The following is a 71,590-nucleotide window of genomic DNA, read 5'->3' as shown; positions in this document are numbered from 1 at the left end:
TCGTCCTGTCCAATATAAAGATCTTTCATAATAACCAAGTTATAATTCATTTGATGGTCTATTGTGCATGTTCTTATTAGTTTGAAACGAATTTACGTTCTACACTCGTTCTGTTCATAGTAACCAAATTATAATTCACGAAATGAATTAAAACATATAACCCATGCACATAAGGGGCAAAATTATGAACAAATATTCTGACCCATGAACAAATATTTTGACCTATGAACAAACGTATTAAAACTTATAATTTACCTATGAACAACGTAACTGAACAAATGTACCAACATAGATGAATAAGACAGACACATACATACAACATCTTTATGTATAGACCTTATATTTTAACAATCAATGAACAAATATATAAACCAATCAAAATATGTGAAATCAATGAACATACTTAATTGAATATATCTATGTATTACTCAAACAAGAACATACACACTTTAAATTCCATTCACGATCAGAAGAATACTAATACCAAACAACACATACTCAAACATATTTTACATAAAACGATGGATGAATAAAGAATACAAAAAACATATTTCTCATGAATAGTACTGCCATTCACTTTGAACAAACTAAATCAATTCATGAATAACATCTACTAATAACTTGTGACATCTTCTCTTGTAGCATCAATGACCACGTATTTCAATGGACTCCAAACACAAATAAAGGGAACAATTGTTCAAATACACTAAAAGGAAAAATAATGAACAAGACCATTAAAGGTGGTAAATAATCTAGAACGACGGGAACAATTGTTCAAGTAAAAAAAAATGATACACAATACCTTCGAGTTCTTGACGGCAACAGACGAAACACAAGCAAGGAGTACAAGTGTTTTGAGAAATAGAAAGATAAAGTGAAAGTGATGAGAATGGTAGGTTAAAAGGTTGGGGTAATTAATATTCTATGCGACAATTATGGGATTTGATCTAATCAAGTTAAGTCATACTCGAAAGTGTGTTCACCAAAATACCCTTTTTATCTATTTTCGGTAGTACTCAGAATATTAAGGGATTACATAATTAATTACTAGATTAAATGGTAGCCATCAGATTAATGAAGATCAATGGTGTAAAAAAGGTTCTTAGTTCTTACAAGATTATAGATTCTCACAGGAGTCCAACCCTATATATATATATGTACTGTATACTAAAATTAAATCTGGACTATTGTATGATCTATAAATGTCAGTAGAAACACGTTAATTATTGTATCAAAAGATAATGCACTTTGATTTTCGAGATAAGAATTTATTTGTATGAACTCTCGCCCTTACTATACATATATGTTCAGAGAAAAATGACAATTTGTTATGAATAAAATTAATGATTATAAATAAAAGTGATGATTGTTGTATGATTTATGAATGAAAATGATATGAACACTTATGTAAGTGCGCCTCTATTTTCTATTATGCCTAAACTAATTAGAGATAATTACGCATAAAGATTATTGCTTGATCATATACAAAATTATTGGGATTATTAATCCACGAATCTAGTGCCGTGCTTCACATGGACTACATATCTATCAACTAGTATTCACGTACACACACACACATAATATTTATATATTCTCCTACTAATAGCAACGTGCCACTTTAGTAAGCTTGTTAAAGTTAATTATTAACTACTTTTGACAGAAAATAGCAAACTTTTATGATTTTCTTTCCCAAACATTGACAACTATCTATATATGCATATATTTTCAGCCTGGACTCTCGAATCTTTTGCTTTCGTTTAGATAAACAGCTGATTCAAGTATGAGATAAATGGTTGTAATAATTTTATAAGATCTAATATAAGGAAGTAGTGGTAGTTTATTTAATTTGCCATTTTCCCAAGACATAGAACTATTTATTCAACATATTCCTTCTTTTTATTTAAGTTAAATAATAATCCTTTAGGTGTATTTTGTCACAACTATTAAATCATTTTTATTTAATTTAGGGATGTTAGTATGTAAATATACAAACATACATTAAGGTTGCGTTTACTTTGATTGATAAATTTATCCATGGAAAATGATGGATAACTAAAATTTATGCCTTTAAATGTCTCTTTTCTTTTCGAACATTTGACACAAAAATATTTTTCCTTCCTTATTTTCACTTCAAGGATGGATAATATTAACCACTCAAAAATGAAAGGATATATAATATTATCCATCCTTGAAGTGAAAATAAGGAAAGAAAAATGATGAACTTCTCTTTTGTGTCAAATGTTGGAAAAGAATATGGATAAATTTATCCATCAAAGTAAACACAGCCTAAGTGTATTTTATCACAACTATTTAATAATTTTTCTATTTTTTTGCACGTGGTTTTATTTTCACCCATTCATTAAACATCTAAGGTGGTTAGATACATCATCTTGATAGATAAATACAATACCTATGGTCGAATCTTGGAGAGAGGGTATTTTTTTCTAATATATTAATTTTTTTAACAATATTAATTGTATTAGTTTTTATAGAAAAATACATACGATAACTTCTCTCTCTCTCTCTCTCTCTCTCTCTCTCTCTCTCTCACACACACACACACACACACACACATATATATATATATATATATATATATATATATGAGAGCGCTTTTGAAATAACCATTTTAAAAAAGGAAACACAATATTTGTCCACTAATTGAAAAAACACAAAATCTGGTCATTTATTACGTGTAAATACTGTTTTGCCCTTAATTAGGGCGGATCGAATTCGGGTTTGAGCGCGTGTTAGGCACGTATGACACTATTAGTGCCATATGTGCCAACCGGAAAAAAAAAAAAAAAAATCAATGGCACTAATATGGCCATAAGTACCATTTCGATTGTGCAACACTACATAATTAAGAGAGTATATGACACTAATATGACCACAAGTACCATTCATGCAGCACACTAAATGGAGAATCTAAACCCTAAATGAATAATCTAAACCCTAAATGAGGAATTTAAACCCTAAATGGATAATCTAAACGCTACGTGGAAGTGTTCAAAATGGTCATATAACTGTACTCATCTAAATAATATCAGCACACATACAGGTATATGGCATTAATGGCACTAATATATTCATAAGTACCATTCGTGCAACACTGAGTATATGGCACTACTGGTACTAATAGTGTCATGTGTGTCTAACCCGCGCGCAAACCCGAATTCGACCTGAATTTGATCCGCCCTAATTAAGGGCAAAACAATCCTAAAACGTAAAAAATGGTCAAATTTTGTGTTTTTTCAATTAGTGGTCAAATATTATGTTTTCTTTTTCAAAATGGTCATGCGAGTATATTGTTTCTATATATATATATATATATTTATAACTTCAACTAACGTAAAAGATAAAGCAACTCCAATGAATAAGTATATGGAGTATATGTTATCATAAAAGTAAAAAAAAAATTACTTATTTGACTAATAAGTATTTTCAAAAAAAAATATTAGTATTAGTTTAGTAATGTAGAAAATAAATTTGAGGAAGACTGGCCTAGTATGAATCGATGATCTTGATAAAAAAAAGTACGAATCGATGATGTTCTTGACTTGTTTATTGATGAATGATCGGACTTGAATTCTGTATTCTTTTTTCCGATTCAAAGAAAAACGTAAGAAGTAATAATAAATGAAATTAAATTGGGTAGGGTGGTAGAAATCCAATAGCGCTGCGCCGCTCCTACACCGTCTAAATCTCTCATTGGCTTACAACTCCTTAAGGTAAAACCGCCCTAACTTTTTGTTAAACAAATACGCTTAACTCACATTGACCAACTCTTCATTCTCACAAAATGGTCAATGCTCTTATCACTTCGGACATGAATCCACGATGGGGAACACCACGTGGCGCCTCCTCATTCGACGATTACTGGCACGTGCGCTCCCACTTTTGCATTATAAAACTCTTCCAAGTTAGGCTAACCATTAATTCGTGTCAATCTTGTTGAATTTTTCTAAGTTAGAAATTTTTGATGAGAATATGAGCTGGCGTTGAGAATTTTATTATTTGAAGTGTTATATGCCGCAAATACGAGTTTCGCCACCTTCGTATATTGACTTATTAGGGAGGAGGGGATCCATCTCTCAAAAGTCAAGCTATTAAAAAGAGAGTGTTTAAAATGTTATAAATCACATTGATCAATTGATGGGAAACGAATCATGACAAATCACCATGTTTTGGATCCGTCGCCTGCAGTAGCTTATACCACCGTAGACGATCCGTGGCGGTCCATAATGCCTTGGGTAGACTAGAGCATGAAGTTAGCTTTGATACTATTTGTTACATCTTAGGTAAAACTCATCCTCAAAAGTCAGGCTATCAAGGAGAGAGTGTCTAAGGTGTTATAAACCACATTACTCAGAACGGATCATGACATCGGCCGACCCCCTTTTTCAATTGTTTTTATATTATATTTTTTTATTTTTTTTAGAAATAAAAGGAGAGAGAGAGAGATCATAACACACTGTTCACATTATTTAGTCAAATTGTTTGGTTCGTTTTTATTTGAAATATTGATCGATGCACGTACTCTAATTATGGTTATTGATTTGTGACGGAAATATAATATATAAATTATAATGTGAAAGAAGTATGATTTGATATATGGGGTAGTAACTATAATGTACCTTAACCGGGCGTTCGAAGTAATAGTGGGACGAGCTCTCAGATTTTGGACGAATTCAAAATTCGATAATGGAATAAGTTTGAAAAATAAATACTTTGAATATTATTGACGATGTCAATATCACGAATAAATTCGATTATTTTTTTTCTCTCGCATAGCACACTTTACAGAGACAATAATTTTCTTTAATTTTTTTTAATCATTTCGAACTATGTATAGAATTATATATACGTATTAAGAAAAAAAATTGAAGCTTGCATTCGGCTGGAGCTTGGTGCATGCATATAGCATATAGATCCGCGACCAACATAAGTGACGATGAAACTCAAGATTCCACATTAATTTAGTTCGAATATTTGAGATTTGAACTTAGTATTTTAATTATACGTGGTATATATGCACATGTTAAAAATTTCAACTACAAAACGTAAATAAGATCGCCTCATTGATCAAAATCCATCAGACAATATTCATATTCAAATTTGTATTTATATATGCTGAGTATATTTATTATTTTACTAGCAGAGAAGATGTGCATTCGCACGTAAAAATAAATTATTTTAACAAATAAATATTTATGAGTGTAAATTTATACTCCATTTTATTTCACTTTATAACAATATTTATTATTTTAATTATATTTTATTTCATTTTATAACAATTTTTATGAGTATAACTTTTGAAAAGTGTAAACTCATAAAAAAATATTTAAATTTAGTATAAAAAATAAATTTGATTAATTAAACATCACCTAATTTTGTCGTCATGTTTATTTTGTAGGTTTCATCTTTACATAATTAATTTTAGTTCCAAAGACTAATTAATAAAATTAAACTTCTAATAAAACTATTAAATAATTCTTTGTGTCGTAATTCTAAATTATTAAATTTATAATAAAAAATACTAGTAACTTATATGACGAAGATAAATAAATATAAATATAAAAGATAAATCATACTAATATATTTTTCAATATACTATGTATAATATACTATATTACACAATTAATCTTAAATTAAGTATATATATAGAGAAATCAAATTTTGTAAAATAAGGCTCTCTCCTAATAAATATAGATTAGTGTTTTGATTGTCATGAGATCTGAGTTTTTATATATTCCACCGACAATCAAAATGCATGCACCATCTCGGCTTCTAATCATGAATGATTAATCTCAACACCCAAAGTGTTAAACCTAAATACGTTGAGATTAATATAATTAGTAATCCTGATGAAATATCTTGTCCAATAGATACACTATTGCAATCATGAATAGTTTACGTTGACAGAAACCAGAAATGATATATATTCAGTGAAAGTGATGATCCCATTGATTAAGCGAAGCAAGATACATATTTAAAGTTTGGAGACACAAATTTCAAAGGAAGACAGCCTTAATTAGTTAGCTAGGTTGTCTAAATATTTGCTGCAAACTGAGACGAGTGAGAGACACGGCCGAAAATGTTTGGCTGAGAATGGAAAAAACTTTAATTTTGCTCTTGATTCGACTAATATCCATCGAGGCAACTTGGGTTTGTTCAAAGTGTTTGCTTTCGATATAGGATGCAATGAAACACAATCGACACATAACAGATCTATGCACAGGAGATGACAATACTTCAATTTCTCAAAAAGTTGATAAATTTTTAGTTACTTTCATATGTAATTTTTTGTGTAATTGTAATAACGCTATCAGTGTTACCAGTTATTTATATGCACCGACAAGACAAAGTAGGAAACACCAGAATTGTCGAGCGAGGAGGGCTAGCCAATGGGGAGCTAGACTTTCGACTCAGAGGGGTCCAATTTTTATTTTAACAAAATTTATAATAAAATTAAATTCAATTTATTTTAATTCAAAATAATTTTTCCGTCTACAAAAGAACTTTTTATGAGGGAGTGACACGGGGTTTAAAAAAAATATTGTTAAGTGTATTGAGTGGAGAAAAGATTGTTGAGTGTATTGAGGCTGGTGGAAAGATGTTTCAATTAGTATTGAGAGAGGTGAAAATATGAAAAGTAAGGATAATTGAGATATTTATAAGTGGTGGGGTATAGTCTAAAAATAGGCAGGAAATTCTTTTGTAAACGTCCCAATAAGAAAAAAGTAGAAAGTTACTCGTGGATGAATATATAAATAATAATAGTAATAATTAACATAATTATAATTTCATTTAAATTACAAAAAGTACTTTTTAAGCTGACTTTTAAGTTCATACAAAGTAACTTCAAAAATTAAGACGAATAAAATTTTGCAAAGCGAATTAGCTTTCAATATCAAACTCAAAAAATGAATATATAATATCCAAGCATGAAATGCATAAATCAAGTTCTTACTGTGATTTAGCATATATATATATAGATATATATATATATATATATAGGGAGAGGTTCAGGAAAGAACCATAAATAAAAGAAGACCGGAGAACCATTTTCAGCCATTCGATCATCAAGATCTACGGTGGATGCATCATCTTGTTGGATGAATGCAGATCCTGGGTTCGAATCCTGAAGGGAGCATTTTTTTAAATTTTTTTAGTGCATTAATTTTAACAGCGAATGTATTAATTTTTACAGTGGATGCATTAGATTTGATGGTTCTCCCGTTCTCACAAATAATGTAGTTCTCTCTAGAACCACACCCTATATATATATATATATATATATATATATATATGGAATGGTTCAAATGAAATCTCTCATATATGATGAGATTTTAGATTAATTTGTAGGTGTTGATTTAATGTATCATATAGCTAATATTTACTTGAAGGTGAATTTTTTTTACCCGTGTTCGAATCTTGGAGGGCGAAAATTTTATTAATTTTTTGAATATCGTTATTCAACACTATACTGTCTTATTCATCACTATATACTAATAGAGGGTGAGCAAAATATCCGAAATCCGAATATCCGATCCGAACCAAACCGAAATTTAAAATTTGGTTCGGATTTTTCAGATTTTCGGATCAGATCAGATTGAATTTTAAGCAAATTTCGGATTTTCGGATCGGATCGGATTGACACCTTAAAAATCCGAAAAAATCCGAAATCCGAATTATATTTATAATATAAGTAATATTATAATATTATAAATAAATATATATAATTATTAGTTTTTAAATAGTTAAATATTTCTTAATTCTAACCCTATACTCCCATTTTGGTTGATTATAATTAATGGCTTGTTAATTATGACCTTAATTTGATTGTAATTATCTAATATGTTAGGTTGACATCTATTTCGGATTTTTTCGGTTTTCGGATTTTTTTTTACATTTCGAATTTTTTTTCACATTTCGGATTTTTCGGTTCGGATCGGATTTTATCCGAAATTTTTCGGATTTTCGGATAATACGGTTCGGATCGGATTGAATTTTAGGAAAATTTCGGATTTTCGGATCGGATCGGATCGGATCAGCCAAAAATCCGATCCGAAATCCGAATGCTCACCCCTAACTAATACTAGCTGGCTTATTCATTAGCATCACATCTCACAAAAAATAGCAATCTCACTATAACCTAACCATATATATATATATATATATATATATATATATATATATATATGCATTAGATTTGATAGTTCCCACGTTCTCACAAATAATGTAGTTCTTTCTAAAACCACACCATATATATAGTGTTATATAACAAAGTGGAAAATTCCTAGAGGCCTTTTTTTATTATATTTTTTATGAAGAAGTCTTACCAACATATATTTGGTTGATGAATTGCATTTATCCTCATACATTTTGAATCTTAGAATTTGAGTTCAAGGCCAAATTCAAATTTATGGAACGCCAAATTCAATTCAAGGCCATCTAGCTAAGTTTCATATTGTGTCAAATATATAATTAATATAACAATGCGTTGTCAACAAATGCAAATTAGTTTTAGAAAGTTTTCATAGTAGGAGAGGCCGAGATTAATTAATATGCTACTGAAAAGGTATAAGAAAAAAATCGAAGGAGAAGAAAATATGGTTGAGGCATAACTCAAGTGGCAAAGCTGAGTCATCCAAAGACTTTCATTTGTTAGAGATCTGGGGATCAATTTCGCATGTGTTCGGGTAATTTTCCTTCTTTTGTGGGTAATGGTCCCGTCTGCGTGCAAAAATTCTCAAAAATAAAATAAAATGTACCATGTTATAAAAAAATTGTAACATTAATTAATAAAAAGTACAAAAATTTACTCTTTTTATTTTTAATTGTTACATATCAAACATTTAAACAAATTGCGTTAAGGACAAAGACAAAATAGCATATGCTTGACATCAAATTATTTCACAAAATTTTGAAATCGACACTTCTTGAACACATATTTTATTTATAAATAAGACAGTTAAAACACATGGAAAATAATCTAATACCGTACCTGATGTGGAATCCAGACTTGTTAAAATGCACAATCAAGAGAATTTATAAGCTAAATTTAGAAGAAGAAAAAAAAAAGAAATTAAAAAAAAGAGAGAGAATTTAGTAGCTAGCCGAAGGCTGTGTATGCCCGATCTTCTTAATTTGGTGGTTCCCTCGGCCTCAGAAAGTGCTCCGTTTAGACGTGGATGTGGACAAGCAGAAGAGTGGGGGCAGGTTTCATTACGCATCTGCCGGATGTCAAACTATTGGACATACGACCACTGTTCTGCTCGGAGAATTACATGCTATGCTCATAGCGATTGGTTTTTGTTTGGCAAATGACATCGCCCCGGTGGTGCTCTGCACGGATTCCTTTCTCGCCATTTATGTACTACACGACTCTGATTCTCTGTGCGATGATCTCGTGGAGGCCTTTGATCATACTCGTAATCATTTTGTGTTGGATTTTGTACATACTCGTCGTGAGGCTAATAGATCGGCTCATGAGTTAGTTTGCTTTATTTTGATTAGTCAGGATGTAATGATCTGAAAGTCTGGTTATCTAACATGGCTTTTAAATATTTCCTTATAGCTCCCTTTTATTCTCAAAAAAAAATTACTTATGTAAGATTTGTATAATATTAGACAAAGAGTTCTTTAAAAAGTAAGACTTCTTTTTTTTTTTTTGAGAGAAAAGAGAGATATTTTATTGCTCACAAGAACATAGGATATGGAGTAGACCCACCACATAAGTCGGGGGGTTCGGTCCAAACATGATGTGAAATAAAATCTCTCGCAACTTTCGCTAAACAATGAGCTATAGCATTAAAAACACGTTTGACGAATTGAAGACGAAAATCCGGAAGCAAAGCAAGCTCAGCTCGATACAAAGAAGCCATGACACCCAACTCAGAAATATTTCTCTCCGCCGAACCAATCACGTCGCAAGGCCGTTTACAATCCGATTCCACCACACCCTTCGGGAAACCCAAATCCTTAATCCACGACAAAGCTTCCTTGATACCAACAAGCTCCGCCTCCTCCACACTCCGACACCTTGGCAGTTTTATGGAACGCCCACAACAAAATCACCATTAAAATTGCTGATTACCATACCAATGCCCATCATCCTTTCTTCCTCAAAAAAAGCCGCATCAACGTTACACTTTATGAAGTCAGGTGGAAGGGAGTGCCAGCCAAGACACGCAGCAGTAGCAGACTGCTGGGAAGAGTTACGAACAGCGGGAGCTCGCGCAAAACTCCACTCATTGAAAGAAAAGAAATAAGACACTGCTTTTAAGAAAAATATAGTATGATTTTTTTGGAGTTATGTGCACATGAATTGCTTATTTGTTCTTGAAAAAAAAAACATATTTCTTACCAATTTCAAAGTTTGTATTAAAATCACTCAATTATTATTTTTTCTCATTTTTCTATTTCGTTTATTTTTCAGTCAAACTTAGTGCTGAAGTGGTCGTCTGAAATCTTACGCGTTCAAAACCATTGATTTCTAAAATGATGTCGGTTTGCAAAGAGTGATGTAACGGCATTTCAGACGGCCACTTCGATATTAAGTATAGCCGGAAAATGGGTGAGATCACAAAATGAGAAAAGATTATTAGTAGAATAATTTTAGTATAGATTATAAAGTTGGCATGAGAAACATTTTTTGAAAATTGAATATATATGCATCAAAGAATATATATCTTATATCAAAGAATATATATCCCATTTTTTTTATATCATCCAAACCAAATTCCTGATCTTATAAAGATGTGCATCAAAGAATATATATCTCCACTGTAATTGGCAGCAAACAACGTATAAAGATCGATATATATGATGAACAAATTAATGTATTCTTAATTATACAACATGACGTTGATGAAAAGTACATTAATCGACTGCAATATTATATTGCCAAATCATAGCCAACTGAAAACAAAAAATAAAAAATGAAGACACGAACTATAAAATTACATGAAATTAGGGTAGTGATTTCTGTAGAGACACATGCAAAATTAATTAGTTTCTGGAGAGGGCAACAGCAGACAAAAAAATGAGCAGCATAAGAGCAAGAATCCCCATGAAGGATCCAACCAGAGCTCCAGAAACCCTCTCACACAGCGAGTTGTAACGCTCACAAATCCCCACCCACTGCGCCTCCTCGCTGCCCTTGTGTGCCACATACGCGATTGCCGCCGCCGCCGATGCTGCCGCCGTTAGAAGAGATACAATAGTCTGCCCAAATTCGCACACAATATTTCATCAGTCACGCACTATGGGAACTTTCAAAACATGCAAATTAAGTGATGCAATACTACTAACACATGAAATTTTGATATATATAGTGATAAATGTTATCTTTCGTGATAAACGAGAATACCGAATAAGCCAGTATATATGAATCCATGAATAAGTTGCTTATAATGTATGAATAACATATTTAGACAATATTGTGAAATTTTCACTCTCTCCAGGATTCAAACTCAAGTTTGAACCATTATTCGTGCAATACAAAAAGCTTATTCATAGATTTTAATGACTTATTCATATTAATTCTTATTCTCGTGAAAGATAGCGTTTTCACTGGATGCTTTAAAATTGAGAATCCTGATTTATGAAAGATAACATTCTCATGAAAGAAGCTTATTCACATGATTTATGGTGACAATCAACCTAGACCAAAATGATTGTTCATAAAAATTATTAGCTTATTCATTAAAATTATTGACATGCATGCTCGCAAGTGTTCAGACTAATTTTCAATTCTCGGAACATTTAGCATTATCAACGAAACCTCTATATATATATAAAAGAACATCAATTTTTGAAATGAAGTAAATCGTGTCATATCGTTACCGTGTCGAGTATGATGAGAACGGTCCTGGTGACTTTGGCGCCGGTCTTGAAGATGTGGAATATGGAGAGCGCGAGCGACAGAACCAGGTATGCTGTTGTTATGGCATTTGAGACCACGAAAAACCTACACAATTCACATCATCAAATAAATATATATACTACACCATCACCACCAAAAAAAAAAATTAACTCAAGAACTTACGTGAAAGTAGGGAAATCTTGATATTGACGAGACGTGAAATGAATGAAGTTGTCGAAGGAGGGGATCGATCGGCTAGTCGTGGCGACGGCTATGGCGCTGCCCATCGTGCTAACGGCGGCGACGATTCTCAATATCAAATCGACCAATGACATTCCTCTGCTGGGAGGAGGAGGCGGAGGAGTCTCCTCTTGTGCACTTCCATTTTCCTCATCTCCACTTTCTTGAGCGTTGTCCTTTTTCTTACCCATTTTTAGTAAGCCTAAAAAAATATACTATATTTTTTTTATCGCAAAAAAAATCTTGTATGTAATTGGAATGTGTTGGATTGTGGAGGCATTGCATTTGAATTTATACGTGATTAAGAGATGAAGATGATAGAGCTAGTTGGTGCATGATTCCACTAAGGGAGATTAAATGGTCAAATATGATGTGGTTTGAATTATGTAAGAATGAGTAGTTACTAAAGCAAAAACTTAGGAATTGAAAATATTGTTTGCTTTTGACTTACTATCAAGTGCATGTTGAAAATTGAAGAATTCTCAACCGAATTTAGAAAGGAGTAATATAATGAGTTATATAGAAAGAAAGTATTTGTTGAGTTGATGGTATTTGATAAAGTTGACCGGTTGAGTTTGAGGTGCGTTAGGTTAGTTAGGAAGTCTTTAAAATGTAGTCCACGGCGATTAGGCCAGTTTGGTTTGCTCCTCTGAAATAATTGTGTGGCTCTACCCCTAACTTTTCAATTTAACCTTAATTTCATTGCCCTAAGCCTTTTGGGCCCAATATTAATTGGATTGGGTTTTGGTTTTAGTGTTGTGGGTATCTATTTTGAAAATAATGTAGCATTAGTATCGTATGGTTCGCATGATATTAGTGCAATTAATATACGTGACGTCTTAGATCATGCAGCTAGATGAAATCCAATGTCCCACAATTTTGTGTGTCATTTATTCACTGTATCGCACTATTTATATATACTATTTAAAAATATATATAGTATTATAATATTATGAATTATACTTAACTTATATTCAAAAAATTATAGTGGTACACCATAACTTTCAATTTTCAAACTTATTAATTATTAACTAATAAAAGTGAAATTAAATTATAAAAATAGCAAGACTAATAATCCCTTGTTTAATTACTTTGATGGATTCAAATTAATTTGGGATATTCCAAGGCTATAATTATTTCTATCATTTAAGCAACTTTTACTTGATTCTTATCCATTAGAAAAGTGGGATTAGAGAAATTCTATTATTGAATATAAAAATACTCAATCATGCAAGGTTACACCCCCTAATTGGGTGGAATAAACCTTAGTTAGTAATCACAAAATTAATTAAACTAAAACATCTATAAAATTAAAATTTTAAAAAAAAGAAAGTATACAAGAAATTTTTATTTTTTCTAAAGCAAAACATAAAGTGGGACGTGAAATATGGTACACTAAACATCAAGTGCCGTGCAACTATATAATGGGATTGAGCAGAAGTATAACGAAACTTTTTTTATTTTATTTTCCTGAGGTGGTGTTTCTTTTGTTCTTGTTATATCTATATAACACTTCTTTTGAGATATTCTTCGAACAGAATCCATTCCAAACCTTTTCCAAAACACCACGACAACATATATATATATATATATATATGGAAAGTTCGAGAGAAATTAAACATCCTTAATATTCCGGCGTAAATAAATAAAAATATCAGTAGTGCATGCAGATTAAGTAGAAAACAAAACCAGAAAAAGAAAAAGAAAAAAGAATCCAATTTAAGAATCAGCCACATACATTACATAGATACAAAAGTAAATCAAGAATATAGTCCATCACTTTACAAACAATACAGATTCATCCCATCACACACAACACATGCACACAAGGCAAATTAACTCAAACTGAAAACAACATTAATTAATACATCAAGTAGTAATAAAAAGAGATGGATGCATGATGGGGTCATGGGCGTCGCGACAAGGTGACGGCGGACATCAAGATCAAGATGACGAAGACGACGATCCCTCCGAAAGATCCGATCAACGAACCCGAGATCCGCTCGCAGAAGGAGTTGAACTGCTGGCAGATGGCGAACCAGTTTGCCCTCCTGTTTCCCTTGTGCGCCAGATACACAATCGCCGCCGCCGCCGACGCTGCCGACGTCAACAGCGCCAGCATTGCCTGCATGCATGCATCCGATATTAATTACTTTTCTTTTCTCAAATTTAATCATCATCATATATTGGGAGTAATTGTTAATAATTACCGCGTCCAAGAAAATCAAGACCACCCTGCTCTTCTGCGCGCCGCTACGCATGATGTGGGACACGGACAGAGCTAGAGATAGAATTAAGTAGGCGCACACGATTGAATTCGCCGCCACAAAAAACCTACATGTCAATTTATTATAACTAATGAGTGAATTTCTATAATAATAAGGATATAATTCTAAAAAAGTGGCTCTTTATTTTATTTTTATCTTTGTAATAATAAAATGACTATTTTATTAGTTTACATTTTGGTTGAGGGTAACTTCTAAATCCACTTTTGCATGTTATATATATTGTTGAATTTTCCACGATTGCTGTTACTAGACTTGGACTTAAGTGGCATAAAAATCATGAAAATCACAAATGTAGCACTTGCTTCGTCCATAAAAAATATGACATTTTTTCTTTTGCGACACGGTCTCACATTTTATCCATACAAATATTGCTTATTTACAAAAAAAATCACATCTTGCTCACGCTTAATTCAACCTCAATCATTCATTATATACAATTGTGGGACAATTTCTATACTACATAGAATTCACTAAATATAGCATTAAAACTTGTGCCGAACCAAAGGGTGTAGTGGACTTACGTGAAGGTGGGGAGGTCACTGTACTTGGCCCTAAACCTGATGAACTGAGTGAAAAATGGGAGAGACTCGTTGGTGGTTCCCATAGCTATAGCACTAGCTAGGGTTGCAACAATGGCAACCACCCTCAAGATGAAATCGAGCATCGCGACTCCACGGTTCGCCCCGGATGCCCGACCCGCACCCGACCCGAGCTCAATCGTGGAAACTGCCATTGATAAATATATGTAGTTCGAACTAATTGAAGATTAGTAGTGTGATGAAGAGTTGTAATTAATTAAGGTGAAGATGAGTGTATTGGTGAATGAGTAGAGTGATTTATAGGCGCGGTATCATTGGAGAGTAGGTGCACTTGTATTGGAATATTGATGCAACATAATAATGTGTGTAGTTAGTAGATAATGTACCTGCTTCATGTTGTAGCTTTTTTTGGTATAGAGAAGAAATTTGTTGATTTTTTCCAGATAAGGAATATACCGGAAAGCTTTGCTACTTGACCGCGGTTTACACGCGTGATAACTAATCCACTATTTATGTGTAATTATATTTTGGGATTATATTAGCTATGAATGTGCACATGGGCATGAGAGGTGTCAATGGAGCCAAATGCTACTCTTTACTAAACCCATCATTGATTCTTCACTTCTAGCTCCGACTATTTATTAAATTTTCATTCCTACACTACCCGACAAACAATTGTAGCTAATGGCATTTCTCCCTTTTCGAATAACAACCCAAAATAATTTTTCAATTTTACTTATAAAATCATTGTAAACCGGGTCCGGCAAAATATCCGAAATCTGAATATTCGATTCGAATCAAGCCAAAGTTTTTAAATTTAGTTTGGTTTTTTTTTTGGATTTTTGGATCGGATCAAACTTTATCCGAAAGTTTTTGGATTTTGGAATAATATGGTTCAGATTGAATTAAATTTTAGGAAAATTTTGGAGTTTCGAATACGATCGCAAAAATCCAATCCAAAATCCGAATACTCGCCCCTAATTACAAATGGTAAAAATATTTTTGGTATATTAATGATAATCCATCTTAATTAAACCTACAACTTCATATACAACATAATATCTGAATTGATTATATAAATATGTGCATTAGATGGACTAATGTAGAAATTACAGTGGATCTTGAACTCGGTCTAACGCAGATTCAAATTTTTTTTTGGATTTGAATCTTGCAAAAATTCGGACCCGATGAATTTGGATCGAATCTGAACTATTTCTAGAAAATTTAAATCTGAATCTAAAGTAAGGTTTTTGAGACGCAAGTTCAGTTCAAATCAGACCCGTCCAGTTATATATAAATAATACTCCCTCCGTCCCACGAATCTTGACATGTATTCCTTTTTGGGCCGTCCCACGAATCTTGACACATTTCCAAATAAGGTAATATTTATTACATTATCTCTCCTACTTTATCACTTTTATTACATTCTCTCTCCTACTTTCTCACTTTTATACTTTATTAACTACACACTTAAAACACTAATCTACAACTCCTTAATTCTCGTGCCGAAACCAAACGTGTCAAGATTCGTGAGACGGATGAAGTAGATAGTTTTATTTTTATCTTGTATGTAATTCTACCCTAAAGATCTATGCTAATCTATCAATCTATTTCCATGAATAATATACATAATTTTATTAAAGGTAATAATTTACTTTAATCTTAGTTTAAATTTTATTTCATTTTTTAATAATTTTTTATCTTTTTATTTGTGTTCAATATTTTTTTGTTTTCCAAAATAAAATAGAAAACACACATTCTTGTTCCATTGTTACTAAAGATTGTAATGAAGATGGTGATCAAATTGATTTAATGATATGGTAATTGTTTTTAATCCCTTTTATACTTATACAATTAAAATAAGTGTGTATTTCTCATTGTATTTCCTTCTTCACTTCTTTAGAGATGTTGATGATGTTAAAAGTAGTTGTAACATGGAAAACATCTTTAAATATTACAAAAACTAATTATTTAGATATGTTGTTGAAATATTAGTCTAATGTTAATATGTTAATTAGTACTTGATTATTGTGTTTTTGTTTATTTTAAATTCTTATAACGTTTTTATGGATTATGATGTAAATATTTATTTTTGAATTATTATTGAAACTCTAGACAATTATTATGATATTTAGTTAATTTAGAATTTATTTCAAAAACGAGAAAAAAAATATGGATATGGGTTTTGACCGGATCTAGACCAAAGTAAGAAAATTCTAATTTGGATTCGGTCCACATCTGCCCCATTGCCATGTCTATTGTAACGCAGTCACATCACTAATTAACTCATAAATTATACTCCTTCTGTCCATAAAAATCTTTTTAATATTTTAATGAGTGAAAAAAGGGGCTTCACTTATGATAATTTGTGGAAATTTTGGAGGTGATAATTAGTAGATTTATGTTTAAATAACGCTTATGAAATATTTTTGTGAGTGGACAAAAAAAAAAGAAAAATAGGAAGCTATTTTATGGATGAATGATTTTATTAGTGGAAATTTTGGAGGTGATAATTAGTAGATTTATGTTTAAATAAGGCTTATGAAATATTTTTGTGAATGGGAAAAAAAAAGAGTAGGAAGCTATTTTATGGATGGTTGAAATCTTTTCCTTGTGCATGACACACAAATTTAATTGTTTATGCCTATATATCATTCAAGTTTCAGACCAGGATTTTGTATTTTGAAAATTAACTAGTGTACCTCCCGCGCAATGCGCGACGATTGTTATTTTAGACTCACTTAAATTATCCATATGCTTTATAATTATTAATATAAACTAATAAATTTAAATTTGATTCAAAATTTATTATTTACAAAGTGATGTAATCTTTTAGTATAACCAATATAATTTATATAAAAATATAACATGTTTCTATACATATATATATATATATGTTAATTATATAGGGAGTTGTTATAATTATATAAATAAGATTTCTCATATAAAATAACATAAACTAACAAATCAATGTAAAATATTAAGCATTTATTATGTATCTATGTATAGGAGAAGGTTCAATGGACCATATATATTCAAAGAACAGATACCAAATCTCAGCCATTGATCTTGCTTGATCGAACGATCAATAATTAAGATTAAATATTGCATCCAGATTTTTGATGAATATATCGGTAATTGTGTTGAACGTATCTAGGGTTCAAACCCTCAAAGCCTCAAACGTTCATAAAATTATTGGTATATTCAACTGCATTACTGATATGTTCAATGTTTCCCGTTCTCTACTTATTTGCAGTTCTCTATAGAACCTAACTCTATATATATTGGGAGAGGGTTGAAGCCCCCCTAGATCCGCCCCTAGGTGGTGCTCTTCGTGCCATCTTTTTGATCGTTGAAAAAAATTGAATAAGCCTTTATTGAAAATTTAAAAAGATTGGATATATATTCAAAAAGGTTTGAAAATAAGATCAAACTCACAAAACGTGTATAGATTTGTCATTTAGTATGTAATTCTTTCTTTTTATAACAATTGATTCTAATCTCTCTTAAGAAAAGTACAATTTATTACTCCCTCCGTCCACGAAAGAACTTCATATCTTTCATTTTTGGGTTGTCCACAAAAAAACTTCCTACCTATTTTTGGACTATACTTCACCACTTATAATAACTCTTACTTTCACTTTTTCACAACTCTCAATATTAATTATAATACTTTTTCACCATTCCCAATACACTCAACAACTTTTTCTTCACTTTTAATACACTAAATAATATTTTTCTTAAAACGCGTGCCACTCCCTCCTAGGAAGTTTTTTCGTGGACGGAGGGAGTATAATTTGAAATTTTTAAATTTTGTGTTGTAACTTATGCTTAATTTTCAATATATTTATATAATTTAACTACATAATAATTAATCGCTAACCTTCTTTATTTCAATTTCATTATATATCGAATTAAAAGCGAATTAAAAGGCTTTAAATTATATTTCATTTAATATGTATATATTATCCAAGATTATGTGTCATGTGTCAGGAATAAATAAAATAGAAATTAAAATATAACATACTTCTCGTCGTTTTTAAAAGTACGTCTGTCCATAATACATAATAATTGAAAGTATTTTTAAAAAATAATATATATATATATATATATATATATATATATATTAGTAGATAGTTTACTATATCATACATAATTTTTTTTTAAATGTTCAATTTTCTATTTTTATGTAGAGTATGATTGAATAATCAATTACTTAGAAGAGAGTATTAAAAAGGTACGTGTGCATGCCTTTTTATATACACTTTTAAGAAAGATTTATAAAATTAATTAATTGGATGAGAGTTTGAGAAAGTACGTGTACATTGATTGTAATTTATAATTTTAGAAATAACTTAGTTTTCAATTTGTTGGATAAGATTATTGAATTGTTGCTTCTTAAAATAAATTGTAATGTATAGTATGTTCTTGTTTTATAATAATTGAATAATGGAATATTAATAATTTGTTTTTAATATAAAATAAATATAAGTATATAATTTGAAAATTTTAAATGTTAGAATTAAGAAAAAAAAATTAAATGAGTTAAAATATGGTTCCTCATTTTAAGAAAAATATCACTTCTTAAAATATAAAATTTTAATATGTTAAAATTTTAAATTATCACAACTTGCTCATTTTAATTTTTAATTTTTTACATATTATATATATATATATATGTATATATATATGCATGTATACTAAATTAAAGATAATTTCATGACCTTTCAATCTAGATGTATAATACATATTTTGTTCAAACTATAATTTCATGAAATGAGAAAAATATGTTTTGTCAACAAAATGAGAAAGAAAAAAGGGATTAAAAATGTAAACTTAATTCACAACAATAGCAGCACTCCCAGCAGAAATCCCAAAATTATGCTCCTATAATCCTCCCTAAAGCTTCCCTATTTAATTTTAGGATCTCGATTTTATAAATGCATACACCAGATCTCCTATTTTCTACATAAAAATAATAATTATGTGTGGGCCCTACTAATTATAAGCTTAAAATAAATTTAGGGTGAGTGTAAATTTAAGATTGAATTTAGGTGGGTGTAAATTTTTTTGTGGGCCCCATCCAATTTAGGGGATCTGCTGGATGCATTTTTTTATCTCATTTTCAATTGTTTTAGCCTAAATTTAGAGTTAGTGATGCATTTAGGTGATCTGCTGGGAGTGCTCTAAACTTGGGCAGTTTTCGCCTAAAAAAAAAAGTAGTTAGGCAGTTTTTATTCTCAAAAAAAGTATTGTCTTTGAATTTTAATTTTCGGTAGTTTTGAATCATGTATTTTTCCTCCAAATTTCAATTATATCCTTGTAATTGAATTAAATTACATTTACTTTGCTTTTTATATATATAAAGATGTTTAAGTAGTTGGAACACAAACTAATGTGCCTTAATATTCCTTACAATAGTCATGGGCCTGCTTATTGAAGACATTGGACTATATTGCGGTGGGCCTTTCAATGCCAACGACAATTTCAGTTACAAATCATACCAAGTGATTCTATATATATATTTATAGCCTCATTTAACTTATATTCCCTCCCTCCCATTATTAACGCCAGTATGTTTTTCTCTTTGGGTTCTCCTGTTATTCATAATCTATTTTTATTTTTGATAATAATTTTACACTACAAATAATATGACTCCACACATCTTTACACACTTTTACACTACAATTTTATTCTCGTAAACATCCGTGCCCAAAAGAAATAGGTCATGAATAGCGGGACGGATGGAGTATTATTTTATCCTATAATTCATAGATTCAGATTAAATAATTATAAATTTAGTAATTTAACTGCCGGTCGAGCAACTGCAACTGGTTGAAAAAGGATATGGAATCGTTGAAGGCTTTCTCATCAGTGGGCGAGGAGTAATAGCCTTCCAAACCCACAAAGGTAAAAGCAATATTTAGGGCGTGTTTGATGGTAATATAGAGATTAATTACTTCTAGATATCTAATACATATTTATTGAGATTAACTATTTTATATCATTGTTTGATATTTCCTAGATAAGCACTAGTTAATAGGAATTATTGTTTGATATAAGAACTCACGTGTTTGATAGTGTTTGATATTATAGCTTATATTGTGAAATTACCACCTTACCCTCCACTTAAATATTAAATTTACAAACATATACCCTCAACTATAGGGACAATTTGGACTTCTTGAATTATAATCTCAGACATAGTAATATCGATATTAAGAATCTCACCATGGGGGCTGGATCAATTATGTCTTCTCTACAGTGATATTAGGCCGGGTCGCCAGTTTATTGCGGGTTTCACTTATTAATAATATACCTCATCAAACATTAGAAATACAATTTATCCACCCTAATATACCTCATCAAACACTATACTCCAATTTTCATACTTCCTCCATCCACAATATTATTTCTATTTTATGGATGACACGAGTTTTAAGAAAATAGTGGATAGTAGTAGGTATTGTTGTAAGTGGAGTTTGTTTGTGTTCCATTATTATTGTGAGTGAAGTTTGTGGACCCTACTGCTATAATGAAAGTAAATATGATATTGTAAATGGACCAAAACGACAAAAGTGAAAACGATATCGTTGATTGAGGGGAGTATTTCTTTTTGTTAGTTACACTACTTGGTTACTACATACCCAACCAATTGAATTATGAGTTAATGTTCCGTGACTAGTTGATCTTCTAACAATTATATAGTACTATGCTATTTTGGATGCACCATTTTGGGGTTATTTTCATTAATTCTTTTAGCATAGATGATCGATGATGCTTATGAGAAGGCGATTTGGGCATCAATATTGACATTTTTTTTTATTCCCTTACTACTTAAATTTCAGTTACTATTTGTCTGATGCATCACTATAAGGTTACCAAGAAATAGAATGGAGAAGAAGAAGAAGAAGTCATATTCTCGTGGAATTCTAAATTATTAATTCGAGTGATTATACGCCCCCTAAATCTATATTAAAAGCAGGGTATATTATAATCTCACAAACTTGAACACCCTTTCAATATAATTAATCACACAAACCTCAAGAAGAAAGGTCAACGAACAAGGGCAGAAGGGTAGTTTGGTATACACAGAGAGTTGACTTCATTTACAGACAATAAACAGCCTTTGGTCTCAGGTTTGTGTTTGAAAAGCAAAGGAAGAAGAAGAGGTGAAAGCAAGAAGAGATTTGAGAAAAATGGATCAGAACAAAAGCGCGTTTTGGATCGGAATCTTTGGTGCGATACTAACGCTTTCTGCTTATTCTCAGACTTTCGTTTCTCCGACACAGTGCATCACTGCGGGTCTCTTCGTTCTTGGCACCGGTCTTCTCGTTAGGGAAGGTCTCATCTCCATTTAATTTTATTTACCACTTCTTTTTTTTCTTCTTCTATTTCTCTCTGTTTTTTAATTATGTAATACTCCAACACTGTTGTTATGAATTCCCCGTGACCAATTTCCACGAATTTTTCCCCTTCATGTTTTTTTTTGGGTGTTGTTATGATTTCTTGTCTACTTGTTTTCTGATGTTGGGAATGATTTTTAGCTACTTGTCTCCATGGGTTTACTCATTTATTTTGATCTTGTTAGTTGTTTCAGGCTTGTTGCGATTTGGGTTTATGTTAGCAGGCTTGAGCTCGGCTCGTTTAAATATTTGAGCTTTTATCTTGTTGATCGAGCTCGGTTCATTACCCATTTACCGAGCTCGAGCTTGGTCTGAGCTCGGCTCGTGTGATATTTTATAATATTGAATTCGAACTCGAGCTCGGCTCGTTAAATTTCGTATACATTATGTTCGAGCTCGAACTTGTTAAAAAAGGAAAAACTTCTTAATTAATATGTTACTCAAGCTCGACTCGTTTAAGACTCGTGCACTAATTCGATTGAAGATTCGTGAACAGACTCGCAAACATAATCATGAACAATTGAATCTGAATATGTTCGCGAGCTCAACGAGCCGAATGCTGTTATGCTTGAGCTCGGCATGTTTACTATCAAATCGAGCTCCAAATATATATATTTTTTAATTGAGTCTCGAATAAGCTGCGATTAACTCTGCTCATTTACAACTCTAATTTGGTGTCTAATTTCAATAACCATGAATTTGAAACTTACACGATTCTTGAATTCAATAGTTTAAGGGGTTGCCTAGTTCAATGATTTTTACTGTTTGGTGGTGAGGCAAAAATCGAATTATGTCGTTAGGGAAGTTTTTTTCAGATACAAGTTATATATAATAAATTAGAGTATTAGACTAAATGTCCAAATAAATGAAAATTTATGTTTTTTTAGATACAAGTTATATGATATACTAGTATAAATTTAGATCAAATATCCAAATAAATAGAAAAACAATCAACATGATGCCAATGAGACTAGCTTAGCAATGATATATCTTCTGCAAAAGAGAAACTTTGATGTTCAATTTTGTGGCTTGAGTGGAGACTCACTTGAGTTTTTTCACTATTGAAAGTTATAAATATCTACTTGTTTTGACCACACTTTATTCTATGTGCATTGTACTATACTTCAATAGTTTTTTTTAGAAGATTTTTTTTAGTACAAGCAAAAGTTGTATGAAAAAAATCCATAGTTAAATATTCAAATTAGGAATCTTGTACAGTATTAGATAGCTTTATTGCACTCTTAACTTAATTAAATACATTTAAAATAGTGTTATAAGAATAGTAACGTATTTCTGCTTCCAAACTCACCAAAACATACATGGCATGCCTTCTTCTACCATTGGCCACCAAATCGTCACCCTAAAAAGAATTTCACATTAATTAAAAATATATATAGATCAAAATCTACTTCTCAAAAAAGTCGACAACAAAATCAATTACCAAAGCGAAAAAAGGGAAAGGAGGGATATATACTCATCTCAACCATGATTTTTTTTTCTTTGGTGGATCTGATGAAGCCAATGTTGAGTTGTTCTGCAAATAAGAGAGTGAGGGACACATGGTAGGTAATATGGCATGACATGAAATAATATTAAAGTCAAATTTCATTTAATAATCACTCACTACATAATAAGTATACAAAGATGGTGTTGATAATAGCATATGAAGACAAATGAAGAAGCCTAAAAACTTGCCATTTATACCTAATTATTACTTAATTAGTCATATCAGCTCCATAGTTTATGCAAATCATCAACATTCTAGCATGAGACAAACCAGGCATAGGCATAGCCAAAAATAACTTGCCGGTTCCAAACAATGTAATATAATTACATCCGGCAAGTCATCCTTGGCTACATCTTCTAACCTAATCACCTCATGCAAGAACTAAGATGAAATTAAACAAACCTCCACCAATCCCACCACACCTCTCTCTCTCTCTCTATACCCCAAAGGAGAAACACAACATTCCCAAGGGGCAGAGCAAGTGAAGCAAGCATTGCCTGAACAAGGAAGCCTATGCAGTAGAGATAGAAAGAAGCCCATTGGAGGGGAAGTCAATCTCAACAGTGGCAATCACAAATGGAAATATAGGGAAATATTTTCACTTCACAAGTAATAAATGAAGAAGGCTTTTATCATAAATAAAGCAGCAGCTTTTGTTGCAGAACGGTAGCTCCCTCACTTGGGTAATGCCCACTAGGACTAAGAGGGTAATATATAATAAGAGTACAATTTTTTTTTCAATGACTGTGTGTGTGTGTGTGTAGTTGGTGGCGATGAGTCAGGCTTGCAGGGTGACTATGAGCTTTTACACCATAGGTCCATAACTACATTAATTTGTATATTGGTTGTGATGAGGTTTCTACATGTTTGTGAATAACTATATGTAATATTAGGATAGGATAGGATTCTTTACCTGCATCACTGTTTCGCTTTTCTGCACTCATTTACTCTCTCTACCTCTTTATTTCCTCTGTCTAGCAATTGTCATGAAACGAATTCAATTCTAATCAAATGTAGGTGTGACTGGTCAGCTGATATGATCATGCAAAACTCACTGCTAGTCTATGTCATTGTCACCTTCAATATTGGAAAGGGAACTAAGAATAGTCCATTTCACAAAGGTCCAAGATTTTCAATTTTTTTTTTAAAAAAATGTTGTTTAGTAATCGTAGTTGTAAGTGTGTATTGTGATTTGCTCATTGGAGATGCAAACCGACTTTTGACTCGTTTGATTTTCCAGATTTGGAGAATAGCGAAATTATTCGACAAATTGAAATATTTAGTTTCATTGAATTGACATAAAGGATGATATAATTGAAGAGGTATATCCCAAGCAACAAAACTAAGGACCAAAGTCCCATTCATTTATTTGATTATTTGATCTAATTTATACCAACTTACTTGTTGATTTGAGAGTAGATTGATTAATTCATTGTAATACATATTCAATTCAATGAAATAATAGACTATATCTTACATCTCAAAAACATAAATAGATGATGTAACCCAGAGCTCTTGATCGTTTTGGGCATAAGTAATTAATGATAAGCATCCAATCAGAAGAGAGAAAATAAAACTTATCCAGCGTCTTGCTAGTAAATCAAAGTATATATAAAATGTATTTATTTAAATTTATCATTTCCAACACTTGTATAATCAGTGCAGACAATTCGACTATCCTTACAATGCATAAAATAAAACATTTAGACTAATACATTAAATAACTGATAATCGAGTATGGGACGTTAATCTCACTAATCGATATTTTTATTCTCTAAAAGAAAAGCAGGAAGAAAAAAAAAAGCTAGTAATATTTTTAGCACAACCATAGACAAGACTAGAAGGATACCAAGCATAAAATGTAAAAGACGATAATACCCCCAACATTGTTGATTCTTCTCCAATGCTCAACATCGATTCGATAGCAATTAGCAAAGGGGGTTGAACAACTCCAATAATGTAAAATCCACAAGTAGGCAAAATTTCAATTGCCCCTTATGTTCATAAACTACATGCATCATCATCAACTAACTACATGCACTTGCACAACAAATTAAATCAAACTTAATCAGACAAACGAGCTCGAGAGTAAGCTCCAACGAACTCACTCTGATTCATAGGTAAACTGGTCTAGGAAATAAATTTCAGTTGCAAGCATTCCCGCATCTAGTATCTCATAGAGGCACACTTGGCTTATATACTAGGAATTGTTCAAGACTGCAAAAACTTAAGCCTACAAATAACAAATTTCCTCGCTCCAACTAAAACAATTTTTTTTCTAACAATGTAAGCAACTTCAAACATGCTTCTGAACATGATTAAACATTATACAAAAGGAAAACTGGCTACCTACACACATATGTGTTAACTACTAGATGAAAATTCACACCTGAAATATTAATTCTAAATTAAAGTCATACAGGGTATTAAGTTATTAACTGAAGCAAGATGGAGTACAAAATAATAAAACTTCTGTAGATAGGGCTATCGTATACAGTAGCAAATATCCTGTTAGCACCAAATTCTATATATATAAGCAGGATTCCACATGTTTACGCATCAAATTCCAAAATGATTCTCAACTTCTCACCTAGATGAGTAAATTTTGTTAAAGCTACAGTTTTTGTTCGGTCAAACCTGTTACAATTGTTACTTTCCTCAAAAATTGATTATAAGGAAATATGGCTTCAGATGAGAAACACATATCAGGTATAAACACATAATGGTAAGATAAAAGGATCGCATAATCTGTACCTTCATGAACCATGCACAGTTAATTAAAGAGCACTAGTAAGAGCATCTCAAATACTCCCTCCATCCTCCAAATAATTTCCTAGGGGGAGGGGCACGGGTTTTAAGACAAAGTTGTTGAGTGTGTATTAGAAGTAATGAATAAGTGTTATAATTAGTATTGAATGTGGTGAAAAAGTGTTATAATTAGTACTGAGAGTGGTGAAAAGGTGAAAAGTAAGAATAAATGGAATATTATTATTTATTAGTGGTGGGGTAGTAGTGTCCCAAAATGGATAGGAAGTTATTAGGGGGACGGCCCAAAAAGGAAAGATAGGAAGTTATTTGGGGGACGGAGGGAGTATTATACTTGTGTTCATGTAAACGGATGGATGGAAACCTCAACAGCTAGGAATGGCTGGATGTATCAAAAACACAATAACATAAATCCCCCAATGCATGAAAATTTACTCAACTTTTTTAAACATGCAAAATGCAGATGAATAACAGTGCCATGAATTATGGATTTGCATCACCAGCAGAGCAGAAACCATACCTAGTATCAATTGGCTTGTGAAAGACAACTGGCAATATTTTAGGTGAATTGCCTGTAGTCATCACAGCCATCCACGATATGTGAGCCTATATAGCAGACATAATATTGAAGTATCAGGATCTCATCAACCTAAAAGCAAGGAATTGCCATGAAAAACAAAAAGTAGCATGATGTGCACCTGTCAGCGAGATAGATGGTTTTCTTCTACTGTTGGTCCGACAAGCACACCATTGATAGTAACTCTAAATAGCCAAATTCGAACGACAACTACGCTTTTCCAAAAGACTGCCGGAGAATCAACTAAATGCTCGCAAGTTCCAACAAACCTGGTTCTCGACCTGTTCACTTCCTTCATTATAACAGAAATCCTCAGGTCACAGCAAAACTTACAACTTCTGCTATTAACATCTTGACAATAGTGATGACCAAACCAGAACTATCATAAAGATTCACTGTTGATGTGTAATCACAAAAAACAAATAAAGATGCTAAAGTAAATAAACCATACATATTTGAATCTGAGTGAGAAAAGCTCTGAGAATTGTCTGAAAAAATGCTCATAAAGTCAGTTTCATCATCAAAATGCCACTTTTTGAAGCAAATACCAGGTACCAATAAAGTGTGCAAGAAAGTGAGAAGTAAACATCCATAGTATATCAACTCCATACAAAACAAAGGCATTATAACATAAATATACAGCTGAGAACTAATATGAAGTCAAATCTGATACATCTGTTGTAGTAGTAAAATGGGCAAAAGGCAGCAGGTTCTTGGGAGCACTACGTATTAAAGCTTGGTGATTTATGGTATCGGGATGGCGTTTTCAATGGGTAAAGTCTTCAGATATCGGTCCTCCTAAAGGAAAGAGCATCAAGGTGGGCCATCAGTTTTTCCAAACCCTGTATCATCTGGTCTTCTGGTTTAGGCAAGTGGCTTCATCAAACTAGGCGAGAGGCTGACTTCAGGGCTTCAGTTATCTCAGCTGTTACGTTGGGAAGGGAAAGGAAACAAAGGTAAAACAATACCATCAGTCATCTAGGACATAGGTATGGAAATTCAGCAAATTGTTAAGACTTGGTATTAGCTGGCAATGGCAAGATAAGCAGAAGCATACTCGCCGGGAACTCTGGATTGAATAGAAGACATTATGCGTAAAACAATGTCATGGTCTACCTGTATTTGATAATTTCCTTTAGTAGTCATAGTTCCTCCCACGTGAAGCAGGATTACGCCCCGACACCCTGGTAAATAAAGCAGGCAATCAGGGACTAGTGGGATTTTTATACCTTATCTAAGGTACTACTGCAGTGCAAGATATACAGGACAAGTGGTTTCTCCAGTGCTGATAAGCTACCCTTTAATCTTTATAGAGAATACACTAAACAGATTTGATGCTCATTGAAAACATAAAGTGCCTGGTCAAGCATAGGTCCATTGGTCAACCTTAGCAAAATCATCTAGGAGTTGAAGATCTAGAAAAAGCATTACTGCAGGGAAAAAGCATTACTCTTCTCTACCTGATACACGTTCCTAACGAAGCACAGATATAAATCAAAGGAAAAGACAAGCTACAAGATATCATACCCAGAACCAGAACGCCCAGATGAATAGCTCCCACCATAAGCACCATAGGGAGAGCTGGCATTACCACTCTGCAAATGGACAAGAGTTTTATCAAACCGCAAGAAGCAAGATATAAATCAAGGTGCATTTTCTTTCTCTGACTTCTATTAACACGAATCCAATTACCATAGATTTTACCTGAAGACCACCGTAACCACCATAGGCATCCACAGGTGGCAGATCCGCTGAAACACCATATCCACCAGAGTAAGAATAACCCCCACGCCCACGGCTCTTTGAATCTCTACTATCATATTTATAACTTTCTGAACCATCTGCTGACATAGGAAGATACGGGAGGACAGGCAGAAATGTCGAGACAGCACCCTCCTTTTCGAACAGATTAGCCCTCAAGCGCGAAGTTACTTGTATGAGAGCATCCTTGGCTACATCAAGGTCTCCAGAAACCTGAGAAGTAATTTGAAATATCAATTTGCTAGCTCACTACAGACTCAAACTTTAAGCATTCCCTCTATTTAGATTTCCTTCTTTGACTATCTTCTTCTGTTATAGTTCTTCAATATATGCAGGGATGCAAATTGAAACTTAAAATGCAATTCACTTTCAGTTCCAGTAGAAACCCTAAATAGAAATGAACAGTTTTGACACACCAAAGGCAATTGCAAACAGCCTGAAGAGCACATAGGACCAGCCAAATGCCAATCAGAAACTGAATTTTCAACTTATGGGAAATTATGAGATGGACAAACTGCTAAAACTAAGTCTAAGCCTTTACCTGCACCATCTCATCGTCCTCAGAGGCAACTTTAGGGAGATTTTCTTTTGACAGTATACGAATATTGGCCTTGGTGACTTTCCTCATCTCTGATATTATGGACCCTCCTTTCCCAATAAGACATCCAATTCGAGAAGTAGGAACAAGTAATCGTGTTGTAAATGAAACAAGACCGGAGTCTCTTTCAACTTTCTCACTGCACCTGGGCTGTAATCGCAAAGCTGCATCAATCGCTGGAGAGAAGGAATCTTCAAAAACCTAATAAAAGATACATGGAATTTTTTAGTATGATGATAACAACAGAACTCAATCTAGTATCTTTTATTTTTTGTTTTACCTCTTTCGCAGTTATGGCTATCACACATTCATCTCCCTCAGAGGCTGAGCTATCAACTTTGATACCTGCCCCAGAATCTTGCCTTATTTGATTAATTATCATACCACCCTTGCCAATGACACCTCCAATATTAGCAGTTGGACAAACCAAACGAAGTGAGAATTCTTTTGATGATGATTCAGTCCTTGGAGCTGAATACATAGACCGAGGCCAGTCTGCACTCTCACCCTTGTATCCACCATAGTGCCCCATTAGTGGTGCTAATCCCATAATTGGAGCACCAGCTGAAGCCCCCAAAACTGAACTATTAGAAGGGTAGACATTAGGAATAGCTGAAGAGAGCAGATGCTGAGATCGGGAGGGGTTGTCATGAAGCCGAGATGCAATCTGATAAAGAGCTTTCTTCACCACAGAAGCATCACCAGATATCTGACGAACAAGCAACAGAAAGAGAAAAAAATTAAATCAGCATGGAGACGGTCAAATGAACATATTCAGTATATTCACATACAAAAATAAAAGCAACTAATTTTCAGGAAAAGAATGACGCATAAGTCCAAAGTGTAACCATAAACCATTTCAGCTATCAGATGCTTTTAACAAAAAAAATATCATAAAATGAAAAAGGGTTTGATAAAAAAGAAAAAGGGTTCGATAATTATCAGTTGAAGGGGCATCCATGAGAGGTAGAAGTTTGCGCAATTATCAGTTCTCCATCTCAAGGACAGATAAATAGAAAAAGGGTTCGATAAGCAAGGCACTTTAACTTAGAGTGAATTTTGAATATAAGAAATGCTACAACTAAGTGAAAGCGAAATACAGAGCTACAGACTGGTTTTACAACAAGACAGGAAAGGTACACAGGCGCAAGATACCTGCACAAGTTCATCTGAACTCAAAGCACATGTTGGCAAATGGTCATCCTTTACAATGCGAACCTGTGCCCCAGTTTCACTACGAATGTTTTGAACTATCTGCCCACCCTTTCCAATAATACACCCAATCTGATCAGATGGCACTAGAAGTCGGACGGTTACATGGGGGGCTTCGTCCGAATCCTCTGCAGCAGAATCATCGGCAACAATTCTATCATGCACCTTAAAAAGAGCATCTTGAGCAGGACATACACAGCCATCTCCGCCTTCCAAATCATTGGTTTCCTCACTAGGACTGTATATAGTAACAACACGTTCTTCACTTCCGGGCACAGATTCACCAATTCGGATTTTGGATTTTGTATCTAACCTCAGTTGCTTGACAATCTCCCCACCCCTTCCAATGATACTTCCAATCTTCTTTCCAGGGCACAAATAGCGATACACCGTATCATCTGGTCCAATAGAGAAAGGGTCTTTATCACTTCCAGAATTTCTTCTTTTATTTCCCCCGCTTTCAGAGTAGTCAGACTGAGAATGTGGCCGCTTGCCATAATTACTCCTGTGACCAGCCATTCTGAAACAACATCAGATGGAAGTTAACAAACATAACATCCATTTACTGGATAAATATAAAGATGACAACGTTTGGAAAGGGTGACATTAACTATTGTGCAAACTTCAACCTCTCATGGATGCCCCCTTGAAATGGCAATCACATTTAGAATTACAAGAATGCTCTTACTCTCAATAAAGACTATAATTGCTAAAATACAGTGATTCACGAAAACTAACTAAATTATGCAAAAATGGTAATCCATTTGACCCAATTACCGCTGAATGAAAACAATTCCAACCGACTCAATAAATCAGGTATATTTTGCAAAACCACCAATTCACAATTTTTGGTTAATCAAAACCAAGTCAACACCTTCTTCGAATCTGAAAACTACAAACTAAAAAAAAAAAAAGCACACATACATAAGAAATCAAACTTTGTCTATATATCATTATTTACCAAACAACACTGGAGCAGCTTCAAAATCTGTTGTTTCACGAGTAAAACAAACACTGCCACCACCAGTCAGATGGACAGACCAATGTAAATTAAATCATACCAAAAGCTCATAGTCACCAGAATCTTGATTTTAATTAAACGATATGTCGTGTTAGCCGTGAGCTGAAAAGCACGGGAATAATTAAGGGTAACAAGATCCAGGATATTAAGTGCCAGAGCTCAGTCACCTCGCAACCAATCAATCACAAATTAACATAAAAGAATCGAAGAATCAAACACCTCAGAAAATAAAATTAGATCTACGACATCTCTTCTCATATCCGTAAATTATCACGAAATTAACAGAGAATACTTGATGAATAGGAACAACCAGTTTGAGAACTTTACCTTCAAACAGAATTCGTGAGAGTATAATTTGAGAGAGAGAGAGAGAGAAATTGCAGATAAGTGACAGCAGGGTCGGTACGTGCAAGCAAAAGTAAAATATCTAGGGTTCGGACCCTGCAGACTTCTTATACTCTGCCAACGATAATACTAGTATTCGTTTTGATTCTGCAATTTTGTGTTTGCATTTCTAAAATAGGAATATAGGATTCCTATTTTTCAATGCTAATTATGGAATCCAAAATTTTGTCGAACTACTTTCTAATAATAATTCTTATATCTATGATGAGTTTTTACAAAAATAAATGAATTAATTGCAAAATATATCACAATTGTATATTTATTTTGCAACTTCGATTACACTTTCAAAAATTGTAAATAAATATTAAACCTTTATAATTTTTGCAATTGAAATGTCAACAATTTTTCAAGTATTAAAAAGGGTTAATTGCATATAATATTACGAATTTTGCTCGAAATTCATTTTTCCCACGATCTTTAAAAATTTTATTTTTTATCAAATACTTTGACATTTGTTCAATTTTCCCACGTTTTTTTTACCCTCAAATCGAAATCGACGTGGCGCTGATGTGGCTCGCCGGTACACGTCATTTCGATAAATTAAGCGATGCGTTTCAGTTTAAACATTAAAACCCTCGTTTTGGCAATCAGCGCCACCAATGGGCGAAGCACCGACACCAACAATCGGTGCACTGGTTTGGAAGACTGGAAACACGAAGCAATCGACGCTAGCAATCAGCGAGCAATTGGCGCCACTGGTTTGGAAGACCTCGACACGAAGACTTCCACACTGGTCTGGAGATGAACCCTTCGACAAAGGTGGTGGAAAGGAAAGCAATCGTTTTTTTCTAGTGCCAAAAGCAATCTTTGATTTTCTTTTGTCCGATAAAAATGAGAAATTAAAAGAATTTAGGGCTTTCTATTATGATTTAATGTTATATATGTAATTTAAAATTCATATATATTCCATGTCAATGTTACGTGTAAAATTAAATCCACGTCACTACTATGTCATTTTTCCGGTCATCGCAAAAAAAAATTGTGGAGAAATTGAACAAATGTTAAAGTATTTGATAAAAAAAATGAAATTTTTAAAAATCGTGAGTAAAATAGATTTCGGACAAAGTTCGTGATATTATATGCAATAAACCCTATTAAAAAAGGATGATGCGGAAGCTCGCATTAACTAAACACGACATAAATGTATCGGTGACTAAAAAAATCATAAATAATAGTAGTAATAATACTTCATCCATCCACCATATAAATACTCATATTTTTTTTTATATGTCCATCAAATAAGTACACATTTTCTTTTTTCATATGTGTACCCCGCTGTCCCCGCACAAGTGTGATTCTTATTTCACTCAAGCACATTTAATCAATTTCTTAAAATTCGTGTCACCTCTATCTATGTATTCATTTGATCGACGGAGAGAGTATTATTTGGTGTGCAATTAAACACAAAATTGAAGTATATACTTAAATCTTATTAGTGCTTTAGTACACACTAAACGATAGTATCATTTAGTATAGGTTGAAATTTGCATATCTTTTCACTCAACGCAGCACTGATGTCCATGTCATCTTTTCACCCTAACTGCAAAAATTATACTTCATCCGTCTATCAAAAATAGTCCTAAAGGTGAACGATACGAATTTTAATAAAAATGATTATTGTATTGTGAGTGAAGAAATGATCCCACTTAAAAAGTAGTATTTATAATGATAATTAATTGTATTGTGAGTGGAGAATATGGTCCACTATGTGATACATAGTTTCCAAAAATAAAAAGAGACTAATTTTTGTGAACATTCCAAAATGGCAAAAAAGGACTAATTTTTGTTAACTGAGGGAGTAGTAAAAAATTGGTATATATTTTCAAATGTTAGAGATTGAAGTCAAATTTATAAAATTAATATAGATTTGTGATATATTTTCTCTATCCCAACTAATTTGATCAGTATTTCTTTTCGGGTTGTTCCAACAAACTTGAACATTTTTTTTACACAAATACTCATGTGCAACCAGTTGCACCGTGCAATTGGTTTCCAAAATGACACTACTTCATTCGAGAAATGACACTTGAACATTTACAAATGACACTACTTCAACATACAAATGATACTTGAAAATCTCCAAGTGTCATTTGTATGTTGAAGTAGTATCATTCAGAAACTAGTTGCACGGGAGAGTGACTCTTATTTTTTTTATATGCCAAAAGTTTTCCCTTTATTCACATTTTCATTTTTTCACTTACCACACTTAACACAATAAACACTAACTCCTTAAAACTCGTACAAAAAAGAAAATGATCAAGCTAACTGTGACGGAGGGAGTATTTTACAATTAACTTAAAATAACATGCCAACTTATATAGTATAAAGGGGTCTGAAATATTTCTATTTTTTTGTCCCTATGCGTATAAATTTAATTTTCCTTTACGGTGTGTTCTCTTCGATCGATAAATTTATTATAGAAAAAAGAAGGAAAACAAAAAGAATTCCTTTTAAATCTCATCATTTTCCCCCATCATTTTATACAAAAAAAAATTCATAAATTTTCATTCCTTTTTTGCATTTCAATAAGGATAATATTTATCAACCAGAAATTGAGGATAATATTATCCCTATTTGGATGGAAAAGAAGAAATGAGAAATGGGAAATTCTCTTTTGTATAAAATAAGGGGGGGGGGGGGGAATGAAGCATTTAAAGAGAGAATTCTGTACATATTTCATTCAACAATAAATTGTGTAATCTTGTCATGTTATCCTTACAAATGGTCCTTATTTACTTTATACTCTAAAGTCTCGTTTGGTACAAGTGATTAGGATGTATAATATACTTATGACATTCCAATATCTTGATTGGTTAGAAATTATACGAAACACACGTCCCCTTATAAATTAAAAGCTCGAAAACATTATACTAATTTGAGAGATTCTGTATACCACCTACGGAGGTGGTATACGTAATACAAATCTTGATTATAACTATTATTAACTTTATATAATATTAATACATCATACTATCAAACATGGTGTTAATATGAAATATAGTAAAAGGCATCACAGTTAAACATATCACACACTTTATCTCATTCTTAATCTTGTGCCCAAAAAATTGTGCCAATATAAATAAGACTATGGAGTATTAAATTATTTTTGAAATCTATATTTATAAATTACAGTGTAGAGTGATTCTCTATTAAGAATTGACATCCTAACTCAAAGTGGCATAGTTGAGGCACCAAAAAACTCTCTTTATGTGAGATCTTGGGTCCAATCTCGCATGTGTGCGGTGTAATTTTCCCACCTTTATGTGGGTATTGGTCCAGTCTATATACCTTTGTGTGAGTGCTTGGTTTAAAAAAGCGTGAAGCGCACTGAAGCGCAAACTGTCCCGGGGCTTAAAGCGCGGGCTTTTCGTAGGCGAAACGCGCTAAAACCTAAAAAATTCTAATATATTTACCTACAATATATTTTATAGCAAAAAACACAAATACTTAAACACACAAATACTTAATTTAAAAAATAAAACACACAAATACTTAAGTTTAAAGTACGCAAGTCTAAAAGTTCAATCAAATCTCAAGCAACTAATCAAAAATCATCATCATTAAGTGCATCATCCCCATCTCCTTCATCATCTTTGTCTTCACCAATGTCCTCTTCCATCTCCTCCCCAACCTCATCCTCATCCTCATCTAAGAGTCTTCTCGAACCCGAAGCAACTACACCCTTTCATTTATCAACTCTAGATGCATGTCTAGTGCTATAAATAGGATCATTAGCTCCCGAAGCCTTGCTAACGGCACTCCATGTCAAATTATCATCTCCAAACACAAGATCATTATCTTCATTAGAAGAGTCCTCATCCATATGTCCAAGCAACCATTCATTGCTATCATCAATCTCTTCTAATAAAATAGGATCTATTGTGTCTTTCCTTTTGTATCGCCTTTCCAAAGTGCGATTATACTTCACATAAACCAAGTGATTGAGCCGGTCTTGTGCCAATCGGTTTCTCTTCTTGGTATGAAGCTATAAAAATATTAAAAATAATAGATTAAAATTATAATTTATGTATTCTAGCAAAAGTAAAATATTATAATAACTTACATGTTGAAAGACACTCCAATTTCTCTCACATCCGGTAGCACTACAAGTGAGGCTAAGAACTTTTATCGCAAAAGATTTGAGGTTGGGACTTGAAGATCCATAACAAGACCACCAATCCGCTATAGACATTTTAAAAATAAATTGTTGTTAGAATATGGGATATAAATTAATTTTAAATCAATTAGAAATTTCAAATATGAAATATTACCCGGTGATTTCATCTTTCTATGTCTAATCGCCATTGCATTGCCAAATAGACCCGTTGCATTTTTGTAGGCATCTAACTCAACCATGATCTTGTCTTGGGTTGCTTCATCGCGAACCAACCTTTGAATGCTTTCATACAAGCCTTTCTCAACCTCTTGACAACTCACTCCCTCCGGATTATCATAATAGATTTCCGGATTTAGAAAGTATCTGGCCGCATGTAAAGGGCGATGAAGTTGGCAATCCCATCTTTTATCAATTATCTCAAAAGCTTCTTTGTAACGCTCCTCTTTGTGACCAAAACTCTTAGCAATAGCCTTTTTAGCTCTATCCATAGCTTCATAAATGTACCCCATTGCCGGTTTTTTATCCCCATCAACCATCCGAAGTACTTTCACAAGAGGACCTACCAACTTAAGAGCATACAACACATTCCTCCAAAATGTGTCTTGCAAAATAATAGATGTCATCTTCCTCCCTCCCGCATCCTTTTGCCACTTTGAAGCAATCCACTCTTCCGAAGTAACCATTTTCCTCAAATTGTTTTTTTTGCTTGTGATATTGTGCAAGAGTGATAAAGGAAGTTGCAAATCTTGTGACCGCCGGTCGATGCAAATTCCTTTGATTGGTGAATCTCCTCATCATGTTCACAACGGCGACATGGTTATATATATAACCATTCATGTAGATTGCCTTCTTGATAGCATTCTTAATCATTGGAAGCTTTCCAATATCCTCCAACATCAAGTCCACACAATGTGCGGCACATGGAGTCCAATAGAGATGTGGTCTTTCGAGCATAAGAAATTTCCATATTCAAAAAGATTAAGCTTTAATCATTAAGAAAACATAAATTGAAAGTTTAAATTAAAGATGATTTAAACTACTTACCCGCTTTAACATAGTTAGAAGCATTATCCGTCACCACTTGCACAACATTTTCCTCTCCAACTTCCTCAACAATGGCATCAAGCATTTTAAACAACGTTTGTGCATCTTTCACAACTTCGGAAACTTCCACCGATTTGATGAACACGGAGCCTCTTGGAGAGTTGACAAGAAAGTTGACAATATCTTTTTGCACCACCGAATCACGCCATCCATCGGATAAAATAGAACAACCCTTTATTGCCCATTCTTTCTTGAACTCCAATATTTTGGTGTCCACCTCATCCACTTCCTTCTTAAGAAAATGAACTCTTAGCTCATACATACTCGGTGGAACCAATCCCGGACCATATTGTCCAATTGCTTCAACCATAGTTTTAAAGCTATCACTAGTAGCCGAATGGAATGGAATTGCATTATCATAATAGTACCTTGCAAATTGCTTCACAAGCTTTTTCCCTACAAACTTTGCCACAAGCACCAAAAATCCCCTTTCTTTCTTTCCTACCCTTCAATATTTCTTGAGATTGAGGGTTAGGTTTCTTAGGGGCAAGTAACACATCTAAAGGACCCTTTATCCTCTTAGGAGCCGGTGCTACTTTACTCGTGACGGTGTGTGACGAGCTACCCAATACTTCCATCTCTTCCTCTTCTTCCTCACCTTGAGGCTCCAATCTTTGAAAACTATTAGTCACCTTACAAGTTGCTTTGTTAATCATATAAGTCCTAACTTCCTCTCTTACATGCTCGGGAGCCTTAGGACATTTTTTAGCACTCCTAAAACCTCCAACTAAATGTTGTTTCATTCTATACGCTCCTCCATTCGTACTTTTAGAACAAAAATTACACGTCCAATTACTTTTATTCAAAGAATTGGGCGTCCCATATCTTTTAGCTAGATCATCTCCATCCGTTGATGATGCTACTTGTGAACTATTTGAAGTCATTAAAAAACTGAAAAAAAATAAAAAAAAATCAAAATTTATTTTAAAAAAACAGAAAACTGGACAATGAATATTCATTTTAAAAAATTCAGCTACCCAAAAATGAAATTAACAAACTGAACAACAAAAGGAAAAATCGAAAACTTTAAACAATGACCCAAAAACCAAAAAAAAACTGACAGTAAAAACAAACTTGAAAAAACCGAACAAAAAAATGAAGGAAAACTGGAAACTTTACCTTTGGACGATGACCGGCGGCGGCGGCGGACAGCTGGAGGCGGCGCCGGATGGTGGGCAGAAGAGGTTAAGGTCGCGAGAGGGATGGGAGAAGACGGCTGGAGGCAAGCTTTTGTTTTAATGAAATAAAACCTAGTTTTTTTAAAATTTAAAAACCTAACCCTAACATACTAAAAGCCCGCGCTTCTTGTAGGTGAGCGCGCTTCGCCCAGAAAAAAGCCCAAACCTGCGCTTCACCAAAAGCGTGCGCTTTTTTGCGCTTAAGCGCGCTTTTTTAAACCAAGTGTGAGTGTAGGCACACGATTTCCATAAATATTTATTGATTTTATATTTTATTTAGTTTGAGAATATAATGAAATCCAAGATTAAATATGATATATTATTGATAAAGATATTACTATATTTCAAAGATTGAGATCAATTTCTTTGTCAACAAATCAAATCTTAATATTGATATATATCAATTTTCAAAGCCAAAAAAATCATGCCACGTCACATACGTTAGTCCTAGGCCTACAATCATGCAAGCTCGGGCCCAAAGTTTGACTTTTTCTACAACTATAAATATGGGTCTCCATATCAGTCCTAAACACACCAAATCATAATTCAAGAACTCAAGTATTGAAGGAGAATTCTCTACAATGAACTTCTCTCCAATATTCAAGGTGTCTCATCGAGGTTAAAGGCGTTCTTCGTGGAAGCAGCCCAAAGCTCAAGTCAAGCCCAATGTTCGATCCAGAAATAAGACGAAGGCCCTCTGCATCAATGTTATAAAGCACAAAGCTCAAGATTCAAGGCATTCTTCGTGAAAGCAACCCAAAGTTCAAATCAAGCCCAACGTTCGATTCATAAATAAGGCACAGACCATCTGCATCAACGTTTCAAAGCTCAAAGCCTCAAGTCAAACCCAACGTTTCAAAGCACAAACCCTCAAGTCAAACCCAACGTTTATTTCAGAAGTAAGGCGAAGGTCCTCCACATCAACATCATAAAGCTCAAAGACCATGTCCAAGAAGATTGGAGACATATTTCTCCAACAAATCTCAATAATCAACTTAAAAAGAAGAATCAGAGGATCAAATAGAGATAGCATCCCATACAAATACATTTGATGTACAAATATTAAAGTTGTACGTAATTTTGTATTTGTTAAATTAATTATATAAATTTGTATTTATAGTGAATATTGATATCGTCTGCGTGCGATTATTTTCTCACCTTTTTGCGGTGTAGATATCCCGTATTCGTACGGTAATGAACTGACACTAATTTCATTCATATTTTTAGTTTCATTTCATTTATTTCCATAATTTCTTCATCTACTACCTTTTTCACTAATGGCTTGGAGTCGATCAACTCCAAGGAAAATGCCTAGTAATGCATTATTTGCTTAATCAGTATTTTTTAAATACAAGCAATAATTATCATTTAATTAAAAAATATTTTACGCGTGTTTTTTAGGAATAAAGTCTATCATTATTATAAGGGTTAATTGGTTTTAAATCCATACACATTAGTCAAAATCTGGTTTTTCCCATACTCTATAAAATTAGTGTCAAAATACATGAACTTTCATCATTTTTGGAATTTCCCCCGAATTTAAATTCCGGCCAAATCAAATCTGACGTGGAAAATGAAATTTAATATGTGGCACAGACTTTAATATTTGATTGATGACATGGAATTATAGGGCTGATTGACGTCATACACGGGTTCAAAACTTTAGAAGAACCCGAAACTTGGAAATTGAGGTGGTACATGCCAGAAATTTGGCACAATATTTTGGTCCTCTTATTGTGTATTTTTTTTTAAAAGTTGGAATTAAACCTAGGCTTCACTCTGTACACTAAAGATACACAAGAAAGAATTGTTGATTTAGCCCTCTTAAAAGCAACTGCATATATAGGACAAATTTCATAATTAGCTTATTCTTTATGCAAACAAAATATGCATTCCAGTAGAAGAATTAATAGTTGTACGTAAAGCACATGCATATAAAAAATGGTAGGAACTTTGAGAATCTTGGTGGAAGACAACATAAACAAACATTACATACGGTCAAGTCCAGATGCAAAAGTTTAATATAGCAAAACAATGTGTATACAAAGGTAAGCTAATAATTATCAATGGCAAGAGTTAGTGAGCTGTAGTATCTAGCATATAGCTTCTGTGGAACAACCAAAGTTGTAGACGACGATCAAGATCTTTCTCGTGCAGCAGGTAATTGACTGCATTGCAATAACAAGCAGTGGATCAGTAATATATACATATACACCACTAAATATTCCAACATGAAATAGTTCAACTCCAACTTTAAACACAAATAGGAAGTTTCAGAGAAAAAGAAAGAGAGAATCGACCAATAAAATCAAAAACTAGATAGCTTCATACACGAATTTGACAAAGGAAGCAAATAAAATCATAAACTAAATAGCTTCATATCAAGAAACATCAACTAAATAGCTTCTCAACCATTAGCTTTTACAAAAATATAAAGAAACAGAGTATTCGAGAAAGATAATGAAGCCCATCCCCTCAATCTCTAAAAAAATAAAAACTTGATTTAGAAAAATAAGCAGAAATAGAAAAGATCAAGCAATGATTTTTTTGCCCACGTATAAGAGAAGAACTACTGGCATTAAACTCTTTATCATCGTATTAACATATAATAAGCAAGTAAATAGGGCCTACATGTTGCTCATTGCTCCAACAAAATCGTGGAGCACTGCTTTCAATTTTTGTTTTGTCTCTGTCTTCACCAGAAGTAAAGACAAGTTGGAGATGAATGGGGGACCGACTTTGATTTCTGCAGATTTTCTATTCTTTTTTTTCTTCTGCGTAAAGTGAGAAGAGAGAATATAGAGTGAAGTACTGAGAGAAGATAAAATATAATTTGATGAATAGCCCTATAATTCCATATCATCAGTCAAATATTAAAGTCTATGCCACATATTAAATTTCCGGTGCCAAGTCAGATTTGATTTGGCGGAATTTAAATTCGGGGGAAATTCCAAAAATAATGAAAGTTTATGTATTTTGACACTAATTTTATAGAGTATGGGAAAAACCATATTTTAACTATAATGTTTGGATTTACAGCCAATTAACCCTTATTATAAATATCGATAGTAGATAATTTTAAAAATGATATGACTGTGAGTTACCAACTATCGACATATATGTTGTTGTTGTTTTTTTTTTTTTTTGAAGTGATCAAATAATTTTTTTAGTTTCATTAATGCTCACATGGGCAGAATAATCTATTGAACTCAATAAATTTATAATGATTAATGAGGGGTGCGCTTAAGATAATCCTATTTATTTGCAATAAGTAATAACCATGTTATATGATATCAATACACGTAACTATTTTACTGAGGGTGCGCTTAAGAATAGTATGGAAAGTTTGGCTCTTTTACGGTGAAATCTAGGTACTTACTTGCTTGCTCTTTACGGCAACGCAACGAGGCTTCTTCCTCTCGGTTGGTGAATCCACTGTGGAATTGGATTTGGGGTCTTGAGGTAGTCCCAAAGGTTAAGCTTTTTTTGTGGAAATGTCTCTCGGGAGCTCTCCCATCATCCCAAACTCTGGTGGTACGTTCTATTGACATTGATCCGATTTGTCGTAGATGTGGAGCCTTTGAGGAAACTGTAGAGCATGCTCTTAGAGACTGCCCGTGGGTCTCTTTTTTCTGGGAAAGCTTGGTCCTTAGAATCCAGCCACTTCCGCCGGATGGGTTGATTTCTTTGGAGGACTGGTTTGAAAGAATCCGACAGAATCCTCAAAAGGAAGTTCACCAATCTTTTGCTTCTCTGCTGTGGTCTTTGTGGTACGCTCGAAATTTGCTGGTTTTTCAAGGGAAGGTTTTATCTCATGAGGAGTGTGTTGGGGTGGCGCAGCGTGCTATTTGGACTAGGAGGGTGTGTTTGGGGTGGGCTGCTGCTAAACCTGTGACTTTGTTGTGCAACCAAGTTTTGCAGCTCAAGATCTCTTGCGATGCTGCTTTGGATGGAGTTGCAGGGATGGGGTTTGGGGTTGCTATCTCTAATGGAGACGGTGAGATGGAGGGTTGCCGTTATGGTTATAGACAGGGTGTTTTTTCTGCTTTGGAAGGGGAAGCAATAGCTGTGTTGGAAGGTCTTTTATTGTGCAAGGAGCGTGGTATTTCAAGTGTTATCCTTGAGACGGATTGTCAATCTTTGTTCTGGCGTCTTTCTAAAAGAGATACGGATTTATCCTATGTTGTCGACACCTAGGGGTGTAAGTGAGTCGAGCTAGCTCGCGAGCTACTCGGGATCGGCTCGAAGATTACTCGAAATCGACTCGATGTTAGTCGAGTCGAGCTCGAGCTCGAGCTACTCGAGTTGGTACCGAGCCCGAGTTCGAGTTTCGTGATACTCGACTCGTTAGGCTCGCGAGCCTAATTAATAATTATATATATAATATATAATATATAAGCCCAAAATTAAATATATTTCAAAGCCCACAAAGATGGCCCAATTCCTAAGCCCATTCTAACACAACTAGTGAATTTGAATTACACAAACCCTAACTCACAACAGTCAACAGCTGCTGGCGTCGCCCACCCCCAATCTCTCATCTCTCTCTCTCGGCTGGCCGGTGACACGCATTCCGGCACTCGACGCGACGGCGGCTCGGCCTTTCCGGCGAAGGTCCGGACAGCTTAACAGCAGCAGTAGTGCAGCACGCACGGTTCAGTGTGATTCTGCGCTGCACGAGCAGCACGACCTCCATCCACCATTCCCGCCGTTTCTTCTCGCCACCAGACACCTTTCCACCGTCGCCCACTGTCATCTCCGTTCACTCTGCTCAGCGCGGTCTCTTCTTTTCTGCGCTAATCAGTCGGCCGCAAAAGACATCAGCATCATCTGGATCGAGCTTGCTCCTCCGACTGCCATCTCTTGAGAGTGAGAAGAAACCTTTGCAATGGTATTTATTTATCATCCTGTTAAATGTAACATTTTTTTGCTTGTATTGTAAATTATGTTTCCATTCTACTTCTATATTGCTTATAGGCAGCGTGGAGAGTTGGTGAACTTTATTGCTATATTCCATCCTATATATTCCATCCTATATTGCTTATAGAGAAGCTTATATATATATTGCTTCTCTATATTCCATCCTATATTGCTTATAGAGCAGCTTATTGATAAGCTCTTTGACTGGAGAGTTGGTGAACTTTATTGAATGTTTGATTTAATTTCAGCATATAAAACTAAGACGAGTATTGATCATATATGTGAATATAGATTTATAACTAATTTATGCCAATGGTAAAAATGACCTGAATAAGATTTTGAGGCATGCTGCTACATTGAGGTACTAATTTCAAGTTTAGGACATAAATCCATTATTCTAGTTTATTAGAAATTCGGTACTAAATTCAGAGGGTGAGTAGTATTTTGATTTTTTGTGGTTGATCTTGTACAGAGTGTCATCTATTTACCCTCCTTGCTGAAGCGTCTTGATCGTCTTTTGCAGCCTTTACATGGTTGGTGTTCGTATTGGAGAGACGACTTGATGTTGGAGGCTTGGAGCATTATCTATAAGAAGAAGTTGCAAATTTGCTTTTATTATGTTGTATTTGATTCAAGACTTGTTAGTTTTTGAATTTTTGATGCCTTTAGACTATTTGAATGTGCATTTTCGAGTCTAATCAATGTTTTGGATATCTAAGACTTGTTATAATTGATTTGTAGAAGTACTTCTCGTAATGAAATGCTTTGTAATTTTATTCAATTTGTTGAAGCATGTATCAGACGAGCTTAAACGAGCTCGAGCTCACCGAGTTTGAACGAGTTCGAGCTCAACGAGCTTAAACGAGCTCGAGCTCGAGCTCAAACTCGAGTAAGGCTCCACAATCGAGCTTAATCGAGTCAAGCTCGAGCTCACGAGTATGGCATCGAGTCGAGCTCGAGCTCAAGAAAATCAAGCTCGAGCTCGAGCTTCATGAAAATAGTCGAGCTCGAGTCTGAGCATGGCAATACTCGACTCGACTCGACTCGGCTCATTTACACCCCTATCGACACCCTTTTTGAGATTTTTAAGGTGGCTGCATTGATGAGAAATTGCGAGTTCAGCTGGACCCCGCGTGAAGGAAATGAGATTGCTGATCGTCTTGCTAAGTTTAGCCTTTCTTATCGCTGTTCTGTTGTTTTTTCTTAAGTTTTGCCAGTTGATGTTAACTCTATGGTTTTGTGAGTTATGTGATGTGTTTCTCAAAAAAAAAAATACACGTAACTCAATATAATCTTGTAATTTAGGTTTCCGTTTAAAAACCATCCACGGTCCACCCAACCCAATGGAGGAGAAAGAAGAAGAAAAAGAAAAATAAAAAATATAAGGAAATAAATAAAATATAAAAAAGTGTAAAAATTACAGCAACTTGCGTTTAATAATCCCCAAACAAAATACATCCGGTCCAAAAACAGTAGACTCTTATTATTAACCACCAAAAACCGGCAATCTACAATCCCCAATCATCGAGAAACCCTAGAATTCCGATAAACCCCAATCGACGGTAGCTCAGCAACGATGTCTACGTCGGCGCAGCCTCAGTTCCGGTACACGCAGACGCCGTCGAAGGTCCTCCACCTCCGGAATCTTCCATGGGAGTGCATCGAAGAGGAGCTCATCGAGCTCTGCAAACCATTCGGCAAGATTGTCAACACCAAGTGCAACGTCGGGGCTAATCGAAACCAAGCCTTTGTCGAATTCGTATGCTCGTTTTCCTTAATTTGTTTGGTTTTCATTTGATCATATATCTTCAATTTTGTTTTTCGAGGGGCGCCTGTCATATTTGTTTTTGCTTCGCGGGTTATGAGAATCATTTGATGTGTTATTGTGAGATAATTAACTCTAGAAGGTCAAATTTCCGTGGAAATGATGCGATGGAATGCACTGATTGAGAGGGAATCCGATTTATACTTTATTTGATCTAGGCATAGTTTTAATGGAAAATGAGCTGCGACACCTTGAGATACTTGTCTTAAATGGTTTCCAGTTGCATTGGATCGAGGAAAAATGGATATAAGAGTTAAGTTACTTGTATTATTATGCGGTGACAGCTAAAGATAGAAGTCATAACTCTTTGTCAATGTGGATGTCATTATCTTCTATAAAGGAAAAAAGAAAAAAAGAAGAAGCTAAACATAACAGATATTGTCTTCTTCTTCTTAGTGTTTCAGCCTGGGAAGACCAGCTTGTAGATGCACTTGAATGCAATCGTAAGAAATTAATTGGTGATTCTAGAACAGCTTCCGTTTTGGTCTCTTGTAAAATGGTTCTTACAATATATTGAATTTATTATATTCATGAGGAAAACATGGCGAGGGAGAATGAAGTTATCCAAAAATTGTTTTGGTTTTCTAGGCAACAATGGATTCGTCTTACAAACTCTGCCATTTTCTATTCGGAAGCTCTTTATTGATGATTATCATGCATTTTTCCTCTTTTGCAGTCTGACCTGAACCAGGCAATAAATATGGTTACATACTATGCATCGTCTTCAGAGCCTGCACAGATCCGTGGCAAGACTGTGTATATACAGTACTCAAACAGGCATGAAATAGTTAATAACAAGAGCCCTGGAGATGTCCCGGGAAATGTTTTACTAGTAACCATTGAGGGCGTTGAAGCTGGTGATGTTAGCATTGATGTCATTCACTTGGTAATGCCTTTTCGCTATGTAGAGGGTATCATCATGAATTGTTTCTCTGTCTTATCCAGTGATAATGAGTTTCAAGAACATGGGTAGGTTGAATTGGGTGACTCGGTAGCATTAAGTTATCATGTTTTAAATAATTAATGCCTTAATATTATATATATGTACACACACACATATTATATATATATATATATATATATATATTATGAACCTATAGCTGGATGCTGGACAATGGAATTTCGGTAGTTGTTTCTTCTTATGTCGTTGTAAATATTTGTACATTTCTTCCCTGCGCCATTTGTAATATGACTATAACCTCTTGAGTTTCCTAACAGTCAATAATGATTTCAATTCTGTTCTGCGTTATCTAGGCAGTTTGGTGATTCGTGAGTGTGGTTTAAGACCTTGAGTATTTAACAAACTTCTTATGGTAACTATGTCTGGGAAAGTTCAAATATTGATACATTTAAATTTACTTCTCTAGAAGTAGTGTTTATGCTTTCAATTTTGACGAGACACAATTAAATCACAGATGGTCCTTTTTAGAGTATGTTGTTGGAGATCATCTGGATATATTGTCATGTGACTGCTTTGTAAGGCCTATCTTCTCACAGTTTTACAGGTGTTTTTCTGCACTTATATCCTATTAGATGCTGTTCCCCCTATTGCACCATTTTTATTGAAAATGGGCCCTAGCTTGCTTCTTTCCTGGTGTTTCTAACACTATTTCTCTGTGGTATGCTGATTTTGGAGTTCAATCGATTTAGGTATTCTCTGCTTTTGGTTTTGTCCACAAAATTGCTACATTTGAAAAGGCTGCTGGTTTTCAGGTGAAGTTCCGAGAAAGCATCTGAAAATTTCTGCTAATTGAATATCCTAGCTTACAGTTTGTTATGCTGGTGATTATTGACAGGCTTTAATTCAGTATAGCGATGTTCAGACTGCATCTACAGCAAGGGATTCATTAGATGGAAGAAGTATACCCAGGTATGTAGTGTAAAATTTAGTGGACGATTAGGAGTTGAATATCTTTTCCTCTTCTAACCTGTGTTTTCTACGTCTGACATAATTTTGTAAGTGGACCTTTCAGTGTTTTTAATTTGCTCTTTTACTGCCAAAATTTCAGATACCTTCTTCCAAGTCATGTAAACGAGTGTTATTTACGCATATCGTACTCTGCTCACACAGATTTGAATATTAAGTTTCAATCTCATCGAAGCAGGTAATAATTAACATCCCTGTTCACTTCTTTATTTCTTGTGCATTTTCTTTTGGTATCATTATTGTTGAGTTTAAAGTTTTTCTTGTCCATGAAACTATTTGGAAAAAATGTGGTATCTCTAATTGATTTCTTTTTTCATTTAGGGTTTAGTGAGGCTCAGCAGCTATAACACAGATCTGTGTTTTCATGGCTTCGTAGTAATATTCTCCATCTTATGATTCCTTTCTTTCTTTCTCAATTTTGTTTAAGTTCCATAATGAGGACTTACACAACTTTACCTTCTCAGATTTAGGACAAATGCATTATGTCATATTATCTTGGTCTTAGTGCAAGATGAAAATGTCACAGGTGTTCCTTACTTGACTTTCTCAACATAGAATCTATCAATGAACTCTGAAAATGATTTTTACAAGTTAGTTACTGTTCGTTTCATGTTTATCTATCATCTTTTGTGTCTCAGAAAGAAATTTTATTCTTTGAATGCCTTTTTAACTCTTATTTTAGAAATTTAAATTACAGGGCATTCATTGTTTTTAGGAAGAAACAAATAAACTCTTCATATGAAGTAGGGAGAGTTTATGTAGAATGCTATTAATTAGTTGTCTTCAACACTCCAAATTTCTATAACATTGTCAAAGGTGCTTTTTATTGTAGTAATAAATATGTTTCATATCTGACCTGGAGGATATATCATATGTTGACTTAAGTCTTGGATGTTTGCTAATTTGATTACTCTAGTCCACACTGTATATACTCTTAGGTGGTTTTCATCTTATGCGCTTACCTGGTCTTGTGACCTCTTTCTGATTATTCAATTTATAACAAAATTTGTTTGGCGATTGTTGCATATTAAAGGGGTGTTTGGCTAAGCTTATTTTAGAGAGCTTATAAGCTCCAACAGGCAACAACTTATAAGATATTTCAGAGCTTATAAGTTATTTTTTTGTGGCTTTCGGCCTCTGGACTGTGGAGATTTTTGGATAAATAGAAGTCTGTGCTTGATATATCTCCCTGCTGTTGGTCAAGTAAAGAAACATCAAATAATTATGTCATCTGTTGGCTTCTAGTGGAGCTGGGGCACTTCGGATGCCACTTGCAGCTAGGATCCAATGTAGATTACTGGATTTGAGTGTTTATGCTAAGATTTACAGTGTCTACAAACCTAGTTTAGATGGTTTTCTTGTCCTTCTATTCTCGAGAAAGTTTCATTTGATCTGTGGTCTGTCTCATTCCGTATATGGCCCATGCCCTCCTAACATGCTTGTATTTATCCTTCATTAAACCTGCAGAGATTACACAAATCCTCATCTTCCTGTAAATCCGACTGCCATGGATGGTTTGCTTCAGGTTCATTTCTGAACTGAACAACATTTTGCTAGCTATAATTCAGGGCTAGTATTAACGACGTTGTTTATCCAGCCTGTTGTAGGTCCTGATGGGAAGAAAAAAGAATTTGAGAGTAATGTGCTGCTTGCTTCTATTGAGAATATGCAGTATGCTGTCACAGTGGATGTTCTTCATACAGTAATGTTTTGTGCTTATTTGTTGTCTTAGACTCTTAGTTGCACATTTTATGAGGCATGGTTTCATCTAACTGTGACTACTTTGGATCAGGTATTCTCTGCTTTTGGGACAGTCCAGAAGATTGCAATATTTGAGAAGAATGGGGGAACTCAGGCACTAATCCAGTATCCTGGTAAGTTACTTGTAAAATGCTTGCCCTCAAGATCCAGTCTTCCATTTAATGGAGAACTGAGTGTCAAAAAAAAAGAGAAAACTGTCTGGACATCTTTGAGGCTTGTGTCAGCTTCCCTGGAACATCTAAAACATTAAATCAGTTTGAATGGTAGAAATTTAGCAACCAATGCGTACATTCTACCTTTTGCTTGCAACTAGCCTATTATCAGACATGTGAAATAAAGCTCCCTGCATCACTTGTATCTCTTCCATGTTTCATTTCTATGCTAGTATGCAAGCCTGAAAGGGATAGTTGATGGTTTTATTGTAATGTTTTTCCTATTCCAGGAAGATGAGAAATAGTCATGCTCTGTGGCATTTGTTTACTTGCCCTTGCCCAGGAGCTGTTAAAGGTGTTGCTATGTAGGGAATGTTAGGGTGACTTCCTATAAATTTTCTCTTTCTATCCTACTCTTTCTATCATACTTATTAATCGCACTATCGCGCGCTATTTGAATATATTGAGCAGAAGCATATAAAAACATATATATCATAATCATAAGAAAAACATACATAACATGTCTAGTTAATAAAAAGATAAAAGTCATAAAAACGTAATTTCTGTAGCCTCTGGCTAAATGCTCTTTCAGCCTTGTGATCCCTCCTTTAAAGATTTTAGAGCAATAATTGCATCTAACGATTTTGTGTTGTTTGGTTCGACCATAGTCCATGCAACTATCCTACATCCTTATCTTTTTCACTAGAACTTGCCATAGAATAGAAACTGAATATGAGAAGAGGAGAGGAAGAAGAAGTGATCAATGTGAGAAGAGGATAGGAATAAGTGAAGAACGGTTCTTCAAGAACCGAAGAGTCTGTCTGTCGCTTGGGATTAGGAGAAGAAAGAAATAGTAACGATTAACTTTAAAAGAAGTGAAGAACTGAAGAGTCTGCGATGCAGTTGGAGTTGGGCGGTCAGATCAGACTTTTTTTTTGAGGAAAGATCAGACTTATTTTATAAGTTATCTATAATAAACCCTAATTAAATCTTAAAAGCCCAAGCCCAAGCCCATGCAGAAAATATATCAATTGCGCGCTATATAGCGCGCGCGATGCGTGATCAGGAAATAGCGCATATAGCGCTCACTATTGAACATAACCTCTGAGTCACGATTGCGCGACACAACGAGATTGTGAGCGCAATTTGCTTTCTATTAATAATAACTATGCTTTCTATATGATAATAGTATATTCCATTTGAGATGAGAAAACCCTCTTATTCTTGCAAGTTATGCAAAAAACTTTGTTTCTGTTCATTACAAGCAGAGAAGATTTTTCTTTCTGTATAAGACATTCAGATAATTTCTTCTCTCTGTCAATGGAATTGTTTTGCTGCATTGTTTCTAAATTCTTTTCATGTGCATTTAGTGGATTTTGGGTGCACAATCTGATCTAGTAATTCTTATTTCTACTGCAGACATCACAACTGCAGCTGTTGCAAAAGATGCTTTAGAAGGTCATTGCATATATGATGGTGGCTATTGTAAGCTTCATCTATCATACTCTCGTCATACTGATCTCAATGTGAAGGTATAAAATGTGCTTTCGAATTAAAGAATCAATAGTGACACAATAAAATGAAGGGCTTGTTTGTGATCAATTAATGTTGACAAAAGAAGGGACTTCTGCTCTTGGTGTATGCTTCTCGGCACCTCTATCCTTTCTATCGATGCCTCTTATAGGATATATATGTATATTGCAGGCGTACAGTGACAAAAGTAGAGATTACACCATCCCAATGCAGCAAAGTCCTGGATCTACCGGATGGCAGAACCCTCCAGCCGCTTCAGCAGGTGGCTACACTTCCGGTGGCATGCCACAGGCTCCAGCATCCTCATGGTTCCCTACCATGCCAGCAGGTGGACAAACCTTCATGTCGTCTCCTAGCACATTTCCCGGTCAAGCATATGGCTCAGCTCCTCCTCCTGCTTATGCAGCTGCAGCTATTCCTCCTTTCAGCTCGCCAAATGCTCATCCCGCCCCCGGGGCTCCCCACACGAGAGGCACTGAGCCCTCGCATCAGCCGAACGGCCCTCCTGGTGGATCTTCTCGTCCTAGTCAATCCCCATACTACGGGTCATGAGCTGTACCTTACTCGTTCGATTAACTTTGTTTATGTAGAGAAAGGTTCAGAAAAATGATCTGAAGTTGCGTAAACAGTGAGCATTACAGATTTCGTTGTAAGTTTCATCAGAAGTAACAACTACAGCAGGATAAATTCTTGTCGGTGACCACCACCATCTTGTCACTCTATATCTGTTATTGCTGTGTTCATATTTCATTCGAGGATGTTTGCTTTTGTTTTCTTCCTTCGTATCTTCCCGATCACATCCCTGAGTTGTGGAACGGGCATGAATTGAAAGCTTGCCGAACGGGTTGGTCCACGCTTGAAAACATAACTATTATTACGCAGCGTGGAGTGTTGTATTCTTGTGGGACTTGCGACGCGTCTTGCTTTCCATCTCAATCAATTCACGAGCATGGAAGTATGGTTCTTGTATGCATATTCACTGCAGCAACCACCTTTCTGAGCTCATTTTATTGCAGGAGATTTATATGATAATGTTTTAAATGAGATAGTAATGGCTCAGAAATTCGATGTGTTGCAGTGTTGTTGATTTAGATGGTTTATCTATCTGGCAAGAGAAATAAAATCAGTGGTATTATAGTTGCAGATTTGGAAAATGGTGAGATGTAGGATTTTGACGATGATTACGGTTGAGCCTTTGGCAACCACGCACATGTGCTTTTCACATTCTTTAAAGGACATCAAACTGAGGAATATAAAGGTGGATTCAGTTATTCTTCTCCTAATTGGAGCAATAAATATGGCTTATCCGATTATGTCTTAACCACTCACTTTCTTTCCATTTATAAAATCACGACGTTTCAGTTCCATTATCTCATAATTGTTTTGAAAATTACAAGAGGCATCTAATATAATCAAATCAGCAACCTGCATGCAGACGAGATCTACACAAAGGTGAAAACACTATCCACACTTTTACACCATACAAATGTGGAAAAATAACCGCACGCATGCGGGACACTACCCACATAAAGGTGAAAACACTAAGGTGGAAACACTACCCACACAAAAGTGGAAAAACTACCAGGTGGAATTGAACTCAAGACCTCTCACAAAGGTGAAAACACTATCCACACAAAAGTGGGAAAACTATTCGCACGCAGACGAGATTGAATCCAAGACCTCTTACAAAGGATTGTCTTTGAATGCCTCAACTTTGTCACTTGAGCTAGGCATCATTAGCTTTCCTCGTAATTGTTGTGTTACCTGAAGTTGAAATGTGACATAAGGTATATAATTCAGATAATCGCTGAGAATTCGTTTATTTGATTTTTCGAAACTATTTTTTATTTTGGTTGAATATCCAACTGTGAAATACCGAGGGTATTGATTTTGGGTTTCACGCAGCATCTGTCAATGCCGAAGAGATTTTGATTTGTCGCCTATGGTGGTTGGAATCTTTAATTTTCAGGTCCATGCTTCATCACAACAGTAAAAAAATGAAAGAGAAAAGGTACACAATATAGTAGTAATTCAGCATCACAAAACTACATTTATGTGGCAACAGTTATTAAAGAAATGTCCATGAATGCTGGTTGGTGCCCCAACCAAATCTATATTGGGCCAAATTACTTTAAACCCGGGATCTACAAATAGGACTTACCCACCCGCAGTTTAGGTTAAGGCTGTAATCAACTAAACCAACCAGCAATACTCACTCAAACTTAGTTATTAACTTAGTATTCAATTAAATGTGGAGCAACCATTTACCAACTTTTTTCTTATGGAACTTCATAAAAATGGTTACATATTGGATGTACTGATAAGAGTTCAAATGTAAATTAAATCTAACTTTTAAAATATTACAATAATCTTATAGTCTTTTAATTACTTGTGGCAAATTCATCTCTTCTAAATTTTTGCTTCAATTTGAAGATAAGATTGAGACATCTATTTGATTGAAGAATTTTGAAGGTTATGGTCTGAATTATTCTCTCATGCTATCAATTTTGTTGTCATACATTCGGAATTACATCTCGAACCATATATCAACAAGCTCTAACCCCATTACGCTCGATCACTCTCGGCTAAAATCTGACGAAATAATTGACAACACAATAAGACAACTCAAAAAATGATCTTCAAAAACTCTCAATCAATTAATTTTGAGTTTCGATGTCGGATAAACATCTAAATCTCAACTCCAACTTCGTGCAAAAATTTAGAAGAGACAAATTTGCTAGAAGTTTAAAGGCTGAGAGATTATTAAAACATTTTAAAACTGTAGGTTTAATTTCTGTTAAAAAGAAGTTGAGTTTATCTATAAAAAAAAGTTGAATTTATAACAAAAAAAAAGTTGAGTTTAATTAACCCTATTGAAAATAATAACTAAGAACCCCTATAAGCAAAAAATTAATAGAGTTTCATTAATGACGATTATCGATAGACACAGTACAAATTAGACTTCATATAATTACTATCAGTAACTAACAACATGCTCTAACTAGAAACTCACGAAAAGGTTCTTGAAATTCATGTGAAATTATCTAAAGTTTTAATTTCAATTATATATTGATAATGTGACTATTTAAATTTTATTAATGTACCCACCACGTAAAAAAGGAGGGGCTACCATATACTTATCCTTAACCGAATCCAAACACTGCCACACTACCATCGAATTGATGAACTATTTTCCTCACAAAATATAAAAATGGGAAATAATTAAAGTTTAAAGAAAGCCAAAAAGATTAGCATAATAATGAAAGAAAACCTAATAACGTGGAGCTTTGCATTATGCCACTCTCTGCAACCCAAAACAGTATAATCTTAAATGCGCACAAAAAAAATCCCAAAGCATTGTTATATACATATTTGAAGTAATGAAATCATAGTCCAGTCTACCACGCATTTATAAACGACCACTGCTTGTGTCTGCTCATGACCCCATCCCCATGTGCACAATCTTCTCTCACTACAAAAACAAGTTTACTACAACCTCATTAATTATCCCATGTTTTTCTCCCTAAAAAACACTATCACACATCAATCAAACCCTCGATGCTCGAAAGGGAAATATCGACCTACATCAAAAAAGAAAAAGAAAAAGAAAATAAAATAAAATAATGATACATAGGAGTAATTGGTAAAAATAAATTAAATCAGCCAGAATCCAAAATGATATTGCGTCTCTGCACTAAAGAGCACCCATTGTAATAAATTCTTGATTAGCAAGTCTTAATCTTTGTTGGTGCACAGCTGTTTGCCTGCCTGCTTGTGCATTTTGGCCCTTAATTTTATGTCAATCAATTGATAAACACCCTTATAAAGAAACTCGAGTCTACTCAAAAGTTGTGAATTATGTAACGTGTTGGAAGTTTTTCTCCTATTTAATTTGTCGAGTTTCAAGGATAGTATTCGGGTTCGAGCAGTTTGATATTTTATTTAGTATCAAGTTTGAGCCGAGCTTGATTATAAAATTCTTAATTAATTGACGATCGTATATATATATATATAGAGAGAGAGAGAGAGATTTTCATTTTAGTTGAAGGGGAGAAAGAGAAATTTATGGATAAGTGAGAATGCGTGCGAGCACGGATGAATAAGTTAATAATTTTTACGAATAAATCAATGTAATGTATAAATAAGTATTATATTGATTATATTTATTCGTTATTTCCATTTCTCACGAATAATATAAATCTCACTGGAACCATATAATATATATTTACATAGTGCAGTACTAGTGAGGATTAATGCATTCGTTGTTCACTGCTCGCCGTTTTGATCAGTTGAGTTGGGTTTAATTAAATCTCAACCACAAATTTATAGAGAACAATATGAATCGAGCAAAATTCAGTAACAACAACTAAGATTTGTAGAGAGAAGATAGAGAAAACATATAGAGATGGTGCTTTATTCCATCTGATGAGTATTGCATAACTTGATAATTTTTACGCATGAAGGTTTTATTTATAGATTACAAAGTAAACCTAGATATTAAAGGCCCATTCATCAGGGCAATTGGGCCCAAGTCTCGTTACAATAGTTTTTGTTTTGAGGTGGATCATCAAAATTGATGAAGCTGATATCTAAAGTTGGAAGAGTTGACCAATAAGGTGGTGCGCGGATAAGTAGAGGTGACTTGCCAAAGTAGACGCTCGGCAAGCTGACCTGTCATGGATGACACTCGAGGGAGTTAACTCGCCAAGGTTGACGCTCGATGATCCGTCAAGAGTGACATTCAGTGGAGCTTGACCCGTCAATGGTGACAATCAGCGGTGCTGGCCCGTCAAGGACGACACTAAGCAGAGCTAACTCATCAAGTGCAAGCGTGACACTCAGCGGAGCTGACTCGTCAAGGGTTGACATGGCTCAACTGCCAAGGTTGAGGTGGAGCTGAGCTTCAAGGTCGATGGAGTTGAAATTCCTTTTTTTTGTCTTATTATTCTGTCTTTTGACTGAATGGTATCAGTCTTGACTTTCTTCTTTGATAATATTCTTTTACCAAGTTTGAATCTTTGCCTTCATTCATATCCGTTAGACTTGGTCCGAAAAGGTGAGCATAATATCATCCACATTATTAATTGTTCATAAAATTAAATACAATGCATAAGTTTGGGATCTACGTAAGTTTAATGATACATTTGCATGTTTTTGCCTAAAAATCGTTATTCCTATTTTACCCCTCTGTGTTTTTGGTACTATATATAGATATCGGATGTGGTGAGAACTATATTTTTTTGTAAGAACATGAAAATCATTACAATTAATGCATTTGCTGTAAAAATTAATTTGTTGTTAAAATTAATATATTTGAAAAAAAAATAGTAAATTTTTTGCTTCCTCCAGGATTCAAACTCGGATGATGCATCATCCAATAAGATGAAGCATCCACCATAGATCTTGATGACCGAAGGATTGAAAATGGCTCTCCGTTCTTATTTTATTTAATGGTTTTTACTTGAACCTTATATATATTATGTGTCCAATTAATTCTAGCAATTTTAGTTTGAGAAGATCATAAGTGTTTTGCTATCTATTTGAAGATGGACAGCCAAACTAATCCACGTTTCGTTTGTATGCAAATTCATGAGTCGATTTAATTAACTAAAAACTAATTTCGCCTCCTTAGAAAACAATTCATTAATTTCTCAAAAAAATGAGGATGTTAAACTACTTTTTAATGCTGAGTTTGGATGGTCCCATGCAATAGATGAAACTTATCCCACGTCTTCTTCATTGTTTCCCAATTCCCTCTCTATTTATTCCCATCCAACACTTTGCTCACTCCCTCACAACTCCTTCAACAAACATGATCAAAATCTACAGTAAATTCTCTCTCTCTCTCTCCTTATCCTTTTTTTTCTTCAATATTTTCATTTCTTTAATGGTTATTTGCTGCAGGAAAGAAAATGGCCACTTTCACAATTTTGTTAGTGGGATTTCTGTCATGCTCAACAACTGCATATGCCTACTATGGAGGTTGGATTAATGCTCGTGCCACTTTCTATGGAGGAGGGGATGCTTCTGGAACAATGGGTGTGTAACAAAAATTTATATTTCAATTTGTGCATTAAACTTGTTTAATTATCATATAAGGCCAATTCTTGAAATGATTTTATCCTTAAACTAATTTTGGTCTTAAAAAGGTGGGGCTTGTGGGTATGGAAACCTATACAGCCAAGGCTATGGAACTAATACAGCAGCATTGAGCACTGCTCTCTTCAACAATGGGTTGAGTTGTGGTGCATGCTTTCAACTCGTTTGTGTTAACGATCGCCAATCGTGCATCCGCGGCTCCATCGTCGTCACCGCCACTAACTTCTGCCCTCCGGGAGGGTGGTGCGAGCCTCCCAACCACCACTTCGACCTCTCCGAACCCGTCTTCCTACGCATCGCCCAATATAGGGCCGGCGTTGTGCCGGTCCTCTATAGAAGGTGATATTGATACTTAAATCCCGACTCTATTTAATTAAAAAAGACACACATATATGTATATAATATTGTACGTAAAAATGTGACAGCGGTCCCGTTAGGGCCTAATCACTATTCACTAGTCCAATTTTGAAATTATACACTTTAATTTGTACTAGTACTATCCAATTATGATTGAGACTATTTTTCTTGAATTTATGACGCAGAGTGCCATGTCGGAGGCGGGGTGGAATTAGGTTCACGATTAACGGCCACTCGTATTTCAATCCTCGTGTTAGTGAACGAATGTGGGAGGGGCGGGAGACGTGCACGCGGTTTACATCAAAGGATCGAGAACCGCGTGGCAGCCGATGTCGAGAAATTGGGGCCAAAATTGGCAGAGCAACTCTTACCTCAACGGACAAAGCTTGTCGTTCAAGGTCATCACCAGCGACGGCCGGAGCCTCGTGTCGTACAACGTTGCGTCGCCGGGCTGGTCGTTCGGTCAGACGTTTACCGGCGCCCAGTTCCGCTAGGAATCAATCATGCACCACGTGATCAAGATTGTTTTAACTTATAAATTATATTATATATAATCTAGATTTTTGGAAGAAGAAAAAAGAGAGAAAAAAAAAGAAAAAGATATAGACATTACAAGAATCGGTAATACTTTTTAAAGGGCTTATTTTGAAGTGGCCCTTGTGAGTGTGTGTGTGTGTGGAAGTAAAGAAATTACTCCAAATACAATAATTTCTGTAATATTTTCTTTTTCCTTTTCTACAATGTTGTAGCACGACAACAATTTATGAATGAGTTATGTACAATGGATTGAGAGAATTATGTATAAGAAATAATTAGTATTTTGTTAATTTGGTTTAATTCTTGTTAGAATTAAGGAATGCATGTGTTATTATTGTCACCTAATTCATTATCTCTTTGTGGCCCTTTTCATCACACTAGTTGTCTGATTATTTAAGGCGTCGAGTTCGTTCATTGATGTGCAACAGTTAGCAGAAAAGTCGTATACTTGTGTGTTGACTTTACTCCAAGATTTGAACAATATGTAATAAGGCAATAAATATGGAGATTTTATGCAGAAATAAAAATATGAGGTTGTTCATTGAAAAATAAGTGTTATAACAGTATTGTCGGTGTATCAAACCTGACACCATCTTAAAAGCTCATTTTGATTCAACAGCCCTATTCAATTCTGCAACTTTTGTTACTGTGAAAATTAATTTATGATGAATGTTTAGATATATAGCTCAATGAAATTCAATTCCATTAATTAACACAACGAAAAAAAACAACTTACACAAGCAAGAATATTTAGAGATCGAATTGAGGTTTAAGATTGAAACCTTTATAAATTAATAGTTTTGGGAATAGGAATTTTATTAATTTTAAGATATACTTAATTTTAAAAATTATAGTTTTAGATCAAGTTATATAATGTGGAAAAACAAATGGTAGATAATGTTTTAATGCATTTAAATTAAATAGAATTATGCATGTTTAATTAAGTAGGAATCATTTATCCATCAATTAATTGTAGATAAGTAATATTGTTTTATGTATTTACCAATTCATTACATATATGTAATTAAATATTTTCATGCACCTACAAATTCAATGTAACTTATTTTATTTTATTTAGGGAAAAAATCAATGTAACTTATTACTAATATATATTCATGTTTCAACTAATTCAACACCGATGAAAGCGGCAGCTAAATCTTCAGAACTTTTTATCGCAGTCAAAGCGATAACAAAATCTTCACAACTTTTTATCGCAGTTGAAGCGGCAACAAAATCTTCACAACTAATATACATTGAAAGCATTTGGGTTTATTAGTGGAAGATCGATCCACGATTGCATTATGCTTGGTTCGGAGGGTATCAATTGTTTGAGACGTTCTTGCGATGGCCAAAATATGGCATGTAAAGTGGATATCTCCAAAGCATTTGACACGTTGAGGTGGGATTTCCTCCTGAATGTGCTAAGGGTTTGTGGCTACAATCATCGTTTCATTAGGTGGATTGAGGTTATTTTGTCGTCGGCTCGGCTCTCTATTCTTTATAACGGGGAACTCCGAGGCTTCTTCGGTTGTTCTAGAGGTGTTCGACAAGGAGATCCTTTGTCTCCTATTTTGTTTGGAATTGCGGAAGACGCTCTCAGTAGTCTTTTCCATAATTGCGTTCGCTCTGGTCATCTGGTTCCTATGCAATTTAGTAGAGGGGTGACTTTTCCTACGCATCTTTTCTATGCGGATGACATCCTTATCTTCTGCAAAGCCACTAAAGCTAATGCTTGAACTCTGCTGAAGATCTTGAATTATTATGGTAATATTTCTGGTCAAATCTTCAGCCCTTCAAAGTCCCAGATCATTTTTTCGGATCGTGTTGTTGCGAGAACTAAGAGGCAGGTAACTCGGATTTTGGCTCTTACTACTGGTGATTTGCCGTTCACTTATTTGGGTGTTCCAATTTTTCGTGGCAAACCTAAAGCTTCGCATCTTCAAGTGATTCATGATCGTATTGTTAATAAGTTTGCTCGCTGGAAAGGTTTGCAGCTCTCCATGGCGGGTAGATTATGTTTAATTAATTCGGTCATCAGTAGCTCGCTCACGCACTCTATGATGGTGTACAGATGGCCCCGTTCTCTTCTTAAAGATCTTGATGCTAAATGCAGGAACTTCCTTTGGAATGGCGATGTTAGTAAGCAACCTTCTTGTTCTGTTAACTGGAATAGAGTTTGTGCTGTTAAGACGGAAGGTGGGCTGGGAATTCGTTCCTTCGTGACTATGAATAAGAGTTTTCTTATGAAGATGGCTTGGAAGGTTATTGAAGGGAATAGCTTTGGCTTTGATATTATGAAACGCATATATCTCACTCCTTGTTGCAAAGTGAAAGCTGTGGCTCCCTCCTCGGTTTGGATTGGGCTGCGTGAGGAAGTGAGCGAGCTCATCTGGGATTCTTTCAGCTACATTGGTAAAGGCGACTCCACTCTTTTCTGGTTAGATGACTGGCTTGGGTATAGACTTGCGGAAAAATGTGGAGTGCCGTTCTTTTTTAAGGATAATCTTAATCAAACAGTTGAGGATTATTTCTTTGATGGAGTTTGGCATTTTACTCAAGAATTTGTAAACTCCTATCCGATGGTGGTCTGCGACATTCTGTTGCTACCCATTGGAGATTCGGACACGAGATTTTGGAAGCCTTCGTTACAAGGAAAAGTGACGGCTGCTCTTGCTTTTTCCCACCATGGGCATAAGTTTCCTACGGTCTCTTGGGGAAAGTGGATTTGGGAGACCTTTATTCCGGTTCATAGATCGTTGGTGTGCTGGAGATTGCTGCATGATAGAATGCCGACTTTTGATAGGCTCATTCGACACGGTTTGATCACACCGAACATATGCCCGATTTGCCATAGAGATTCTGAGACGTCGGCGCACATTTTCTGGGATTGTGCGCTTGTGAGACCTGTCTGGCACGATTTCTTGAATTGGTTTAACTTCCTGGAGGCCTTACACTCGGCTGACATTCATAGTTTTTTGGTTCTTGCTTGGGGAAGGAAGCTGAGTTCTCAACTAAATAATTTCTGGAAATGTGGGATTATTGCCATGATCTGGGCTATTTGGAGTCAACGTAACAAGTGTATCTTTGATAATTACAAGTTCTGCCAGAGGCGCATTTTGCAGGTGGTGAGAGTGTCTTTCCTGGAGATGGATATGAATTTTAAGAAGCTTGGTCACATGGACAATAGTTGGGCGGACTATACTATTTTACGGAACATTGGTATTAAAGGTCGAGCTGCTCCTCCGCCGACTTATATCACGGTCAGTTGGTGGCCTCCTACGGCGCCTTGGATGAAAGTAAATACGGATGGGTCAGCTATGGGTGCGCCGGGTGCTATTGGATATGGAGGGGTTTTCCGTGATCACTGGGGATGGGTTCGTGGCTGCTTCCATTACAAATACAGCATGGGCTATGCTTTCGAAGCGGAATTACTGGCTGTTATTTTGGCTATTCGTATTGCTCGGGTGAGGCACTGGACGAAGCTTTGGATCGAGTCTGACTCCACTTATGTTGTGGGCCTTTTTCGTGAAAAGTCTAAGAATGTGCCTTGGAGATTCAAAGCTTCCTGGGAAGACATTCTGAGTTCTCTGTCTTTGTTTCATCTGCATATTACACATATATTTCGGGAAGGAAATAAAGCTGCAGACTTAATGGCGAACCCTTTGCGTGACGAGGGATGGTGGCCTCATGAGATTGAAGAGATAAAAGATGTCGCTCGGCAGGATATGGCTATGCACTCTTATATTCGTACTTCCTATTAGTACGATCGGGGAGAGCGTCGTGGATGCGTTGGTTGCTGCGGCGTGTTGTTTTATCGAGCAGATGGTGGGCGCTTGTGGTGTTTTGTTTTTGGGGTTTGGTGAATAGTCAGGCGCCGCGAGGTGCTATGTTTGGGGCTGTTCGAGTTGTGGTTTCTGTTTTTTCGTCGAACACTTGGTGTTCGGAGGTGGCCTGCTGTTTGAGAGAGCTTTGCGTCGACAACTGGGTGGCCTGGTTCCTGGTCTTTCGTCGAACAGGTGGTGCTCGGGGCTGGCGCGTTCCAGCGCTTCGTTTGGACTCTTTGCTCGGGGAAGGTTTGGAGATTCTGCGGAGTTTGGATGTTTGCAGCGGTGGTCTGCGCTGCGCCTCCTTTGCTGCTCCTAGACGAGGGCTTGGGTTTTGGAGTGGTCCGATTCCTATTTTTTTAGGTGTTGTTTTTCTTAGTCTTTTAGTTTCTGGCGACAGCGTCTTATCGGCCGAAACTTTCAGTTTTTTGGGTTCGTTCGACGGGAGCTGCCGGCGACGGCGTATCACCAGCCGTGTGGTTCTTGTTGGCGAGTTCTCTCTTTGTTGTGGCGAGCTTTCGGCGACGGCGTCTAACCGACCGTGTAACTCGCATTTTTGGTTTGTGTCGGTGATTACGGCGACGACGTCTAACCGACCGTGTCACCTTTTTCGTTTTTGGGCTTTTGGCGACGGCGTCTTACCGGCCTTTTGCCCTTATTTTTGTTTCGTTGGTTTAGGTAAGAGCCGGGATTGTTTGGGGATGATGGTCAGGTCGGAGTTCCGGAAACTTCCCCTTCCGCTCTTTCCTTTTTCGGTTTGTTCCTATAGACGGGTACTCTTTTTCCTCTTCACGGTTTTTCCCACTGGGTTTTCCGTGAAGAGGTTTTAATGAGGCTCGGCCCTTAGTCTGCTTTTCTTGTGCTTTCAAGGGTTTAGGTTTTCTCTTCTCTTTTTTAATAAAATTCAGTTTAATAATACATTGAAAGCTGCAACAAAATCTTCACAACCTTTTATCGCAGTCGAAACATGAAACCATAACTTTTGGATGCAATAAGACAATAGGAATAAAATCTAGAGTTACATTTTGAGATAGTCATTTTAAACAGTAAATCATACTTAATATTTAGCCACTCATCTAAAACTACAAATTTTGGTCATTCTTAACGTTTTAAGACTGTTTCGCCCTTAATTAGGGCATATCGGATTCGAATTTGCACGCATGTTAGGTATACTTGGCACTATTAGTGCCAAAAGTACCAACAGGAAAAAAAAAAAACTAAGTAAATTGGTACTTTTAGCACAAATGACAATATTAGTGCTAAAAGTATCAATAGAAATAAAAAAAAAAACCAAGTAAATTGGTACTTTTGGCACAAATGGTAATATTAGTGCCAAAAGTATCATTCGATAATTAAACCCTAAATGAAGAATGTAAACCCCAAATGAGAAATCTAAACCCTATTTGAGAATCTAAACCCTACGGGGAAGTGTTCAAAATTGCACTCATCTATATAAGACAAGACAGTGTATCAACACAAGTATATGACACTATTAGCACTAATATGGTCACTAGTATTATTCGTGCATGGCACCAATTTACTTGATTTATTTCTTTATATATATTTTTTTTGTTGGTACTTTTGGCACTAATAGTGCCAAGTGTACCTAACATGCGCGCAAGCCTGAATCCGGTCCGCCCTAATTAAGGGCAAAATAGTCCTAAAACGTAAAAAATGGCCAGATTTTGTATTTTTCAAATCAGTGACCAAAATTTATGTTTTTTTTTTCTTCAAAATGGCTACGCGGATGTATTGTTTCTAAAATCTACCTATATTTAAATTTCAAGAAAAATAAAATCACAATAGGTCATTCATATTTTAATAAGTTTCTATAGATCCATAATTTTTGTTTTAAAATAATTAATTTATAATTTTAATGAAATCTATAAATTTATAATGGACTTTTCTAAAAATTAATTATCTTATTGAAATTTAATGACAAGAGTATAAAATTATGTCGGTGGTTCTGTTGGAGGTGCTTTTTTTCTTTTTCCCTCAAGTTTTTATTTTTTCCTGTTAGTGACTTTCTAAAACACTAAAAATTTCAAAATAAATAAAAGGAAGAAAGAAACCATTTGCCACACTCAAACATGGAAAGGTAACACTGAAATAAATATATACTATAAAATTGCACAATTTAATAGTACTAGAAATTATTTAACCATTGTATGTGGTGTTACTGTGTATGCCCCCTACCTAACAAAACAAGTTGGTTCTGTGATTACTCATGGTGTCCTCAATCACTCTATTTACAATAAAACTCCTTTTTTCTTATATATATATATATATATAGAAGAATGATCGTATAGTACCCAAATCTTAAATATAGTATATAGTATCAATTTTGAATAATATATTTTATTTATATGATGAATCAAGATTGTGACACGTGATAGAGGTTTTCCAAGGCAAAATTTGCGCATGCATGGGTAAAAAAAAAAAATCAAAAAAAATCATTTTTTGTTGATTTTTTTAAATTTTCTGAAACAAACATGTTTTCCATGCATAAAATTTCACATGTGATTCCTTGTATGGAATGGATCATTATCAGTGAGACAGACCAAAAAAGAAAGTGAGCCATTATCAATGAGACGGATGGAGTATTATAAAAAAAATTCTTCGATAATTACATTTTGATTTTACCGTTGCGCGGATTTTATCTTGGAAGGTTTTGGAAGCTCCTTGTCACGTGTTAAAATCTTAGTACGTCACATGTACAAAATGTGTGGTCTAGATTAAATACTACTACATACTATGTAAGGACACGATACTACAAGAACTCATCCCTATAATATATATATATATATATATATATATATATATATATATAGGGAGAGGTTCAAGAAAGAACCATAAATAAAAAAAGACCGGAGAACCATTTTCAGCCATTCGATCATCAAGATCTACGGTGGATGCATCATCTTGTTGGATGAATGCAGATCCTGGGTTCGAATCCTGAAGGGAGCATTTATTTTTTATTTTTTTAGTGCATTAATTTTAACAGCGAATGCATTAATTTTTACAGTGGATGCATTAGATTTGATGGTTCTCCCGTTCTCACAAATAATGTAGTTCTCTCTAGAACCACACCCTATATATATGATCAAGCATGATGAAGTAAAGTACTTCCTCCGTCCACGAAAGAACTTCCTATCTTTTCTTTTTATGACGTCCACAAAAGAACTTCCTACCTATTTTTGGACTATACCCCACCACTTATAATCCTCTTACTTTTCACTTTTCACAACTCTCAATATTAATTATAACACATTTTCACCACTCCCAATACACTCAACTACCTTTTATCCACTCTCCATACACTAAACAATAATTTTTCTTAAAACCCGTGTCACTCCCTCCTAAGAAGTTTTTTCATGGACGGAGGGAGTATAAGATGTTATCATCTTATAAATTCACTCAAGAGGTTCTAAATCTTGGGATCTTAATCAGAATGGCCCAATACCTGTAATTTATAAACTGGTTATGGTCACATTTCAGTCTGTTACTGCTCTGATGCAACTATTGAAAATTATTGCAACTGGACCAACTCTTTTGTTGGGAAATTTGACAATTGATTTGACAATATAGTAAATGTTGAAATAGTACTAGTTGCATTTTAATATGTGATGTGACACTCAGATTTTCCTTTAAACTTTGAACCTAATTTCTTTAGCGCCTCTGATTATTCCTGTATGAAAATGGGCCTAGTTTTGTTTAGGCCTAGATTATGAGCTTTTCTTAGCCCATGCCCAAAATGGTGGCCCATTTGTATTGGCAGGCCGAATTTGTGATCTTTATAATTTGATTGGATTGCCTACCTAATATGGTTATATGGATATTGGATATTAGCTCCATATGTATAAAGTAAAATATAAGGTAAATTTTTAAAAGTTATTAGCGCCTAAATACACACATTTTGGGCCTATTTGAATTTATTCCACGAACTTTGAAAGTTGTCAATAAATACACGAATTTTAACTCATTTTATTTTTTCCCACAAACTTTGAAAATTGTTAAAATATACACAAACTTTGACTCATTTTATTTTTTTCCCCACAGAATATATTGTTATAAAAATTATCCAAATAATTTTTTTTTTCAAAACAACATCGTTTTAATTAAGAAATACTCCCTCCGTCCCAATAAATGTGGCCACCTTTCTATTTTGGTTTGTCCCATTAAAAGTGGCCACTTTCCAAAATAGGAAAGATTTGGACTTAATTAAGCCTATTAAATTAAATTTAAGTAAGCTCTTAATTAAACTTATTTTCTCTCTCCTATTTTCCTTTCTCATCTATTTCTCTCTTTCTCAATCGGTCTTCTCAACGCCTTCTTCTCTGGCCATCTCAGTCGCCGGCGAGGCTGCTTCAGACGTCGTTGTAGCCTCAAGGCCGGAGTTGCTCCGCTTTAGCCTCACATCTCTCCCTCTCGCTCCTTCTTCCTCCCTCTGTTTCTTGCCTACAACACACACACATACACAAAATCGCACTGCTCTTCATAAATTTGGAGTCGCGCCGCCGCCGCGTCTCTGTAATTCCGGCAAGAGAGCGAGCCCTAGCCCTGAGGGTGGTTGCGATTTGGGGATGGCGAGCCCTAGATCTGAGGGTGGCCGCTTCTCCTTTTTCCTCCATCTGTTGGTTCGCTTGCGAAGGTGAGAGGCGATCGACGACCGCCGTCGTCGTTGCCATCGCTCCAGGCAAGCCACTGCCCTCACTCTTCTTCAGACTCCGTCGAGAACGACCAGCCGCAACCTCTGCTTCTCTCTCCCTTCCCGAGTCCGGCTCGAAGCTCTCCTCTTCTCCCTTGCTCAGATCTCTATCGAACAAATCCGACCCAACTTCTTGTGATTTGGTTTGCAGTTTGCAATTTGGGATCTGCGATGTGCGATTTAGGATTTATTTATGTTCATTTTTGTTCATTTGTGATCTGTTTAGTTCATTTCTTGTGATTTGGATATGTTCATTTGCGATCTGCTTTGCAATTTGGGATCTGGTTTGCGATTTCATCACCTCCGGTGTCATCATCGCTGTCGCCGGCGTCGCCTCTGGCGAGAATATGGAACTGATGCAGCGAGAAGAAGACTTAATTAGCTCTTTAATTTTGATAGATAACACTTAATTAAAAAAGTGAGCCACACATGCTTAACACTTAACTATCACTTTCTTAATCTCCGTGTCGAAAAAAAAGTGCCCACGTTTATTGGGATGGAGGGAGTATATTTTAAAGTAAAAAAAAATCATGTCACCGTGAATAATAATTATCCCCCAGTAATTAAATTAATTAAGCTAGCTAGTTAATTATAAACGAATTACTTAGATTTTTTTTATAACAATATATTTTGTGGGAAAAAACAAAATGAGCTAAAGTTTGTGTATTTTTTGACACTTCTCAAAATTTGTGGAAAAAAACAAAATGAATTGAAGTTCATGTATTTATTGACAACTTTCAAAGTTCGTATGAAAAATTATAAGAGGCCCAAAGTTCATGTATTTAGAGATCAATAACTTATTTTTTAATTATTATTTTAAATAATGACTATAAAAAGTAAAATAGGGGATATGAATAGAATTACCCTTGCAAATTTTGTCTTATAGAAAAAAAAATCTATGCAGAGCCTCTTTTGATCTCAATGGAGTTCACGTTTTTTAAAGAATATATTCTGCATAAGCAAATAGTTACCGTGGGGTGAAAAAACGACAACAAAATGCAGTTTTCTTCTATTCAGAATATATTTGTAGATTCTAATATAATTTTAAGCTGCTTATAATATTTAATATAACAATATTACCAAGAATTAAAGAGCAAAAGAAATAAGAGAATATCAAAAGAAGAATAGGAAGTCTTGAAAATAAAAGGTATTTGACAAGTTCCACATAGAAGAAGTATGTTTAAAAATGGGGTTATTTCCAGAAAATATATATAGTTTGTCAATTTTTTGGTTTATAACATCACCTTATAATTTGACTAGAAAATACATCAATTTTCAATTTAATCGCAATTATAACATGACTTTATAGTCTGACCATAAAATACATCAAGTTTCAATTTATTCTCAATTATAACACGACCTTGTAATTAATTTAGTATAATAATATCAAAGTTTAATATTAAATATTTTTAATTTTCTTTTCATCTCACAATATACTATATATATACATATATATTTGATAAATATACACCTATATGTAAATAATATATAATATTATTTACTTTTTAACATAGTTTCTATTATATATGCACCTAAATTATTTATTGGTCCTAATATTTTATAATTTCATAATTTAAATAAATAAATACTTATTATATATGTAATATATTAATAGAATATTAAAATCAAATTTATATATATATATATATATATATATATGCATTTGCGTGTTGAATATATATATATATATATATATATATATATTAAGATATTATATTTTAATATATATATATATATAATGAAATAATTATTATAAAATAATTAATCATCTAACTTAATTTTTATAAAAACTAATCAATCAATTAACAATATTTGTATTTTATTCTGTTTAATATTTATATTTATTTATATAAATATATAATTTAATTTCAATATTCGTCGTGCATTGGCATAGATGGACGTATTAATTCTATAATTAACCAAGGCCATTCCCGAAAATCCATACAATTGAAAGGCAAGAAAATGAGAAGAATTTAAATATAGCTTCAACAAAATACTAGTAATTAGATAACTACCAACATATTAATATGTTAATAAGAAAGACACTACTCTTTGTCCCATTATTAATGGCCACTTTCCATTTTAGAATGTTTCATCGATCAAAATGAACCCTTAAAAATATATAGATCCTATTATTACACATTTTCATTAATTCTTGAGCCCAAAAATAATAAGACACTAATAATGAGACGGGGGATAACATAATACCCATCTCACATATCTCATGCATTATACACTTCTAAGACATAAATATTTGTCGTTAAAATAAATAAATCCGTCGTTAATTTATTTAATGATGCAAGTAACTACGGAATTTTGGCATCATGCACAATGAAAAAGTCAGCTATTAAAACTCACGATGACCTTTACGACAAAATTTGCGTTGTGAGTTATCAAGCCATTGTTAGAAGTTGTTTTCGATTCGAAATAGTTTATAAAATTTTCTGTTGTTAATTCGTCATTATATAATAAATTAAGTATAAGTTATATTTATTTTTAGCGATTCCACCATGATAGCTCATTTAATTAATATAATAAATTAAAATTTAATTAATAAATTATAACGCTTCAACAACGACATATTTAAATAATAAAAATTATAGGGTTAATTCTCTCTAAATCCTTAAACTATAGTCATTTTCCGTTTTTTCCCTCAATCTTTGAACTTCCCACAAAAAACCCCCAACTTTCAATTTTTCCTAATTTTCCCATGACGGGTTTTCCAGCCAAATTCGATCACACGTGGAATCGGAATTAAGTGACGTGGACACGCCGGATTGTTAATAAAACGACGTAGTATCTATTATACATAAACGACGTCGTTTCGTGCTTGTTATTCTTCAATTTGTCGCCATTCTGCCACGTCCAGTCGTCCACCACCTTCTTCTTAAAGTCCGATCGCCGCCACTCATCTCCTCCAAAAAACCGGCAGGCTACCGCCTTCATCCCTGTCTGTTACAGATCCGACCTCAGAACCCTTCTCTCTGACCCACGTTTTCAGAGTTGCAGCTAGGGTTTTGCCCCCTTTTCGCGCCGCCTAGGGTTTGCGCCATAAATAGCAGCGTCGCCCTAACTTGCTTCCTCCGGTGAGCCTCTGTCTCCCAGTCACGCCGCCTAACGCCCTGAGCCTCTTCAAATTTGGTATCTGAAATTTGGTATCTGAGTGGAGGAGGGGGAGGAAGTGGATTTTCAAACGTGGGTTTTCAATCGGCGCCGGGAATCGAGTGGAGGAGAGAGGGAGGGGGAGGGAGGAGGAAGTGGCGGCGGTGGGGGATGGGGGAAGGGGGAGAGTCGACGGAGGTCCCAGAAAACGTCGGCCCTCAAGCCGGCGCCGCTTGAGCTCGCTCGCCGCCTCTGAAATTCCGGCATAGTCGACGCCGCTCTTCGGCTTGTGCCGTCTCCTGGAAACCGTCGTCCCCAAAATCTGGGCGGTTGTGGCAGTGAGAGAGAGGGGGGGAGCCAGACGGGGGGAGAGGGGGAAGGGGGATGGGGGAAGAGAGAAAGAGAGTGACGTGGGAGGGGGAGAGTGACGTGTGAGGGTGTGATTTGCCACGTATAGGGTGATTTTGTTGGGAAATATACACAAATACTTCCGCCCATTATCAAATCGAAAGCAATATCAAAGATATAAATTATCTAAGACGGAAAAAATAATGACACCGATATTTAACGTGGTTCGGCCAAACTGCCTACGTCCACGGACCCACCCCAATATATTAGAGAATCTCACAAAGGAGGAGTACAACAATACCACACTGTATTTTGTATTCTTGCCTACACAGAGGCTATCTCTCGACTCACTTTTATCACTCGTGTTTAACTTCCACACTGAAGTTTTCTCTCACTATATTTTCTCACTCTCTAACACTTCTTTCACAAGACTTCTTTTGTGAATTTGGGATGCTCTTCAAGCTGCTGCGATGCACCCATTTATAGCCTCCATGTTTGTTGATTCCACCTCACATCCCAACTTTCTCAAAGTTGATTCCACCTCACATCCCAACTTTCTCATAGTTTAATGGGGCTGCACTTTCCTCTTTGGTGGTGGCAAAGTTGTGGTGGTGGCAAACAACTTTCTCAAAGTTGTGGTGGTGGAGCCTCCATGTTTTGGCTAACAATCTCCCACTTGAAGACTGATTTTAATCTGTCTTCACACCTTGATCATCGCAGCAGCCTTACTGTCTTCACTGTAGAAGACCAACTGAAGTTGAGCACAACTCCAGTTTCTCTTTGCCAACTGTCTTGGTTAACATATCGGCTGAGTTCTTGCTTCCCTGGATCTTCTCAAGTTGTAAGATCTTCATCTCCAGCAGGTGACGGATGTAGTGATACTTCAACTCAATGTGCTTTGTCCTTGAGTGAAACGCTGGATTCTTAGCCAAGAAAATAGCACTTTGACTGTCACTAAAGAGTGTACTATTCTCATGCTTCTTCCCAAGTTCTCCCAAGAAATTCTGCAACCATACCATCTCCTTGCTTGCTTCCGTCACGGCTACATACTCAGCTTCCGTAGTAGACAACGTGACAATCTTCTGCAACTTAGAAGACCAAGAAATAGAAGTACCACCAAAAGTAAATACATACCCGGTTGTACTCTTCCGACCTTCTAGGTCATTTGATGCCAAATCTGCATCAACATAGCCAACCAACTTGGCACTCTTGCCATCAAAACATAAAGCCTTTTCCGTGGTACCTCTTAAGTAACGAAGAATCCACTTGACTGCTTCCCAATGTTGCTTGCCCGGATCACCCATGAATCGGCTCACTACTCCCACTGCATGCGCAATATCTGGCCTTGTACACACCATGGCGTACATAATGCTGCCTATTGCCGATGCATAAGGAACTTTTATCATCTCGGCACGTTCCTCCTTTGTACATGGCGACTCCTTCTTCGACAGCTTGAAGTGACAACCCAACGGGATGTTCACCGGCTTTGAATTCTGCATGTTAAATCTTTCCAATACCTTCTCAATGTAGTTGGCTTGTGAAAGATACAACTTTCCTGCCGCCTTGTCTCTTTTGATCCTCATGCCAAGAATCTGATTGGCCTCTCCAAGATCTTTCATGGAGAATCGTTCAGACAATTGCTTCTTCAACTTATCCATTTCCTTTGCATCAGCTCCTGCGATCAACATATCGTCAACGTATAGCAAAAGGATAAGATAACTTTTGTCGAACCTCTTGTAGTAGCAACAATGATCAGCGTGGCATCTCGCGTAGCCAATCTCCAACATAAAACTGTCAAACTTCTTATACCACTGCTTCGGAGCTTGCTTCAGGCCATACAAGCTCTTTTTCAACTTGCACACAAGATTTTCTTTTCCTTTCACCATGAATCCTTCGGGCTGTGTCA

General features: G+C 34.9%; 6 protein-coding genes, 1 long non-coding RNA gene and 1 pseudogene across 14 annotated transcripts; 4 read left to right on the top strand and 4 right to left on the bottom strand.

Annotated features, from left to right (window-relative positions):
- Window positions 1-10,834: 10,834 nt before the first annotated feature.
- On the bottom strand, window positions 10,835-12,377 carry LOC130989564 (casparian strip membrane protein 1-like). The gene is made up of 3 exons (XM_057913535.1): window positions 12,056-12,377; window positions 11,854-11,977; window positions 10,835-11,232 (listed from the first exon to the last, which is right to left on the bottom strand). Exons 1-3 carry the CDS (start codon window positions 12,301-12,303, stop codon window positions 11,017-11,019), a joined length of 588 nt encoding a protein of 195 aa, XP_057769518.1. The 5' UTR covers window positions 12,304-12,377; the 3' UTR covers window positions 10,835-11,016.
- A 1,432-nt stretch (window positions 12,378-13,809) lies between these two features.
- Window positions 13,810-15,209, bottom strand: LOC130989563 (casparian strip membrane protein 1-like). Its single transcript, XM_057913534.1, has 3 exons — window positions 14,922-15,209; window positions 14,323-14,446; window positions 13,810-14,237 (listed from the first exon to the last, which is right to left on the bottom strand). The coding sequence occupies exons 1-3, from the start codon at window positions 15,131-15,133 to the stop codon at window positions 14,019-14,021; spliced, it is 555 nt and encodes a 184-aa protein (XP_057769517.1). The 5' UTR covers window positions 15,134-15,209; the 3' UTR covers window positions 13,810-14,018.
- Window positions 15,210-23,463: 8,254 nt separating this feature from the next.
- Window positions 23,464-32,309, bottom strand: LOC130989562 (KH domain-containing protein HEN4). 7 transcript variants are annotated; one of them, XR_009090684.1, is made up of 10 exons: window positions 32,115-32,306; window positions 30,710-31,286; window positions 29,835-30,263; window positions 29,498-29,755; window positions 28,900-29,169; window positions 28,723-28,790; window positions 27,317-27,476; window positions 27,139-27,224; window positions 23,787-23,879; window positions 23,464-23,705 (listed from the first exon to the last, which is right to left on the bottom strand). XR_009090684.1 is itself a non-coding variant. In XM_057913531.1 (8 exons), exons 2-7 carry the CDS (start codon window positions 31,283-31,285, stop codon window positions 27,320-27,322), a joined length of 1,758 nt encoding a protein of 585 aa, XP_057769514.1. In that variant the 5' UTR covers window position 31,286; window positions 32,115-32,306; the 3' UTR covers window positions 25,442-27,224; window positions 27,317-27,319. The 7 variants fall into 7 exon arrangements, 2 of the variants coding, with proteins under 2 accessions (XP_057769514.1, XP_057769516.1); XR_009090686.1 differs by having other exon boundaries at window positions 23,820-23,879; XR_009090685.1 differs by having other exon boundaries at window positions 23,464-23,879.
- A 3,327-nt stretch (window positions 32,310-35,636) lies between these two features.
- LOC130989561 (uncharacterized) lies at window positions 35,637-37,764 on the bottom strand. The gene is made up of 3 exons (XM_057913530.1): window positions 36,464-37,764; window positions 36,256-36,374; window positions 35,637-36,177 (listed from the first exon to the last, which is right to left on the bottom strand). Exons 1-3 carry the CDS (start codon window positions 36,990-36,992, stop codon window positions 35,878-35,880), a joined length of 948 nt encoding a protein of 315 aa, XP_057769513.1. The 5' UTR covers window positions 36,993-37,764; the 3' UTR covers window positions 35,637-35,877.
- A 777-nt stretch (window positions 37,765-38,541) lies between these two features.
- Window positions 38,542-42,788, top strand: LOC130990924 (uncharacterized). Its single transcript, XM_057915149.1, has 2 exons — window positions 38,542-38,597; window positions 41,963-42,788. Exons 1-2 carry the CDS (start codon window positions 38,542-38,544, stop codon window positions 42,786-42,788), a joined length of 882 nt encoding a protein of 293 aa, XP_057771132.1.
- Window positions 42,789-43,447: 659 nt separating this feature from the next.
- Window positions 43,448-44,292, top strand: LOC130989560 (uncharacterized). Its single transcript, XR_009090683.1, has 2 exons — window positions 43,448-43,482; window positions 44,035-44,292. It is a non-coding gene; the product is annotated as an uncharacterized LOC130989560 (long non-coding RNA).
- A 569-nt stretch (window positions 44,293-44,861) lies between these two features.
- On the top strand, window positions 44,862-51,459 carry LOC130989558 (polypyrimidine tract-binding protein homolog 1). Of its 2 annotated transcripts, none has more exons than XM_057913528.1 (10): window positions 44,862-45,270; window positions 46,013-46,222; window positions 46,987-47,049; window positions 47,133-47,206; window positions 47,346-47,441; window positions 48,731-48,788; window positions 48,861-48,965; window positions 49,056-49,137; window positions 50,596-50,708; window positions 50,881-51,459. In XM_057913528.1, exons 1-10 carry the CDS (start codon window positions 45,088-45,090, stop codon window positions 51,259-51,261), a joined length of 1,365 nt encoding a protein of 454 aa, XP_057769511.1. In that variant the 5' UTR covers window positions 44,862-45,087; the 3' UTR covers window positions 51,262-51,459. The 2 variants fall into 2 exon arrangements, with proteins under 2 accessions (XP_057769511.1, XP_057769512.1); XM_057913529.1 differs by having other exon boundaries at window positions 44,930-45,270; window positions 50,596-50,661.
- A 4,922-nt stretch (window positions 51,460-56,381) lies between these two features.
- Window positions 56,382-57,992, top strand: LOC130989557 (expansin-A1-like; annotated as a pseudogene).
- Window positions 57,993-71,590: the final 13,598 nt, after the last annotated feature.

The sequence above is a fragment of the Salvia miltiorrhiza genome, chromosome 6, assembly GCF_028751815.1.
Source record: "Salvia miltiorrhiza cultivar Shanhuang (shh) chromosome 6, IMPLAD_Smil_shh, whole genome shotgun sequence".
Classification (NCBI taxonomy): Eukaryota; Viridiplantae; Streptophyta; class Magnoliopsida; order Lamiales; family Lamiaceae; genus Salvia; species Salvia miltiorrhiza.
This window is presented reverse-complemented; position numbering and strand designations above follow the sequence as displayed.

Coding starts and splice junctions, on each gene's coding strand:
- LOC130989561 (XM_057913530.1), bottom strand. CDS start 36,992: ATGGTTACTTCGGAAGAGTGGATTGCTTCAAAGTGGCAAAAGGATGCG. Junction 36,375..36,463: donor TAGAAAGATGAAATCACCGG/GTAATATTTCAT, acceptor AAATGTCTATAG/CGGATTGGTGGTCTTGTTAT. Junction 36,178..36,255: donor ATTGGAGTGTCTTTCAACAT/GTAAGTTATTAT, acceptor ATATTTTTATAG/CTTCATACCAAGAAGAGAAA.
- LOC130989563 (XM_057913534.1), bottom strand. CDS start 15,133: ATGGCAGTTTCCACGATTGAGCTCGGGTCGGGTGCGGGTCGGGCATCC. Junction 14,447..14,921: donor AGTGACCTCCCCACCTTCAC/GTAAGTCCACTA, acceptor ATTGACATGTAG/GTTTTTTGTGGCGGCGAATT. Junction 14,238..14,322: donor TCTTGATTTTCTTGGACGCG/GTAATTATTAAC, acceptor GCATGCATGCAG/GCAATGCTGGCGCTGTTGAC.
- LOC130989558 (XM_057913528.1), top strand. CDS start 45,088: ATGTCTACGTCGGCGCAGCCTCAGTTCCGGTACACGCAGACGCCGTCG. Junction 48,966..49,055: donor CAGTGGATGTTCTTCATACA/GTAATGTTTTGT, acceptor ACTTTGGATCAG/GTATTCTCTGCTTTTGGGAC. Junction 49,138..50,595: donor GGCACTAATCCAGTATCCTG/GTAAGTTACTTG, acceptor TTTCTACTGCAG/ACATCACAACTGCAGCTGTT.
- LOC130989564 (XM_057913535.1), bottom strand. CDS start 12,303: ATGGGTAAGAAAAAGGACAACGCTCAAGAAAGTGGAGATGAGGAAAAT. Junction 11,978..12,055: donor CAAGATTTCCCTACTTTCAC/GTAAGTTCTTGA, acceptor TGAATTGTGTAG/GTTTTTCGTGGTCTCAAATG. Junction 11,233..11,853: donor TTCTCATCATACTCGACACG/GTAACGATATGA, acceptor GAATTTGGGCAG/ACTATTGTATCTCTTCTAAC.
- LOC130989562 (XM_057913531.1), bottom strand. CDS start 31,285: ATGGCTGGTCACAGGAGTAATTATGGCAAGCGGCCACATTCTCAGTCT. Junction 29,170..29,497: donor AGGACGATGAGATGGTGCAG/GTAAAGGCTTAG, acceptor ATTACTTCTCAG/GTTTCTGGAGACCTTGATGT. Junction 28,791..28,899: donor GTGGTTACGGTGGTCTTCAG/GTAAAATCTATG, acceptor GTCCATTTGCAG/AGTGGTAATGCCAGCTCTCC.
- LOC130990924 (XM_057915149.1), top strand. CDS start 38,542: ATGACCGGCGGCGGCGGCGGACAGCTGGAGGCGGCGCCGGATGGTGGG. Junction 38,598..41,962: donor CCGGATGGTGGGCAGAAGAG/GTTAAGGTCGCG, acceptor GGTGAAATCTAG/GTACTTACTTGCTTGCTCTT.